Raw genomic sequence first — 72,089 nt, 5'->3', positions numbered from 1 at the left:
ACTCAAATTTGATTGTTTAGAACCTCGACTTTATATAAACTTTTTCATTAAGTATTTACCATATGTATCGTATGAGACGGCATAGTCCATGGATTCATCATGCAATTGTGCGTATCTTTGACATGTTTCTCTTTGTAATTTTCCACTTTGTTGTAGATCACACCATGTAAATTCGCTTCGCATATTACCCACTACAATTGTCAGCCTAAGATATAAGAAGATTACATGCGGTGTTTATGTTTGAGAGAGAGAGAGACATGGGTGATAAAATTATTTTTATTTTAAAATTTTTTTTCCTCTAAAGGTTGTATACTTTAGTTGTAGTTTTAGGGTTTTAAAAAATTCTATTTTTTTGTTATTACTATTCATTAATTACTGTTCACTATAATCTTCTAAAGTTTATATTAAGTTGCAACCTTAAATTTAGAATCAAAGATGCCCTTAAAAAAATCCATCATAAAAGGTTGTTTCGATGTTGCAAAATCTTCTAATTGATTATCTCGATATCGAGACGTATGAATATGAAAAGAAAAAAGATTTCAAGTCCATGAAATAGTGCATCTTGCAACACATTATCTGGACCGTCCATTTTCAAGATTTTCATGTGTTTTTAGATCTACTTGGTTAAATATTTTGTATCAAAATTACATTTGTGATAAAATTTAGAGGTGAACCTTAATTGGATTGTTTAAGGGTGCAAGCTTATGCAAATTATTATTAAATTTAGACGTGCACTTTAATTGGATTGTTCAAGGTTGCAACCTTATATAAATTATTATTATGAATTTTATGTTTAAGTTAGGACTTTTTAAAGTCATTTTAATTATTTTATGGTTATTATTTAAGAGGTGCTTGGGGTATTGAAGGGTCATTCCAGGTTACTCTGTTTTCACAAAAGAAAGAGCGAAAGTTCCAACCTTTTGAACCCTACCATGGGTGGGAAGGAAACCTAAGGATTTTTTCAAATTTTATATGTGTTTGGCTGAATAATCATGTTCTTTAGTTGTTTTTTAAATTCCTCCTGAGATTTGTTAGTTGTCTTTGACGTGTTTCCCTTTGTATATTTCTCTTTTCAAATCAGCAGTTACTAGATAAATATTTTGGGAACTATCATGGTGAACGGCATCAAAGATTCATGGAGGTAGTTAACGTAACAATTTTAACAATAAAGTGGTTGCTTTTAGAAACTTCTTGCAAGGAGGTTCCTTGTCAAGAAATCTGGGAAAAATACTTAAATTGCCCTCATTCTAGGTTTGTTTTGTAAAATAAAGGAGGGTATCTTGGTACTGTGACATACTTCTCTGCTTGGCATGGGTTCCAAACTCAGAATGTCTTAATTCATTACTAAAATACTTGAGGAGGTACCTAGATTGAATGATATTTAGTAAATATCTACTTTGTTAGTAAATTAGTTGATTTAATCACTTGATTGCCTTAGTGGATGGACCATTCTCTTATGTTTTCCCTAAACATTAACAAGTCCATATCATTGAATTTTCGACCTTTCCTACTAAGTTTCAAAGTGATTAGTACAAGGTGTGTTATGACAGTTTTGTGCAGAGAAGAAGAAGAAATTTTTCAAGCCTTGCATTTGGTTTATGATTAGGCCTCCCGTATTTTGTCACTAAAATGGAAGCCCCTTTATATTAGAAAAAAATTATATACGGTTTCAACCATATATTGTATAAGTAAGGTGTACCTCAAATATTCAGTAGAAAAGAGTCTTTCAAGATGGAAAACCTTCTAATCTTGACTTCGAGATGTATGTATATAATAAAATAAAATAAAAAATTATGTCTAACAAATAGTGTATCTTGTAACAAATTATCTCGATTATCTATTTCAAGATTGTCAAGTGTTTATAAATCCGCTCGATAGATATTATTTTTAGAATTTCAATTTTATACAAATATAAATATTCAAACCATCGTAAGGTTTCGAACACTGAAAATACATCTCCAGAAAAATTTTAGAGGTACGCCTTCTTACTGTTATAGTCCAAGGAAGCAACCTTATGTAAACCTCATCCCTTTTATTTTCAAGCAATGGGGGTCCTTGCCTCCTTAGTTGCTCATCTAAAAACTTGGAAAATGATGATTCTTCATGTAATGAGACATAAAAATTCCCTATCCACTCTTGAAATATACATACACAGAGAGAGATAGAGATCTCTGCTATGACTCCAGTTAAAAGTACTCATAACTGTCCCTCATTGATGCAGATCTTGTGGCATGAGCAAAGCCCACATCGGAAACTACTCGTTGTCTTGACCCAATTGAAGAGGAACAAATCCAAGAGAATTGGGGGCAAATAGGTTAAGAGGATGATGGAGAAATAAACAACTGGAAGGAAGAAAATAAAAGATCTAATGATATGACTGAAATAAAATTCCAATGCTCACAAGTGGACATTCAAAGGCTCCCTTGAATTACACAAAATTCTGTGTTTAGATAAAAATCTAAACAAAATATCAAGTCTCATAAACTAATTTACTTTGGCTTAGAGTCCAAATAAACATATTTAAATAAAAATTACTGAAGGCATTCCTGCTCACTCCCTATCTTCTATCATGTTCCATAATTTTTGGATGAACATTAGCTTTTAAACTACATTTCCGAGTACTGCCCACAAAATACGCTTCCACGTCTCCTCCATAGTTTTAAGCCACTCCAATTCGAGCACTTCTAGGGGGGGTTTGGATGACATGGTTACATAGGGGATTAAGCATCATTTTTTAAAAATAAAAAAAAAATTTGGAGGGGGTCCAAAGGATTTTTAAAGGCCCAAGAGTTTATTTGGGTGGTTAATGTCAAAGATGAGTAGTGGCTTGATAGAGGGCCTTTGTGAGCCCCGTCACCGAGGTCAACACTCTCCTTTTGGGATAGTGACCTCTTTAGTGTAGCATGATAGAGGAACTTGGTGAGTTGATTAGTTAGGTTTCCTTCACTGCTTCTTTGTATCATTTTTTGTTCATTCTTTGCCTTCCTTCAGTCTTCTTTCTCTTTGGTCTTTGCTAGCTCCCACTTCTATCCTAGCCATATTTAAAAATCCGACATTACGGTCATTTGTTCAGTGCCAATCCCGACTGGCCACTGAGTTTTTATCGATCTCCTTATGGGTGCTGTGAGACAAGTGCAGCGTTGTACGTTGCCCCAATCCCCGGCTTGTGTGGTTATTGTTGATGAGGAGGTGTTTCTTGACGGTTACAATGAGAGGTTCTGGACGAGCGGGAGATATCAAAGAGCTTAATATCCGTGGAAGTGACTTTGAATGGCTTAGGCAGGGTCCTTGGTTAGCTGGCTATATAGGGCAGAGGCTGAGGCATGTCTGTGTTTTGTTAGTTTAGGATGCTCATCCTTAGAAGTAGAGACTTGTTGTCCTCTATTCTTCTTCTCTTTTTACTGTGGTATTTTGGAGCTTGTCTCTTTATTTTAATGAAAGCAATAGTTAACATTCAAAAAACTTAAAGAAAAGGTATGCTTCATGACATAAGATGTAGGTTCCCCATCATCCCATCACCATCCATCTCTTTATTTAAAGGTGGACATATCCCTATCGTTTTATCTATTTTTTTCTGATAAATCTCATGCATCAAACAACTGACATATAAGGAAACCATTAGGGCTTGCTAAAATGAAATAGGGTATTTGTTCCATATTCCAAAAGTAATCCAGTCCCGCTTTTGCTGGATCGGGTGGAAGTAGATATCCCCAAATTTGAAACACTAATGACTAAACTGAAAATGGTCAGAATAGTTATGAGTACATAAAGGCAATCACAACTTCTTCCATCGAAATTATAAATAGCCAGCTATTACAATTAGTAACCAAGTGGTTAAACCAAATTTGTCAACAGTGGTAAATGTTATTGGTGTTTAGGTATTGCATAGGATTAATTGTCCATGCATACTTAGAAGATAAGAGGGAGATAATAAGGAATGGGCTCAACGTTAGATGGTCAGGGTGATGGGTCGCTACAATATAATATCTTGAATTTTATTTCTGCCACGGATAGAAGACACCATCCCCACTGAACTAAAGAGGGAAAAAGTGAGAGATAGTAGCTAAATGATGAGCAATTATGGATAGAGTTTATGCGCATCTAACATGGGTGTTAGGCAAATAGATGTTGATACATTGGACAACTCTATTATTTTTTAGTTTTTTTACTATTTCAAAACAATAGTACACTGAACAAATTCATTACAACCGCCGCTCAATCGAGCTCCTCCTCCTCCACCCACAATTTGTTTCTCCAAATTCAGTGCTCAGTCGACCTTCAATCGGCTACACCTCCAAGTCCCACTTCCTCTGCAACTGTTTCGGAGCCTTCTTTTCATGGAAATCCTCAGCCTGGGGTCTTTGGACAAAACCCACAATTCATTTTTTCAGTTTCAGGCTTCAATCGACCTCCTCCTGTTGCCCCCCTCCTATTATTTCAGCATCTTTTACGGGTTCAGAGCCTTCTTTCTATGGAAATTCTCGGGTCAACTAGCCATGGCCCAAGCTTTTGCCCCCTACTGACCTGCCCACCATGACTGATCCAAGATTTCAACCTTCAAGTCCCCTTCGTCCTCAATCTTAGATGCCTTTGTTCCTTTGAGCCATCCATCTCAAGGTATATCAAGCTTCATGGCTCAAAGACCAGTGAACCCACCACCTCCATCGTTTCAAAACCCTACTCTTCAATCTAATGCACCCGTTTCTCAGTCATCGATGCAATATTTCTCTGGTCTATAAGCTAATGCTCCAATTTCAGGGCCCCCAACCTTTCAAGCCTATAAAAACGAATCATTTCACAAATTGTTTAGGCCAATGGTATGTAATCAAAGGGATCTAAGGAGTCGGAGGATAGAAAAGATAAACACCTTATGATTCAAGAAATAATTTAAATCATTGGATCTCCTAAGAAGTGGGTGCAAAAAATGGGGGATACGGAAAAATTTTCCCTACAATAAACTCACAATGAAAATAAGAATAATTTTCCACTATAAATACCGGTGGTTTCTTCTTGAAAAAGTAAAAATCTATGAAAGAAAATTGAATAGAAATTGAGTGTATAAGGTGAGTAAAAATTCTGGATGTAAGAAGAGAAAATTAGAAGATGTTCTAGAAAAGTACCTTGAAATATTTCTACTCTCGAAGAGCAATCTGAGGCAACTTCCTATTTATTTCTTGGTTTTAAAATAAGATTTTTTCTAGAAGAGAAAATTAGAAGATGTTCTAGAAAAGTGCCTTGAAAATATTTCTACTCTCGAAGAGCAATCTGAGACAACTTCCAATTTATTTATTAGTTTTAAAAGAAGATTTTTTCTAGAATTTATCTTTCTAAAACAACATAAAATTATAATTTTACAGTTGTATACAATCGATGTTTGTAGTTGTGTTTTTACTGATTGGAAAGCAAATCAGTAATTTAGTTGTGGCTTCAGGCAAGTTACTGATAGTGCAACTGGCTAACTAGAAAGTGAAATACTAACATGGTTGTATACTAGAAGTGTACTTGTCAGAACTTATTACGTCTCAGAGTTTTACTGAGTCAGAGGCGTTTAATATTTCAAAAAAACAAAAACCATCTCGAGCCTCCAGGTATTCCTCATGAGTTATTTTTAATTCTCTGAATTTCTAAATTATGCTACAAAAGGAATTCTGGAACACACCTTCAATTCACCATTATATACTTCTAAATTTTTTATGAAAATTATAACCTAGGTAACAAAGGGCAAGATTTCTATGCTTCCTCTATGGCATAAAACTTGTATGCTGCTCCTATACAACTGTCCATTCTGAATGGGCGGTTGAGATGGCCCCAATTATAATGTTACGTTTCAACATTATTTTATCTTTATTTATTTTTTATAACCTATTTTGACGCCTAATTTTTGGCACCCACTCCTAACTTAAAGTTGTACCTATAAAAAATATAAAAACAATATTCTCAATAAAAAAATACCCCTAAAAGCTTTAAGGGGTATTTTGGTTATTATATTTTATTGAAAATTTATTTTTAATATTGTTTTTAGGTGTGTCTCATTAAGATGGTAGCACGAACTAAATTTCATATTCATATAATTTGTAAAAAAAATAAAAAATAAAAAAAATAAAAATAAAATACTCTGAAGCATCGGATCTAGATCAAGCGATCAATGGCTCACTTGATCTAAATTGAACGGTTGAAACCTTTCCCAAATCTATTCTGCAAAATGGAGGATGAAACTAACAATTACTTTTTTCTTTTTTGCTGTGTCCTTTTGCATGAAACGTGGGGACGGTTGTTGGGCATGTTCAGCCTTTCTTACGCTACTGTTTTTTCTTTCTTTTTTTTTCCAATGTTCATGGTTACTAAAATATTGTGTTGAATAAAAAATAAAATGGCACACTTCTTGATTTGTTCTCGTCATCCTTGAGCAGGGGCCATGCTAATCTACTATTATCGCTTCATTTCAGATGTCTCCAAACAAAAGGCATATGGAGATAGTCTTTCGTAGGCAACATCAACTCTTCACAATATTGTTGAATCCCAAGCTTTATAAGGTTTGAATCAAATTGCCATAAGGCATTAGTGTCGAATGTATGAAGGGAAAGGAGGGTAGAGTCTTCGAAAATACATCCTCCAATCTGGATCTCCTTAAAGAAGGTGGGTCAACAGGAAAAAGACCAACTGAAGCTTGAGTCAAACTCAATTTTGATGGCAGTTCTAGAGAAGAAACAAGAGCGACGATGAAGATTACTAAGGGGAGATAAGGGTAATACACTTTACACACATGTTACCCCCCTGCACCACTATACTGCTAATGAGACGGAATTGTGGGCTTTAAGGTTGGTTGTTAACCACCTTCAGGATGATCATGGAGAGGTGGTATGAATGTACGAACTTGGTGTAGGAACCCGGACAAAATACCTTGGAAATGGAGGCAAGAAATTGATGAAATTTTACATATTTTAGGATGGAGTGAGGTCATCTTTCACGATCCTAACATGGAGAGGAACAATGATGCTGATCGACTCGCTAAAGGAGCCTCCTCGTGGCATTATAAGGCGTTGGTGGTGAGTTTTCTTTCTATCCCTCTCTTTCACCGTTTTTTTGTCGCCGAGCTATTTCATTGCGACCCTCACCGAATTCCCATCACATTGGGTTGCTCATTTGGCTTTACTTTTTTTATTTCTTCGCTTTCTACATCTCTCATTGTACACCCCTCATATGTAATACAATAAATGATTTCGAAATAAATAAATAAAAATACAATGACCCATTTTAATTTTGAAAAAAAATTTAGGTCGAGTATGGATCGGGTTCAGTTGGACTCGGACCAGGTCCAGGTCCCGGTCCCGATAGGTCCAAATTGAATGTATCCAAACAACTGAAGAGACCTAGGATCTTTGTGATAGAAGCCTCCCTGATTCTGCTCCTTAGGTTGCAAGGCAAGCCCCACAGATCTATCCATCTCTCTCTCTCTCTCTCTAAGTTGCATTGCAAAACCTCCATCACTGCCTCGTCTTCGCGGTTCATATCTCTTCATTGATCCTCTCTCTCTCCTTCAGATAGCTCTTCCGCATCATTGATTCTCTCTCCTTCAGATGAATAGAAAATCAAGTAAAGAGGCTCACATCACAATGCATGGCACCCCAAACGCCACCATCTTCTTGCAGAACAGGCAGCAGGCGAAGAAGAAAGGGAATCCCACAGAGGGCACCCATGAGAAGCTGCTAATGCCTAACTTAATTGCTCCCAGAAATTGAATACCCGACCAAACAATAATAAATTCAAATTGAATTAAATTAAGCTCATAATTTGCGTTTGGCTCTGAGGTTTGTAGAGAGAGAGAGAAAGGCCCAAACTTAGGGTTACTTAGGGTTGTAGCTTTGGGTAAACTAAAAATTCGGGTCCGGGTATCTGTTGGGTCGGGTATAGCATGACTCGTATCCAAACTTGGGCTGAGTTGGGCACAAGCCTAGGCTTGGATCCAAAAGGACTCGATTACAGTCCGGGTGGATCCAGACCTAGACTTGAACCGATAAAACCTAATCATAACAATGCACTCAAAAAGATTTGAAAACTTTTTCCCTAGACTATGGGAAGGTTTGACACAGTGGGGATTCCTAACTACTAAAAAAACTGAAATCGGCTATGCTAAATGGGTTCTCACATAAGTTTTGGCCGTCTGTTAAAGGGATCAACCAAGTCCTATTATGTTGAAGTTGTTTTTGAGGCAGAGAATTGCGGAGGGGTGCACAGTTAAAGCAAGACAACTCTAACCATCCCTACTCTCAGGGCTAGGTGCCCCTCCAGACTTTTAACGCCAGTTTTTGGGGGTTAAAATTGATGGTTTTCTAGGTTTCCTCAATCTGGTGTGTATATGTGATGTAAGAGATAATGTAGGTGTAGTGTCTGAGAAGAGTGCAACAATCAAATCAAGCAAAGAGCAAAAAATAAATAAATATAAATACTTGGCATGCTTGTGCCAAGTAATGTGTGCTTTCAGGTCGAATTCAATCGATTGAGAGCACAATTCGAGTGCAGGGGCAGGCACTTTGAGGGTGACTTGATCGAGGTACAATTAAAGCAAGGGTACGGGCAACCCTCTAAAAAATAGTTGTTATTATTATTTTTCTATTCTTTTTTTTTTTTTTTTTTTTCAATTTATGTGAAAAATTTCATCTAAAAAAGTAAGCCAATCATGGATGAAATAAAATTCATGTCAGAATAAAAATTGATCTTCTTTCCTAATTTTTTTTTATTTTTTAAAAGTTCTATGTTACTTCAAAGACCACAAAATGCTTGGCAGCGACCTGTGACACATGGCTGGAATCACCTACAAAAGCACCACAAAATTCTGATGTCATTAGCAAAAGCGACACAAAGTCTACCACCCAAACAGTTTTGCCCAAAGGACTGGATTTTGGGTAAGTACATTGGGACCCTATATCTATGACACAGATTCGAGAATCTGATGAAAATGACACAAAGTTTTCCGAAGTAACCCGAGCAACACAAAGTGTGTCAGTTTTGTTAGTCAGAGAACCTGACATGTCAGAGATCCTAAACCTAAACCCAAACACTTTTTATGGCTTTTGGAATAGAATCAGTAAAAAAACAAGAAATAGAAAGCATATTTTAGTGCAAGAATCAGCTCAAACGGCCCCACAATGGATGTCAAACTCTATACATCGCAAATTTGAGAGATTTTCAAGTCAAAATACCCTTTATCTGACACTACAAACTCCTTATTTAAAAATAGTAAAAAATTAATGTGATCAATCAAATTATTACCTAAAGGTCGATTTATTCAAATGAACAGATCCCCCCTTAAATCAATGGCAGGACCGGCATGGTCCTCATGCTAAAATACATGAAGCAATGAAGTTAACTAAGATCTAATTGGAAATGGAAATGTCTGAAAACAAGAGAAAGGGAAACTTGATCAGGCATGTTGTCTTGGGACACCTGAAACTTTGAAACTTCTCCCGTATCAAGATTACAGCTTCAGATTATGCCATTTGCCCTCTTTTTCCTCTTCAGATCTAACCAAATCATAGTTTTGGTTGAAATGAGATTATACATTTCTTGATCTAATGATTGAAGGCTTAGATTTGGGTCTCTCTAATGGTTGTTGATGATCCTAGAAGACTAAAGGTTTATCTATACTCATAGGCTCCAAGCAGGACTTATTGACTAACCCTTAAGAGGTCAGACTCAAGTCCTTTTATAGACCTCTAAGTGGTTGGAAAAAGGTTAGTAATGCTTTTCCAGTTGGTTAGAGTTTAAAATTTGAAATTATGGTGGTCAATGTCTGGGCGACACAAAGTGTGTCGCTCTGGTCAAATATGACCAGTTGACATAAATTGTGCCACAAGACCTAATACTTATTAGATTCAGTGTACAGGTACAAAATGATCTGGGCAACAATGTGTGTTGCTCTTACTATCTCTCACACTTTTTTAGATAAGTATCATCCTGTTTTTTAAATTAAACGTGATCTTTATCCTATTTTGGGATTATTTTCAAAGTTAGATGAGAGTTTAAAGGGATAAGAGATCATGGAGTGAGGATTATCGACTATAGTACTTTGTGGTCCAAAGTGTTTTGGAATAGTGTAGTCCTAAAGGCTTTCTAAGTGTTTTTATTATCAGGAGAATAATGAAATTTACCAATTTAAAAAATAGGTGTCTACAAGGTTGCAACCTTAAACAATCAAAATAAACCACACCTCCAAATTGTCATCAGATGTAGTTTATGTGTAGAATATTCTTAGGATGGCACAAGAATGTATTTTCATATGTAATTATAAAAGTTTAGAGTCCAAATAATGTGTTGCAAAATTTTACCATAAGATATAATTGTTGCGTGAAAAATTTGAAGGCATGAGAATCCATTTTCATCCTATTTATAAAATTTTGGACTCCAAAAAATGTTTGAAATAAGTCGCTCTACAAACAAATAAAAATATTGAAATGGACTGTCCAGATAATGTTTTGCAAGATGCATTATTTTTGGGACTCGAATCTTTTTTCTTTTTTTTTTTAGTATCATACATCTCAATATCAAGATGATCATTTCGAGGGTTTTTCAACATCAAAATAGCTTTTTACAATAGAATTTTTACCTTAATTCTACATTTTAAAGTAGCAACCTTACATAAACTTTTTCCTTTATTTAGATAGTGTAGATTTGTCACTTTCATTAAAAGAGTTCCATTTTTTTGACACTATATTGAAAGACGTGCTAAATCTACATTTTCACCTAAATAGATAGCACAAAACAGTGCAACCTTGTATAACATTACCTCTCAAATGCATTTGCTGCCTTATAAAAACCGCAACCACAATGAAATGGGCATATTTGTTGCATTTTTCCAATTGGAAGTCCCCTTTTGCTGGGTCAGGTGAAAGCAGACATCAAATTTGAGACTCTAAGGATTAAAAGTAAAATCGGAGAGATTATGAGTACAATTAAGGCGATAATAACCAATTCAACTAAAATTATAAAAGTCAACAACTGCTTGTCATTAGTGATTACGCAACTCAGTCTAACCAAACTCTTTTAATGGTGGTAGTACTGCGTGGTGCTTGGTTTCCTGCATAAAATTAATTGTCCGGGCAATGGGTTGGACATAAGAGTGAGACAATAGCTATGTATTTGGGAAAGGGGCCAAGGTCGTGGTGGTGGTAGCACACCCCAGACTCGCACGTCATGGCTTTCAGTCTCACTGCTAATTTCAAAAACTTCTTACGAATTCATAAACAGATAGGGCTGTCATTTAACTGATTACCCCAAAAAAAGAAAAAAGCTATGTATTTTGGCTGTTCAAACCAATAGTGGCATATTAGTGAGGAAAAAAAAAGAAGAGAGAGAATTAGAATGTAAATTCACTTTTTAGTGCACATCTAAATCATAAGACATATTAATAGGAAGTTTCAAATTAATTTTAAACCCCATAAAATCTCAATTTTTCATTACAAGAGAAAGGGCAGCATCAATCAGTTGTTCAATGACTAGAGTTAGTCATCATTCTCATCCCAAACCCCACTACAAGTATTGGTCCTCAGACCATTTCACATATCTACACTTTTCCTCTGTAAATTTCTCCTCAATTCCAATTTTCTTGAGGATAGAGAGCAAACCAAAACTTAATTAAGAAAAAAGAAATAACGAAAAAAAAAAAAAGCTAACTCTCCTTATCCAAATGATCAATCAACCTCCTGAAAAAGGTTTCATCACAAGGAACGACAAGGCCCATGCGGTGTTCGAATCCGAATTCATCAGCTGATAACTCAAGAAGGTGTTGAAAGGCAGGGCTTTTCAAGTAAGAGGCTGGCACCACAAACCTACTGTGATTCTTACCTACGTACACTGCAAAATGGCCCTTAGGAACGTCGATCAGACGCCCTTTACGCATTTTCAGAGACAAATTTCCCAGCAAAATGAAGGTATTTTTGAGGAACTTCGTGCTCAGAATTTGTTGGGTTGCTTGTTTCTTGGGCGTCATGGGCAAACAAAGAAGAGAGTGTAGGCAAAGGACTGCCCTAGGCCTAAGGACTGCCCTGTGCCTGAGGGTGTATAAATAGGGAGAGAGGAGACCATCTTGGGACGTGGAAAGAGTGGGTGAGCTAGATTTCCAGGGGTTTTGTGTAAGGAAAACGCCATTTTTTCTTAGAGGTTTATCCCCACATGCTTTGGGAGATAACCAATCTGCCCCATACTAGCTACAATTTTCTTCATCTTTTAAGGTACAGAAAAGCACCTCAGCTTGGTACACCATACTCCTTACATTCTATGTATCATGGCTTTGAGAGATTAGTAGGGTTGGTAATGGGCTGGGCGACCCCCATCGGCTCGGTCAGCCTGGCCCTAAGAGACTGAGGCCTGGGCTATAAAATGTGACCCGAGGCCTTGACTGGGGCCAAAGCGAGCCAACCACAGTTTGAGGGTAGGGCTATGGCTGAGCCAGTTAGGCCCAACCCGACTTTATTTTTTGTGTTTTTTTCTTTAGATTTTTTTTGCCTGGCCCGGCCCAACCTCTAGAGCTTCTTTGGCACAATTAAAGTGGGGAAGGGCGGGGCTTGGGCCTGCTCTATCAGGACTAGAGCTAGGGCCGGCCCTATCCCAGCTTATTGCTAAGGCTAATATTGTATTTCTTAAAATGAAGGGGATGTTGCACATTTGGTGAGGACGCACATTCTTGTACTGCACCAAAGGTGCGACCTTAGCGTACGGTCCGTGAGGGAATAGCTGTGATCGCTTTGAGGGGCACATCATATTCAATGCGCCATTATCTCTTTCTTTGGGCTCTTTTTGTCTTCATCTACTCTCCCTCTCTATTTTACTTATATTTCATTCATGTTTTCCTTTTCTTTTTTATATACTCTATTTTTCTTTTTGTTGTTTTTTGGGTTTGTGAGCGAGCCGTTTGAAATTTATTGCCCACTCTTTTTATATTTCTCTTGATTTGTGTTTATTTGGTTGCCCCACGTTACAAAAGAAACTAAGCTTGTGAGTGATTAGATTGAACTTTAGATAGTTTTATTTTATTATTATTTTATGAGTAATGATCCTATGAGACCTTCCTACATCCATGTGTGTAGGACTTCAAAGGATCACCATTAAATTTGACACAGATCTTTAAAAAAATCAAGTCTCATACCCATGCGATAATGTTTTTAGATATCTGTGTCAAATTTAATGATAATCATTTGAGTTCCTATACACATGGGTGTGGGAGGATCTCATAATATCATTACTCTTATTTTATATAGCTTTCTTTCATAGGTGCAGTTGGTATACGGATGCATCCGTAGGTGTACAGGTAAGGTGCACCTTCAAATTTTATCATATATATATTTTTGATATAAAATGTACTTAGGATTATCTCAAAATCTATTTTTATATCTAATTATAAAATTTTAAATTTCAAAAATGGTTAAAATCAATTAGATCCGTAAACATATGAAAATCTTGAAAATCAACTGTGTAAATAATGTGTTGTAAAACACAATATTTATAATACTTAAAATCTTTTTATTTTTCATAATCATACATCTCGATGTCAAGATGATCAATCAAAGGGTTTTTCAACATTAAAACTACCTTTTTCGATAGATTTTTGAGGGGCATCCGTAGTTCTACATTATAAGCTTGCATCTTGATATAAACTTTTTCCTTCTTTCATTATTTTCATCTCTGGCCAACTCCGATTATAATTGAAAAAAGGCTATGATTATGATTATGATTATGACGATGATAATGATGATATTTTCGTCTGACTTTTATACTTTGTAGGTTTGTTAAATAGATTAATTTTATTTAATAATATCTAGGAACCTTTTTGTGAAGGTAAGGTGGGCTTGAAGCTTTCAGCCCATGCTTGAAGGTTGGAGCAACGAGCTCCTTCATTTGTTCTAAGGGCTTGCATTCAATGGATAATCTGCCTTTGGTGAGCAATACTGATTGCATATTTCTCACCAACAAATGTTGAACAATATTTGACAGCAATTAAGCTCAAAAGATCTTAATTAAGATTGGAAGCTTACTTTTCAATCTTTATTTCACTTAAGTACTTATCAAAAAATATCTTAAAAATGCTCTCTTCAGTTGGGATTCTTAAAAAAAATTAGGTATTTTAGTTGTTTAAACTATCCTGCACAAGCACGGATAGTCCCTTTATTTTGTTGGGATCTCTTAGGTGGGTCAAATTTATTTAAGTTACGAGTGATATACTTACAGACCTTAAATTTTTTTTACAAAAAATAAAAAATGCTCCGTTTATAGGCAAAAATTACAAGGGTCAGTCAATCTTTCTTTTTTCATTTTTTTTTAAAATTGACTTTCGATCGAAGGATGGAATCCCCGGTCCAAATTTTAATTTTTGTTTTTTAGTTTTTTCATTAGTAGGTCAATACCTCAAACTTTAGTGTAGTTCTCTATTAACGAAAACAATAAAAATAAAATTGGGTCTGAGAATGTCTTTGGACTAAGGGGCAAGTTTAAAAAAATAAAAAAATAGATTGACCGACGTTCTTTTGTAATTTCCACCTATGAACAAAACATTTCATATTTTAAAAAAAAATTTAAGATCCATGCATAAATCACTCTTAAAACATTTGAAGGGCTGCTGAGCAAAAGGTAAATAAGGTGAAGTGGAAGTAGAGTTTGGCACCTGTAGTCATGGATGAGGTGGGATGCATCGAATAGTTTTATATTTTTTGGGGACCATTTGAGAGAGGCATGAAACTCATGGAACAAAAGTTACGAGTTTTGGTCGGATGATCGCAACATTTAAGTCGGTCGGTGATTGAAGAGGAAGCGTGGCACCGTTTTCTTTGACCAAGATTCTTGATTCTAGATGAACAAAAGGGGGTCTTGATTTGGGATGGATTGTAGTATTATCCGGATTTAGGGTAAGGGCAGAAGTCTTTAATTTAGTCGAGCATTATAGTATACAATTGTTATGATTGGAATTAGATATGGGCTAAAGCTTATGTAGTCAACTTTTGGCTATCTTGTATAGTCATAAGCTTTAGCCCATATCTAATTTCAATCTTAATAATTGTAAATGCTCGTATGCCTTGCCGCACCAAAATATATTTTCTGTTTTAGTCTCGTATTGAAATTTTACTACATGTTTCTAACATATAAATTATATCTCTTCGATAGTAACAATGGTCCCAACAAAGACATACGAGGGCAACAAAAAAAAAAGGGAGAAGAAAAAAAAAATTGTTTTTTTTTCCTGTTTTTCTCTTTTATTTTTCTCTTAATTTTGTTCATTTTTTCTCTTCTTCCATTTTTTTTTTTTTTTTTTCATTTTTCTCATTTTTTTTCCTTTTTTTTTTCTCTCTATTTTTTCTTCCCTTTTCTAATAGGATTGAAATACTAGATCTCTGGCTTCATTTCTAAAAGAAAAGTGAAGGAAAAGAAAAAAATAATTTCAAAAAAATTTAAAAAGAAAATATCCAAAAAAAAAACAAGAAATAAAAGAATGAATTTTTTTAAAAAAAAGGTTTAAGAAAAACACCAAAATGATATAATAAAAATAAATTTCAGAACTCTTACAAGCCAGAACCCAAAATGAGAAAATTGGAAGAAAATAGAGCTATTTTTTCATCTTAGTGGTAATTTAAATTTCAGTATCAAAGAATAAATACTGGCTGCGCTCAACTTGTGGCCACCATGTGTAATCGTAAGCTTTAGCTCATATCTAATTTCAACCATAACAATTGTAAATGCTCCCGTGCCATGCCACACCAAAAAGTATTTTCTGTTTTAGTCCCACATCGAAATTTTACTACATGTTTCTAACAAATAAATTGTATCTCTTCGATAATAACAATTGTCCCAACAAGACATACGAGGGGCAAAAAAAAAATTGCTTTTTTTCCTTTTTTCTCTTTTATTTTTTTCTTCCTTTTCTTCATTTTTTGTCATCTTTTTTTTAAAATTTTTTTTTTTTCAGTTTTTCTCCTGTTTCTTTTCTCTCTATTATTTTTTCTTTTCTATCCAGTCATAAGCTTTAGCCCATATCTAATTTCAATCATAACAATTGTATATGCTCGTGTGCATTGCCGCACCAAAAAGTATTTTCTGTTTTTATCCCACATCGAAATTTTACTACATGTTTCTAACATAAAAATTATAGCTCTTCCCAACTAGGACATACAACGGAAAAAAAAAAAAGAAAATGGTTTTTCCCCTTATTTTCTCTTTTATTTTTTTTTTGATTTTCTTCTATTTTTCTTTCTTATTTTTTTTTTAAAAAAATTCTCATTTCTTTCCTTTTTCTTTTCTCTCTATTTTTTTTTTTTCTTTTCTGATAGGATTGAAACAATAGATCTCTGGCTTCATTCCTAAAAGAAAAGTGAAAGAAAAGCACAAAACAATTTCAAAACAACATTAATTTTTTAAAAAAAAAGTTTAAGAAAAACACCAAAATGAAGTAATAAAAATCAATTTTAAAAATCTTACTAACCAAAACACTTTTGAATTTTTGTCAAAGTAAAAAAATTTGAAAAAAGTTATTTCTTAATCTTAATGCCAATTTAAATTTTAGTATCAAAGAATAATACTGGTGAAGCTCATCTTTTGGTCACCCTGAGTAGTCATAAGCTTTAGCCCATATCTAATTTCAATCCTAACAATTATAAATACACGCGTGTCTTGCCGCACCAAAAAGTATTTTCTATTTTAGTCCCACATCGAAATTTTACTATATGTTTCTAACATATAAAATGTATCTCTTCGACAGTAACAATTGTCCCAAGAAGGACATACAAGGGGAAAACAAAAAACAAAAAAAGAAAAATTGGTTGTTTTTCCCTTTTTCTCTCTTCCATATTTTTCTTCCTTTTTTCTCTCTTCCATATTTTTTTTCCTTTTCTCCTTTTCTTCTCTCTTTTTTTTTTTTTTTTTTTTTTTTTTTTTTTTTTACCTATTTCATTTCTCTATATTTTTTTTTAAAAAAAATTGTAGTCATAAGCTTTATCCTATATCTAATTTCAATCCTAGCTATTTTATATGCTCGCGTGCCTTGCCACACCAAAAAGTATTTTCTGTTTTTGTTCCACATCGAAATTTTATTATATGTTTCTAACATATAAATTGTATCTCTTCAATAGTAACAATTGTCCCAACAAGGACTTACGAGGAAAAAAAAGGAGAAGAAAAAAAAAAAAAATTTGTTTTTTGTTTTTTTTCCCTTTTTTTATGTTTTTTTTTTTTTCTTCCTTTTGCGTCTTTTTTTTTTTTTTCTTTCATATTTCTCATTTTTTCTCCTATTTCTTTTCTCTCTATTTATTTTTTCTTTTCTGTGTAGTCATAAGCTTTAACACATTTCTAATTTCAATCCTAACAACTGTAAATGCTCGCGTGAAAAAGTGTTTTAGTCCCACATTGAAATTTTACTATATGTTTCTAACATATAAAGTGTATCTCTTCGATAGTAACAATTGTCCTAAAAAGGACATACGAGGGGGGGGGGAGAATTTGTTTTTTTCTTTTTTTTTTCTATTATATTCTTCTTCCTTGTATTTATTTATTTATTTATTTTTATTTTTTTCCATTATTGGCATTTTTTTTCCATTTTCTCTTCTCTCTATTTTTTTTTCCTTTTAAGATAGGATTGAAACACTAGATCTCTGGCTTCATTCCTAAAAGAAAAGTGAAAGAAAAGAACAAGACAATTTCAAAACAATTAAAAAAGAAAACATTAAAAAAAAAGACAAGAAAAAGAAATTAATTTTTTTTAAAAAAAGTTTAAGAATAACACCATAATGATATACTGAAAATAAATTTTAAAAATCTTACTAGCCATAAAACTTTTGAATTTTTGCCAAAATAAGAAAATTGGAAAAAAAAAATAGAGCTATTTTTTAATCTTAGTGGTAATTTAAATTTTAGTATCAAAGAATAATACTGGCCTTAGCTTTTGGCCACCTTGTGTAGTCATAAGCTTTAGCCCATATCTAATTTCAATCCTAACGATTGTAAATGCTCGTGTACCTTGCCGCACCAAAAAGTATTTTCTATTTTAGTCCCACATAGAAATTTTACTATACGTTTCTAGCATATAAATTGTATCTCTTCGATAGTAACAATTGTCCCAACAAGGATATATGAGGAGAGGAAGGAAAAAAAAAATTTGTTTTTTTTTTTTCTCTTTTATTTTTTTTTCATTTTTTTATTTTTTTGTCCTTTTTCTACTTTTTTTTTTCATTTTTTTCAGTTTTTCTCCTTTTTCTTTTCTCTCTTATTTTATTTTTATTTTATTTGTAGTCATAAGCTTTAGCCCATATCTAATTTCAATCCTAACATTTGTATATGCTCGCGTGCCTTGCCGTACCAAAAAGTATTTTATGTTTTTGTTTCACATCGAAATTTTACTATATGTTTCTAACATATAAATTGTATCTCTTCGATAGTAACAATTGTCCCAACAAGGATATACGAAGGAAAGAAAAAAAAAAAAAAAAATTATGTTTTGTTCTCTTTTATTTTTTTCTTACTTTTCTTCTTCTTTTTTTTTTTTTTTTCTTTTTTTTTTTATTCAGATTTTCAAAAAAAAATTTCCCCCTATTTTTTTTTTTTTTTTTATGCAGTCATAATTTTTAACCCATATCTAATATCAATCCTAGCAATTGTACATGCTCACGTGTCTTGCCGCACCAAAAAGAATTTTTTGTTTTTGTGCCACATCAAAATTTTATTATATGTTTCTAACATATAAATTGTATCTCTTCGATAGTAACAATTGTCCCAACAAGGACATACGAGGGGGGAAAAAAAAAAGGTTTTTTTTCTCTTATATTTTTTTCTTCCTTTTCTACTTTTTTTCTCCTTTTCTTTTTTTTTTTCTTTTATTTTTTTTCAATTTTTCTTGTTTTTCTTTTCTCTCTATTTTTTTTTCCTTTTCTATGTAGTCATAAACTTTAGCCAATATCAAATTTCAATCCTAACAATTGTATATGCTCGCGTAGCTTGCTCCACTTAAAGTATTTTTTGTTTTTGTCCCACATCGAAATTTTACTATACCTTTCTAACATATAAATTGTATATCTTCGATAGTAACAATTGTCCCAACAAGGACATTCTAGGGAAAAAATATAATAAATAAAATTTGTTTTTTTTCCCTTTTTTTCTCTTTTTGTTTTTTCTTCCTTTTCTTCTTATTTTCTCTATTTTTATTTATATATTTTATTTCTTTTTTCTTTTTCCTTTTTTAATTTTTTTTCTCCTTTTTATTTTCTCTTTGTCTTTTTTTTTTTTTTTTTTTCTGATAAGATTGAAACACTAGATCTCTGGCTTCATTCTTCAAAGAAAAGTGAAAGAAAAGAACAAAAGAATTTCAAAACAATTCAAAAAGAAAATATTAAAAAAAAGAGAAGATATAAAAAAATTAATTTTTTTAAAAAAACGTTTAAGAAAAACACCAAAATGATGTAATAAAAATAAATTTTAAAAATCTTACTAGCCATAAAACTTTTAAATTTTTTCCCAAATAAGAAAATTAGAAGAAAATAGAGCTATTTTTTAATCTTTGTGGTAATTTAAATTTTAAGATCAAAGAAAAATACTGGCTAAGCACAACTTTTGGCCACCCTGTGTAGTCATATGCTTTAGCCCATATCTAATTTCAATCCTAACGATTGTAAATGCTCGCGTGCCTTGCCACACCAAAAAGTATTTTCTATTTTAGTCCCACATTGAAATTTTACTATATGTTTCTAACATATAAATTGTATCTCTTTGATTGTAACAATTGTCCCAACAAAGACATACGAGGGGAAAAAAAATGTTTTTTTTCCACCTTTTCTCTTTTATTTTTTTCTTCATTTTCTTATTTTTTTCACTTTTTTTATTTTTTTCCATTTTTTTCAGTTTTTCTCCGTTTTTTTTTCTCTCTATTTTTTATTTTATTTTCTGCGTAGTCATAAGAACTCATATCTAATTTCAATCCTAACAATTGTATATGCTCGTGTGCCTAGGCGCATCATAAAGTATTTTCTGTTTTTGTCCCACATCGAAATTTTACTATACATTTCAAATATATAAATTGTATCTCTTCGATAGTAACAATTGTCCTATCAAGGACATACTAGGAGACGGGGGGAAAGAAAATTTCCTTTTTCTTCTCTTTTATTTTTTTCACCATTTTCTTCTTATTTTTTTCTTGTTTTTTTTTTTTTTTTCTTTATGTAGTAATAATCTTTAGCCCATATCTAATTTTAATCCTTACAATTGTATATGCTCGCGTGCCTTGCCGCACAAAAAACTATATTATATTTCTGTTCCACATCGAAATTTTACTATATGTTTCTAACATATAAATTGTATCTCTTCGATAATAAGAATTGTCCCAAAAAAGACATACAAGGGAAAAGTAAAATAAAATTTTCCTTTTTTCTCTTCTAATTTTTTCTTCCTTTTCTTTTCTTTTTTTTTTTTTTTTGTTTTCATTTTTTCTCCTTTGTCTTATAAGCTTTAGCCCATATGTATTTCAATCCTAACAATTATATATGCTCGCGTGCCTTGCCACACCAAAAAGTATTTTTTGTTTTTTTCCCACATCGAAATATTACAATATGTTTCAAACATATAAATTGTATCTCTTCGATAGTAATAATTGTTGCAACAAGGACATACGAGTAAGAAAAAAAAAAAAATTTATTTTTTTAATCTTTTTTTCTCGTTTATTTTTTTCTTCATTTTCTTATTTTCTCCTTTTTCTTTTTTTCTTTTATTTTTCTTTTTTCTCATTTTTTTCTCCTTTTCCTTCTCTCTCTCCTTTTTTTTTTTTTTCTTTTTTGATTGGATTGAAACACTAGATCTCTGGCTTCATTCCTAAAAGAAAATTGTAAGAAAAGAAGAAAAAGATGTCAAAACAATTAAAAAATAAAATATTAAAAAAAAAAGACAAAAATAAAAAATTTAATTTTAAAAAAAAGGTTTAAGGAAAATACCAAAATGATGTAATAAAAATAAATTTTAAAAATCCTACTAGCCATAACACTTTTGAATTTTGGTCAAAATAAAAAAATTTGAAGAAAATATAGCTATTTTTTAATATTAGTGTTAGTTTGAAATTTAGTATCAAGAAATAATACTGGCTAAGCTCAACTTTTAGCCACCCTGTGTAGTCATAAGCTTTAGCCCATATCAAATTTCAATCCTAACAATTGTAAATGCTCGCGTGCCTTGCCACATCAAAAAGGATTTTCTATTTTTATCCCATATCGAAATTTTACTATATGTTTCTAACATATAAATTGTATCTCTTCATTAATAACAATTGTCCCAACAAGGACATACGAGGGAAAACAGAAGAGAAAAAAAAAATTGTTCCTTTGCTTTTTTTTCTCTTTTATTTTATCTTCGCTTTTCTTCCTTTTTCCCTCTTTTTTTTTTTTTTTTTTAAACAGTTTTTCTCCTGTTTCTTTTCTCTCGATTTTATTTTTCTTTTCTGTGTAGTCATAAGCTTTAGCCCATATCTAATTTCCATCCTAATCGTTGTAAAAGCTCCCTTGCCTTGCCATACCAAAAAGTCGTTTTTGTTTTTGCCCCCACATCGAAATTTTACTATATGTTTCTAATATATAAATTGTATCTTTTTGATATTTACAATGTCCCAACAAGGACATATAGCTATTTTTTAATATTAGTATTAATTTAAAATTTAGTATCAAAGAATAATAATGACTAATCTCAACTTTTGGCCACCCTTTTTAGTCATAAACTTTAGCCCATATCTAATTTCAATTCTAACAATTGTATATGCTCGCGTGCCTTGCCACACCAAAAAGTATTTTCTGTTTTTATCTCACATCGAAATTTTGCTATATGTTTCTAACATATAAATTGTATCTCTTCATTAGTAACAATTGTCCCAACAAGGACATACAAGGGAGAAAAGAAAAAAAAATTTTTTTTTTTTTTTTCCTTTATTTCTCTTTTATTTTTTTCTTTCTATTTTTCTCTTGTTTTAGTTTTTCTCCTTATTGTTTGCTCTCTACTTCTTTTATCTTTTCTATGTAGTCATAAGCTTTAGCCCATATCTAAATTCAATCTTAACAATTGTAAATGCTCGCGTACCTTACCGCACCAAAAAGTAATTTCTGTTTTTGTCCCACAACGAAATTGTACTATATGTTTGTAACATATAAATTGTATCTCTTCGATAATAGCCAATGGTTTAAAAAACGGATCAGTGACCCGGATCGGGCTTCTAAAAATCGATCCGGATCAGCGAATCGACGATTCGGATCGAGAATCGGGTGAATCGGTCAGAATAAAGCTTAAAAAAAATCCGAAAAAATTATTAAAATTCATTATAAATATTGTTTTTTAGGAATTCAATAAGAAATGAGGGTACTCCATTAAGAATTTTCATGTTTTTGAATGAATATGCGAATATTGATATGTTCTTTCCCTGCATGAACCGCCATTCAGCATTTAATTTACATCACACAAAAGGATAAACATATAATTATCATGGAATAAGTATATCAACATACATGAACTACAATAAAGCATAAAATTAGTAACATATGATCTAAAAATAAAATGATAGACGACGTTATTGTTCTTCTTGGTCACGCTGGTGGCATTGATTGAATTCGTTTAACAATTCATTGATTCGATCTAAAAACGAATCATTGATATTAGCAGGCGTCTGACTATTCCCAAATCCCTGAGTGTTAGTGTTTTGTTGTGTTCCCAATCTAAAATCCCTGAAGATTGTCCATCCTTCATGCTCACCTGTACTGTCGTGCTCATCCCTACACTGTTGCTGTTGGGACTCGATATGTGAATAATATGGTTGGGCTAGGGTGGCCTTAGAATCATCATCTCTCTCATTTTCTCTTTAATTAATATGGATTAAAAAAAAAAATAACAAATTTTCAAAAAAATCGATCATGGATTAAAAAAATAAAATCACAAATTTTCAAAAAATTCTATCATGGATTACAAAAAAAAAATTGATCATGGATTAAAAAAAAAAAATCACAAATTTTCAAAAAATTCTATCATGGATTACAAAAAAAAATTCGATCATGGATTAAAAAAAAAAAAATCACAAATTTTCAAAAAATTCAATCATGGATTACAAAAAATCCGATCATGGATTACATAAAATTCGATCATGGATTACAAAAAAAAACAAACAAAAAAAAACAAAAAATTCAATCGTGGATTACAAAAAAAGAAAAAAACAATTCGATCATGGATTACAAAAAATTCAATCATGGATTACAAAAAACTCTATCATGGGTTACAAAAAAAGCAAAAAACAAATATTCGATCATGGATTAAAAAAAAAAAAACAAACATTTCGATCATGGATTACAAAAAAAAAACAAACATTTCGATCATGTATTACAAAACATTCGATCAGAGATTACAAAAAAATCTATCATGGGTTACAAAAAAAAAAAAAAAACAAAAAATTCGATCATGGATTACAAGAAAAAAAAACAAAAATTTCGATCCGGATTACAAAAAATTCGATCATGGATTACAAAAAATTCTATCATGGGTTACAAAAAAAAAAAAAAAAAACAATTCGATCGTGGATTACAAAAAAAAAAAAAAACAATTCGATCATGGATTACAAAAAAATCAATCAAGTATTACAAAAAAATCGATCAAGTATTACAAAAAAATCTATCATGGATTACAAAAAAAAAAAAAAAAAAAAAAAAAAAAAAAAAAAAAAGAAAAAGAAGAAAAATTCAGTACGGGACTCCCCGATTCACTTTACGGACTCGCCGATTCCGTACAGTGAATCGGCGAGTCACTGTACAGAATCGTCCGGTTCTCTCTAGAACTAGACGATTCCCGTTTTTTGCCGATTTGATCCGTCCATGGTGATTCCTGAGTCGAACATGGCGAGTCCGGTTCGACTTGGCGTTTTTTTAAACACTGATAATAACAATTGTCCTAACAAGGAAATACGAGGGGAAAAAAAAATTGTTTTTTTTCCTTTTTTACTTTTTATTTTTTCTTTCTATTTTTTATTTTTTTCTAATTTATTTTTTATTTATATATATATTTTTTTCATTTTTCTGATGGGATTGAAACACTAAATCTCTGCCATCATTGCTAAAAGAAAAGTGAAAGAAAAGAAACACATGAATTTCAAAAAAATTCAAAAAAAAAATTATTAAAAAAAAGGCAAGAAATAAAAAAAACAATTTTTTAAAAAAAAAAGCTTAAGAAAAACACCACAATGATTTAATAAAATTAAATTTTAAAATCTTACTAGCCATAGCACTTTCAAATTTTTGCCAAAATAATAAAATTGGAAGAAAATAGAGCTACTTTTTAATATTAGTGGTAATTTAAATTTTAGTATCAAAGAATAATACTGGCTAAGCTCCATTTTTGGCCACCCTGTATAGTCATAAGCTTTAGCCCATATCTAATTTCAATCCTAACGTTTATAAATGCTCGCGTGGCTTGCAGCACCGAAAAGTATTTTTTGTTTTAGTCCCACATCGAAATTTTACTATATGTTTCTAATATATAAATAAGATTTCTTCAATAGTAACAATTGTCCCAACAAGGACATACAAGGGAAAAAAAAAAGTTTATTTTCTGTTTTTTCTCTTCATCTTTTTCTTCATTTTCTTCTTTTTTTCCTCTTTTTTCTTTTCTTTTCTTTCTTTTGTGTTTTTTTTTAAATTTTTTTTTCAGTTTTTCTCATTTTCCTTTTCCTTTTCCTTTTCAATCTATTTTTTTTTTCTTTTCTGTGTCGTCATAATCTTTAGCCCATATCTAATTTTAATCCTAACAATTGTATATGTTGGTGTCCCTTGTCGCACCGAAAAGTATTTTCTGTTTTTGTCCCACATCGAAATTTTACAATATGTTTCTAATATATAAATTGTGTCGCTTCGATAGTAACAATTGTCCCAACAAAAACATACGAGGGGAAAAAAATAATAATAATAATAATAATAAAATAAAATAGCTAAATAATAATATAGAAAAAAGAAAAATAAAACTTGTTTTTTTTTTTTCGTTTTTTTCTCTTTTATTTTTTTCTTTCTTGTCTTCTTTTCTTCGTTTTTTTTTTTTTGTTTCAATTTTCTCTGTTTTTCACCTTTTTCTTTTCTCTCTATTTATTTTTTTCTTTTCTGTTTGATCATAATCTTTAGCCCATATCTAATTTCAGTCATAACAATTGTATATGCTCGTATGCTTAGCGGCAGCAAAAAGTATTTTCTATTTTTGTCCCACATCGAAATTTTACTATATGTTTCAAACATATAAATTGTATCTCTTCGATATTAACATTTGTCCCAACAAAGACATACGGGAGGAAGAAAACATAAAACATAAAAAGGGAAGAAATTTTTTTTTTTTTCCCTTTTATTATTATTTTTCGTTTTCTTCTTCTTTTCTCTTTCTTTCTTTCTTTCTTTCTTCTTCTTCTTTTTTTTTTTCCTTCTTCTTCTTCTTCTTCTCTTTTTTTTATTTTTTTATTTTTTTGTTTTCATTCGTTTAAGTTTTTCTCCTAGTTCTTTTCTCTCTATTTTTCTTTTCTTTTCTGTGTAGTCATAATCTAAAATTTACTCCATATCTGATTTTAATCCTAACAATAGTATATGCTTGCGTGCCTTGCCGAACAAAAAAGTATTTTATGTTTTTGTCCCACATCAAAGTTTTACTATACGTTTCTAACATATAAATTGTATCTCTTCGATAGTAACAATTGTCCCAACAAGGAAATACGGGGGAAAAAAAAAAAGAGAAAAAAAATATATATATTTTTCTCTTTTATTTTTTTCTTCGTTTTTCTCTTTCTTTCTTCCTTTTTTTTTTTTTTTTTTCTTTCCCAAATTTTTCTCCATTTTCTTGACACTCAAATTTTTTTTTTTTTTTTTTTTTTTCTGTGTAGTCATAATCTTTAACCCATATCTACTTTTAATCCTAACAATTGTATATTCTCACCTACCTTGCGGCACCAAGAAGCATTTTCTGTTATTGTCCCACATCGAAATTTTCCTATATGTTTATAATATATAAATTGTATATCTTTGATATTAACAATTCTCCCAACATAGGCATATGAGGGAAAGAAAAGAAAGAAAAAAAAATTGGTTTTTTCCCTTTTGTTCTCCTCTATTTTTTTTTTCCTTTTCTTTTTCTTCTACTTCTTTTTTTTGTTTTTTTGTTTTCCTGTTTTTTTCTTTTTTCTTTTCTCTCTATTTTTTTTTTCTTTGTTGTGTAGTCATCATCTTTAGCCCATATCCAATTTCAATCCTAACAATTGTATATGCTTGCGTGCCTTACCGCACCAAAAAGTATTTTATGTTTTTGTCCCACATCGAAATTTTACTATATGTTTCTAAGATATAAATTGTATCTCTTTGATAGAAACAATGGTCCCAACAATGACATATGAGGGGGGGGGGGAAATTGTTTTTTTTGCTTTTTTTCTCTTTTATTTTTTTTTCTTTATTTTTTTTTATTTTTTGTTTTTCTTGTTTTTTATTTTATCCTTTTCTCTTTTCTCTCCATATATATATATATATATATATATATATATATTTGTTTGTGTAGGCATAAGCTTTAGCCCATATATAATTTCAATCCTAGCATTTGTATATGCTCACGTGCCTTGCCGCACCAAAAAGTATTTTCTCTTTTTTGTCCCCCATTGAAATTTTACTATATGTTTCTCACATATAATTTGTATCTCTTCGATAGTAACAATTGTCTTAACAAGGACATACAAGGGAAAAAAAAAAAGGAATTTTTTTTTTTTCCTTTTCTTCTCTTTTATTTTTTTATTCCTTTTCTTCTTTTTATTATTTTTTTTATTTTCATTTTTCTTAGTTTTTCACCCTTTTTTTTTTCTTTTCAGTGTAGTCATAATCTTTAGCCCATATCTAATTTCAATCCTAACAATATTATAAGCTCGCGTGCCTAGTCGCACCAAATAATATTTTCTGTTTTTGTCTCACATCGAAATTATACTATATGTTTCTGACATATAAATTGTATCGCTTCGATAGTAACAACTGTCCCAACAAGGATATACGAGGGGAAAAAAAAAAGAGAAGACCAAAAACATGGAAAAGAAATTTTTTTTTGTTTTTTTTCCTTTTTTTTCTTTTAATTTTTTCTTCCTTCTCTTCTTTTATTTTATTTTATTTTATTTTTTCTGTTTTTTACCATTTTCTTTTCTCTCTATATATCTTTTTTCTTTCTTGTGTAGTCATAAGCTTTAGCCTATAGCTACTTTCAATCTTAAGAATTGTATATGTTAGCGTGCCTTGCCGCACCAAAAAGTACTTTATGTTTTTGTCCCACATCGAACTTCTACGATATGTTTCTAACATATAAATTGTATCTCTTCGATAGTAACAATTGTCCAAAAAATGAAAAACGAGGGGAAAAAAAGAAAAAAGAGAAGACAAAAATAAAAGAAGGAAAATTTTTTTTTTCTGTTCCTTTTTTTCTCTTTTAGTTTTTTGTTCGTCTTCTTCTTTTCTTTTTTTTCCCTTTTTTACCTTTTTCTTATCCTCAAATTTGTTTTTTTTTTTTTTTTTTTCTGTTTAGTTATAATCTTTAGCCCATATCTAATTTCAATCCTAACAATTGTATATGCTCGCATGCCTTGCACCACCAAAAAGTACTTTATGTTTTTGTCCCACATCGAAATTTTACTATATGTTTCTAACATATAAATTGAATCTCTTCGAAATGTCCCAACAAGGACATACGAGGGGAAAAAAAAAAACCAGAAGAAAAGAAAAAAAAATTGTTTTTTCCCTTTTTTTTCTCGTTTATTTTGTTTTTCCTTTTTTTTTTCTTTTTTTCTTTTTTTCCCTTTCTTTGTATTTTTTTTTTTAAGTTTTTCTCCTTTTTTTTCTTTTCAGTGTAGTCATAATCTTTTAGCCTATACCCAATTTCAATCCTAACAATTTTATAAGCTCGCGTGCCTTACCGCAACAAAAAGTATTTTTTGTTCTTGTCCCACATCGAAATTTTACTATATGTTTCTAACATATAAATTGTATCTTTTCGATAATAACAATTGTCCCAACAATGACATACGAGGGAAAAAGAAAAAAAAAAACAAAAGGTTTTTGTTTTTTTACCCTGTTTCTCTTTTAATTTTTTTTTCATTTTCTTCTTTTTTTCTCTTTCTTTCTTGTTTATTTATTTTTTAACTTTTTTTTTTTACTGTTTTAGTTTTTCTCCTTTTTCTTTTCTCTCTTTTTTTTTTTCTTTTCTGTGTAGTCATAATCTTTAGCCCATATCAAATTTCAATCATAACAATTTTATATGCTCGCGTGCCTTGCCGTACTAAAAAGTATTTTATATTTTTGTCCCAAATCAAAATTTTACTATATGTTTCTAACATATAAATTGTATCTCTTCGATAGTAACAATTGTCCCAACAAGGACATACGACAAGGAGGAGGAGGGGGTGTGGTTTCTTTTCTTCTTCTTCTTCTTTTTTTCATTTTTTCGTTTTTTTAAGTTTTTCACCTATTTTTTTACTCTCTTTTTGGCTTTTTTTTTTTGTTTTTTTTTTTTTTTTGTTTTTGTCAGTCTTGTAGCCCGTATCAAATTTCAATCCTACCAATTGTATATGCCTGCGTGCCTTGCAGCACCAAAAAGTATTTTCTGTTTTTGACCCACATCGAAATTTTACTATATGTTTTTAACATATAAATTGTATCTCTTCGATAGTAATAATTGTCCCAACAAGGACATATGAGCAAAAAAATGAAAAAAAAACAAAGTGTAGGAAAAAAAAAAAATTTGTTTTTTGTCCTTTTTTTCTCTTCTATTTTTCTCACCCTTTTTTTTTTTTTTAGTTTTTGTCCTTTTTCTTTTTTCTCGATTATTTTTTTCTTTTCTGTGTATTCATAATCTTTAGCCCATATCTAATTTCGAACGTAACAATTGTATATGTTCGCGTGCCTTGCCGCACCAAAAAGTATTTTCTGTTTTTGTCCCACATCGAAATTTTACTACTTGTTTCTGCGATATAAATTGTATCTCTTCGATAGAAACAATTGTCTCAACAAAGACAATTGAGGGGGGGGAAAAAAAAAGGAAGGAAAAAAAAGGAAAAAGAAAAAAAAGTTGTTTCTTTTCTTTTTTTTTTCCTTTTTTTTTTTCTTCTTTTTTTTTTTATTTGATTTATTTATTTATTTTCAACTTTTCTCCATTTTTCTTTTCTCCTTTTTTTTTTTTCTTTTCTGTGTAGTCATAAGCTTTAGCCCATATCTATTTTCAATCATAACAATTGTATATACTTGCGTGCGTTGCGGCACAAAAAAGTATTTATGTTTTTGTCCCACATCGAAATTTTACTATGTGTTTCTAACGTATAAGTTGTATCTCTTCGAAAGTAACAATTTACCCAATAAGAACATACGAGGAAAAAAAAAAATTTTGTTTTTTTCTCTTCAAATTTTTTCTTCATGTTCTTTATTTTTTCTCTTTCTTTATTTTTTATTTAATTTATTTATTTTTTCGTTTTTCTCCTTTTTCATTTCTCTCTATTTTTTTTTTCTTTTATGTGTAGTCATATTCTTTAGCCCATATCCAATTTGAATCCTACCAATTTTATATGCTCGTGTACTTTGCAGCACCAAAAAGTATTTTCGGTTTTTATCCCACATCAAAATTTGACTATATGTTTCTAACATATAAATTGCATCTCTTTGATAGTAACAATTGCCCCAACAATTTCTTTCTTTCTTCTTCTTCTTCTTCTTCTTCTTTTTTTTTTTTTTTTTTTTTTTTTTTCAGTTTTTCTGCTTTTTCTTTTCTTTCTTCTTTTTTTTTTTTTTTTTTTCTGTGTAGTCATAATCTTTAGCCCATATCTAATTTCAATGCTAACAGTTGTGTATGCTCGCATGCCATGCTGCAACAAAAAGTAATTTCTGTTTTTGTCGCACATCAAATTTTACTATATGTTCTAACATGTAAATTGAATCGCTTCGAAAGTAACAATTGTTCTAACAAGGACATATGACGGAAAAAAATTTGTTTGTTTCTTGTTTTTTCTCTTTTATTTTTTTCTTCATTTTCTTCTTTCTTTTCTCTTTCTTTCATGGTTATTTTATTTATTTATTTTTACTTTTTTAGTTTTTCTCATTTTTCATTTCTCTATATTTTCTTTTGTATTATTTTCTATGCAGTCATAATCTTTAGCCCATATCTAATTTCAATCCTACCAATTTTATATGCTCGCGTAACTTTTCTCACCAAAAAATGATTTATGTTTTTGTCCCACGTCGAAATTTTGCTATATGTTTCTAATGTATAAATTGTATCTCTTCGATAGAAACAATTGACCCAACAAAGACATACGTGGGGGGGGGGGGGGGGGGGGGAAATAGAAAAGAAAAAAAAATAAAAAGAGATTTTTTTTGCTTTTTTTCTCTTTTTTTTTTTCTTCGTTTTTTTTAGTTTTTTCCCTTTTTTATTTTTTTCAATTTTTTCAGTTCTTCACTTGCTTCTTTTCTCCTTATTTTTTTTTTTCTTTTATGTGTTGTCATAATCTTTTAACCCATATCTAATTTCAATCCTAACAATTGTATATGCTCATGTGCCTTGCCGCACCAAAAAGTATTTTCTGTTTTTGTGCCACATCGAAATTTTACTATATGTTTCTAACATATAAATTGTATACGATAGTAACAATTGTCTCAATGAGAGTAAAAAAAAAAAAGGAACAAAAAAAAACATTGCTTTTTCCCCTTTTTTTGTCTTTTATTTTTTTCTTCAGTTTTTTTTTGTCGTTTTTTTTTTTTAAATAGTTTTTCTTCATTTTCTTTTCTCTCTATTTATTTTTTCTTTTCTGTGTAGTCATGATCTTTTGCCCGTATCTAATTTCAATCCTAACAATTATATATGCTTGCGTGCCTTGCCACACCAAAAAGTATTTTCTGTTTTTGTCCCACATCTAAATTTGACTATATGTTTTTAACATATAAATTGTATCTCTTCGATAGTAACAATTGTCCCAATAACGACATACGAGGGAGAAAAAAAAAAAAAAATCCGCTTTTGTTCTCTTTTTTCTTTTTTTCTTCACTTTCTTCTTCTTTTTTTTTGTTTTTTTTTTTTTCAATTTTTCTCCCTTTTTCTTTTCTCTCTATTTTTTTTTCTTTTTCTGTGTAGTCATAATCTTTAGCCCATATCTAATTTCAGCCCTAACAATTGTATATGCTCGTGTGCCTAGCCACACCAAATAGTAATTTTTTTTTTTTTCCACATTGAAATTTTACTATATGTTTCTAAAATGTAAATTCTATCTCTTCGATTGTAAAAATTGTCCCAACAAGGACATACTAGGAGGGGGAAAAAAAAAAGTGTTCTTTTTTTCTTCCTTTTTATTTTTTTATTTTTATTTTATTTTTTATTGTTTTCAGTTTTTCACCTTTTTCTTTTCTCTCTATTTTTTTTTCTCTTTTATTTTTTTCTTCCTTTTCTTCTTTTTCTGTCCTTTTGTTTCCAGTTTTTCTCCTGTTTCGTTTCTCTCTATTTTCTTTTTCTTTTCTTTGTAGTTATAATCTTTAGCCTTTATCTAATTTCAATCCTAACAATTTTATATGCTCAAGTGCCTTGATGTACCAAAAAATATTTTCTATTTTTGTCGTAAATTGAAATTTTACTATATGTTTCTAACTTATAAATTGTATCTCTTCGATAGTAACAATTGTTCCAACAAAGACATACGAGGAGGGGAAAAAAAAAGCAAAGATAAGTTTTGTTTTTTCCCCTTTTTTCTCTTTTATTTTTTTCTTCATTTTCTATTTTTTTTCTCTTTTTTTCTTTTGTTTTATTTGTTTATTTTTTTTTATTTTATATTTTCTCTATATTTTTTTTTTCTTTTTTGTGTAGTCGTAATCTTTAGCCCATATCTAATTTCAATCCTAACAATTGTATATGCTCGCATGCCTTGCCGCACCAAAAAGTATTTTCTGCTTTTGTCCCACATCGAAATTTTACTATATATTTCTAACATATAAATTGTATCTCTTCGATTGTAACAATTGACCAAACAAGGACATACGAGGGAAAATAGAATAAAATAAAGAAGAAATAAAAAGGATAGAGATTTTTTTCTTTTTTTTTCTCTTTTATTTTTTTATTTCTTTTCTTCTTTTATTTATTTATTTTTTATTTATTTTTTTTTTTCATTTTTTTCATTTTTTCACCTTTTATTTTTTTCTCTATTTTGTCATAATCTTTAGCCCATATCTAATTTCAATCCTAACAATTGTATAGACCTACGTGCCTTACTGCACCAAAAAGTATTTTATGTTTTAGTCCCACATCGTAATTTTACTACATGTTTCTAACATATAAATTGTATCTCTGCGATTGTAACAATTGTCCCAACAAGGACATACGAGGGAAAAAAAATTTGTTTTTTTTTCTTTTCTTTTTTTTCTTCTTTTTTTTTTCTCTCTATTTTTTTTTCTTTTATGATATGATTGAAATACTATATCTCTGGCTTCATTCCTAAAAGAAAAGTGAAAGAAAAGAGCAAAGGATTTTCAAAACAATTAAAAAAGAAAATATTTTAAAAAAAGCAAGTAATAATAAAATTATTTTTAAAAATAAAGTTTTTTGAAAAACATCAAAATGATGTAATAAAAATAAACTTTAAAAATCCTACTAGCCATAACATTTTTTAATTTTTTCCAAAATAAAAAAATTAGAAGAAAATATATCGATTTTTTAATCTTAGTGTTAATTTAAATTTTACTATCAAAGAATAGTACTAGCTAAGCTCAACTTTTGGCCACCCTGTGTAGCTATAAGCTTTAGCCCATATCTAATTTCAATCCTAACAATTGTAAATGCTCGCGTGCCTTGCAGCACAAAAAAGTATTTTATGTTTTAGTTCCACAGAAATTTTACTTTATGTTTCTAACATATAAATTGTATTTCTTCGATAGTAACAATTATCCCAACATGGACATACACGGGAAAAAAAAAGATTTTTTTTTTGTTTTTTACCTTTTTTCCCTTTTATTTTTTTCTTTTTCTCGCTCTTTTTTTTCCCATTTTTTTTCAATTTTTCTCCTTTTTTTTTCTCTCTATTTTTTTTTTCTTTTCTATGTACTCATAAGCTTTAGCCTATATCTAATTTCAATCCTAACAATTGCATATGCTTACGTGCCTTGCTGCACCAAAAAGTTATCCTTGAATTTGTGGGCGTTCGTGTTCTTGTGCGTGTGTGTGAAAGACAAGCTTAAATGTTAATAATGAATGCATTCAAACCAGGGTTTGAAAACTTGACGAGTCGAACCGAACTCACCCGGTTTGACTCGAGAACCGGCACACCCGTCTCAGTTCCACTACAATACCGGGAATCGCCCATGTCTAGAGAGAACCAGGCGAGTGGGGCCGGTTCTCAACAGTGACTTCCCAAGAACACGGGCTACACAGTGTTCTTCACGATTTTCATGTTTTTTTGTCATTTCCTTATTATTTTTTATCTTTTTCAGGCTTTAATTAAAATTTTTAGCCATTTCAGTCAATAAAAGGTAGTAAAAATCACCGATTTTGATCACAAAAATTTGGATTTGTGAAGATTGAAGCGTGAGTTTAAGGGGTCTGCCATTTCTCTTATTTCAAGCAAAAGAGGGCATCAGTTTTTGTAAATCTGAGGGTTATTGATCGAAAGAGTGTTGTTCAGAAGTTTTTGTTCATAATTTGTGAGTATTTTGGACGATTACATTTCAAATTTGAATTTGAAGCCACGTGTGCACGAAAAACAGGTAAGAACAACGGTTTTTTTTTCTGCCATTCTATCAAATTTACTCAATATTTTGTAAATAATGTGTTAAATTTATAGGGTTTTGATTCCTTATAATATTGTTTATCATCACATGTATTCAATTTGATTTTATTTATTTAATTTAAGCTTGATTTCTGAGAAAAAAAGATTAATGTCTGTGAAGAAAAAATGAACTGCGGTTTTTTTTTCCGCCATTCTATCAATTTTACTCAATATTTGCCAAATAATGTGTTAAATTTATAGGGTTTGATTCCTTATAGTGTTGTTTATCATCACATGTATTTAATCTTATCTGATTTATTTAATTTGAGCTTGATTTTTGATATTGAATGAATGATGTCTGTGAAGAACTGTGTTTTTTTTTTCCCTCAATTCAATCGATTTTATTTAATTTTTTGAAAATAATGTGTTAATATTATAGGGATTTGATTCCTTATAGTGTTATTTATCAAAACATGTATTCAATTTGATGTAATTTATTTGATTTGAGGTGGATTTTTAAGTTGGAATGATTGATGTTAGGTGAGTTTGTGAAAAACTGCGTTTTTTTTTTTTGGATTCATGATCAATTTTTTTGAAAAATAGTGATTTTTCAAAAAATTGTGAAAATCGTGACCAGGTTTTGATTATCATGAGGAATTAAACAGTATTTTTAATTTTTATTGTTAAATTTTTAGTGCGAAAAATTGTATGTTGATAGATTATTTGTGCAAAAAAATACATGTTATTATATTTTTAATGCAAAACTGTATTTTTTAATTTTTTGTTAATGCAAAAAAAACATTAACAGATACATGCTGTTAAACTGTATTATATTTTTGATGCAGTTTTGCATTAAAAATGTATTTTTAATTTTTTAAATTTTTAATGCAAAAAATACATGTTGTTAAACTGTATTATCATGAAGAATTAAAGTGAATATCATTGTAAAAAAATCGCGGCATGTATGATAATTATTATATTGTATTTTTCAATTTTATTATTAATTTTTTAATGTAAAAAATGTATGTTGATACATAAATTGTATATATATTCTTGATAAATGAGTTGTAGCCATGTTTGGAGCTTGCATTTTTTATTATATTATCTTGTATATTTGTAATTGAGATGTACGAATATTTGTGATCATTTCAATTGAGTTGGGATTGTGCCCACTATATCATTGTAAATTTTATTTGTGGCATTGTGAATGACTATATCATTGTAAATGTTTTTTGTGTCAAATATACGTGTAGTGGCATTATGGATGACTATATTATTGTAATTTTTTTCTTGATTCTAAGTGTGACTTATACAAACTTTTTTTTATCTATAATGTTGCATAAATATTTTTTTTTTCTCAGTAGGAACTAATTCATGTTTGTCTAAATGAAGATTTGCGACAAGTCCATATGTGCTGCCATTGTGAATTACTATATCATTGTAAATATATTTTTTATTGATACGATATCAATGTAAATTTTTTGTTATATATGTAATGACTGATATAAGCTATTTTTATCTATAATGTTGCATACATAAATTATTTTTGAGAGTAGGAACTAAAATATTTTTGTTAATACAAGTATTTTGCATTAACAACAAATATAACTTCATGAACTACTCTTACATATTATCACTACACATGGTGATTATTTTTCATGTTGAACTGTCAGGTTAACCCTTTACATATTAAAACAGTTAAACCATGGCAAGATCTGTGGAAGACCCTGTATGGCAACATGGGGTCAGACTTGATACCAACAAAAAAGATAAAATTATTTGTAATTACTGCCAAAGAGTGATATGTACATAGGTTCAAGCAACACTTGGCAAGGGTTAAGAGAGATGTTTCTGGATGCAATAGTGTCTCTAGTAATGTAAGAAAGCAGATGACAACATTTCTCAAGGCTACCAAAGGTAAAAAAATTACAAAGCAGATGATGGATGAGGAGATAGCTAGTTTATATATATCATAAAGTGAGAATGATCCAGAAGAGAAATATAATAATTGACTTGGAGATGCCTACAAGAATGAGTTTACAGGAAACATACCAGAGGGAATGTGGGTTTAGAATGCCTGGTGGTTATGACATGGGCATGCATGGTGGGTCTAGCTCAGATATGCATGGCGGGCCCACTCAAATCTGATTGGAGGGGTTGGTGGCAATATATATCAAGAGGAATCAGACGTTGAATAAATCGTTTCTAGATTATCTAAGAGTGTCAGTATTATAGGTCATGGTCGTATAAACTCATTTCTTTCAAAGCCTAAGTCACAACAGATGACCCTCAAAGGCATGGTGAAAGGTACGAGGAACATGTTGGGCAGATATGTTGGTAAATGGTTCTACGATAAAGGGATCCCCTTTGATGTATACAATAACCCATATTTTTCACCTATGATCAACACGATCTAGAGAGCTGGACCTAGGATAAAACCCCTGACGACATATGAGCGCAGTGGGTCAATCTTGGATGAAGAGATGGAGGAAGTTAGAAAGTGGATTGAAGAATATAAACAGAGTTGGCCAAGAACAGGTATGACTCTCATGAGTGATGGTTGGTTGAATAAAGTTAGCGAAAAGGAGTTTTTAACTTCTTGGCCCTTTCCCCAAAAGGTACAACTTTTTTGTCTAGCAAAGACGTATCAAGGATAAAGAATGATGCAAACTTCTTGGTACGACTATATGATCAGATAGTGGAGGAGGTGGGAGATAAGCATGTAATCCAGTTTATTACAGACAATGTACGTACATGTGTTTCTGCATGCAGCAAGTTGATGGATAAGAAGAAGCATCTAGTATGGATGTCGTGTGCTGCACACAGCATCGATCTTATGTTAAAGGAGATCGGTGAGATCAAAATTGTGAAGGAGACCCCACAGGAAGCGAGGTTGGTGTTAAAATTTATATATAACCACTCTAAAATTTTATTTTTGTTTAGAGAACAATCTAAGAAAAAAAAGATAATCGGACCTGCCATAACCCGCTTTACGACAGATTACTTGGTTGTGGACTCCATTCGAGGAATCTGACAGTGCAGTGAAGAGATTGTTTACCAGTGAAGAGTGGTGCAATGACCGCCTCTTGAAGTCAGCATAGTCTCATATAAGAGGTTCTGGTCTCGATGTTCCATTGTCGTAGAGGCTACTGCCCCTTTGGTCATAGTGTTAACAATGGTGGATGTTGACAAGAAAGCTACTATGGGCATCGTTTACTTATCGAGAGGGCCAAATTAGCTATTGGGGAGAAGTGTAGTTTTGCTAAAGTGATTGAGATTATAGAAAGATGGTGGAACACTAAATTTGGACATCCAATTCATTATGCAAGTAAATATATATTTATATCATGAGATAGACCCATGCCTTGGAGTAACCATCGTACCCAGATAATCTCACAGGTAGTATGAGCAAGTGCACGACGAGCAATTACATCTTGTTTCTTACTTTTCCAAAATATAAGGGAATCGCCAACAAAAATACGGAAGCCAGTGGTAGAATGACGATCTGTAACATTACGCACCCAATCAGCATAATGAGAGGAATGGGGTAAAAAATGTGAAGCATAGCAGCATAATGAGAGGAACGGGGTGCAAACATGAACTGATTGACAACGTGAACAATATGACTAATGTCAAGCCGAGTAACTGTTAAATAGCTAAGACTGCCAATCAATTGCCAATACCATGTAGGATTAGACAAAAGTTCACCATCAGTGGGCCGTAGTTTAACATTGAGTTCTAATAGAGTATCCACTATTTTGGTGTCAGATAAACTTGATTTATGGAGAATTTTAAAGGCATACTTGACTTGAGATAAAACATAACAGCGTGGAGAAGAGTCCACATCTATTTCTTAAAAGTAATGTAGTTGACCAAGATCCTTCATTTCAAAACAAGCACGGAGGTGTAATTGAATGTTACTAATGCCCTCAATATCATTGTCTGTGATAATCATATCATCAACATATAATAATAGCATAACAAAACCCTTAGTTGAGTGATGATTAAAGAACACTGAATCATGATGGCTTTGAACAAAACCATGATGAACAATAACATTTGGTGAATTTCTCAAACCAAGCGCGAGGTGCTTGTTTAATACCATATAGGGCTCGTTGAAGCCTGCAAACTTGATGAGGCAGGCCTGGAAGAGGCTTCATATAGACTTCTTCATGGAAATCTCCATGAAGGAAGGCGTTTTTAACATATATTTGATACATGAACCAACCACGAATGAAGTAACAATAATTAAAGTTTGAACTAAGTTCATACAGGCTACAAGTGCAAAGGTTTCTTCATAGTCAATCCCATATTCTTGAGTAAATCCTTTTTCCACTAAGGAAGCTTTATATCGATCAATGGTCCCATCAGAGCGGGTTTTAACTTTATAGACCCATCTACAACCAACTACAGATTTACCAAGAGGAAGACCAACAAGATCCCAAGTATTAGTTTCTAGAGAGCATGAAGCTCATCTTCCATGGCTTGCTTTAATTTTAGGCCCAAAACAGCTTCATGATAAGATTAACGCTCATGGATATAAGAACTGATACTAAGAAGCAATGAAAATCTTGAAGATATTTTGGTGCAGACTGTGAGCATTCAGGATAATGTCACTCATGGGAAGGGGCGGGATCACCTTCATAAGAAGCATAGTCAGGACTTGCCACTATTGGTGTTGGAACAACAGATTGAGAATAACTGTTTTGAGTGTTTGTAGGGGAAACAAATGATCCAATGTTTGGACTATTCATAGTCCCTAAAGATCCATCAAAAGGATTAATGAATTGATGTAAATTAGTAGATGAAGGGGTTGGGGAGCGAAACTTAGGAAGAGAATAAAATGGAATGTGTTCCCAAAAGGTTACATGGAGGGGAAACAAATGATCTAGTGTTTGGACAATTCATAGTCCCTAAAGGTTCATCAAAAGGATCAATGAATTGATGTAAATTAGTAGATGAAGGGGTTGGGGAGCGAAACTTAGGAAGATAATAAAATGGATAATAAAATGGAATGTGTTCCCAAAACGTTACATGACGAGAGATACAAAGTTTTCATAAAATAGGATCATATATCGAAAACCTTTTTGTTGAAGATCATAACCCAAAAAAACACAAATAGCAGAATATTTGAAGAACTTATTTTGTTTAACTTTTGGAAGAAGTACAAAACATATTGAACCAAAGGCACAAAGATGAGAATAGTTAGGAGGAGCAGAGTATAATTGCTCATAGGGAGATATGCCCCCTATAAGAGAAGATAGAGTCATGTTGATCAAATATGCAGAGGTATAAACAGCCTCTCCCCAAAACGCTTTTGGCACAAATGAGGAGAGAAGAAGGGTTCTGGCAATTTCTATAATATCTCAATATTTTCATTCAATAACCCCATTCGGTTGAAGTGTATTAGGACAAAGTAATTAAGAAATTGTACCATAAGACTTCAAGAGACTTTTAAATGTTTTAGACAAATATTCCCCACCAAAGTCAGAAAGAAATATTTTAATGTTTTTAGAAAATTGAGTTTTAACCATAGTGGAAAATTCACAGTAAACTTGATAAAAATCAGATCTATTGTGTAACAAGTAAATCCAAGTATATTAGGAGAATCATCAATAAAGCATACATAGTGGCGAGTACCACTAGTTCAAAGGGTGAGGTAGTAAAAGTCCCACTAGTAGAAAAAGGCAGTGCATAATGTTTTGTCAATTTACAATTAACACAATTATAAAAACTATCAGTTTGTACTGACCCTAGTTTCCGAAGGATATCAAAAACTTAAGTCGAGAAAAGAAATATGGCCCAGCCTGTTATGCCAAAGAGAGAAAGCAGAGTTAGGGAAATCTGTGGAGGAAGTGCCAGAAAAATATAAAGTACCAGGTTGTCAAGAAATATCTAGGTGTTGTAAGACAGACAAACAACCAACTTTACAGCCTGTCCCAACTTGCTTCCCCATCAAGGGATCCTGCACAGTACAACCAGATAAGAAAAACAAGATGTCATAACCTTGTTCACATAACTGAGCAACATAAATCAGATTCACAAAAAAATTGGGAACCAAAAGTACATTAGAAATTTAGAGGTTCGGGATTTCATCAGTGTCAACATGACTTACAAACATCACAAATTTATTGGCAGTGCGAATGGGACAATTGTTGTCAATATAAATAAGTGAATGTAAAAGATAGTTAGCAAATGTCATATGATTTGATTCACCAGAATCAATATACCAAGGAACAAAATGTGTTTGGATTACCTCAAGCATGAGATAATGTAGAAGCAGCAACATATGAGTTACAAGAGATAGAGTGTTTGATCATTTCTTGGGCATCTTCTATAGTAAGGTATAGAGATGTGGGGATCTAAGCTGAAGGAGTAGTAGAGGCTTGTGTTGTTGTGTTGTGTAGGATCCTTCTTCCTGAGCTTAATATGGTAGTTGTACTTTATGTGCCTAAGTCCTTTGCAATAATTGCATTAGACTTGAGACATATCATTGAAGGGTTTTCTATTTGCAGTAGAGTTCCTTCTTGCTGAATTGAAGGCATGCACCGTGAAGAGGAGCAGCCAAAACAGAGCCACTCACATGAGTGGAGATAACAATAGTTCCTTTCTGTATTTCTTTTGTCATGAGTTCAGATAATACTGCCTCAACAATCGGAAGAGGAGTCTAATAAAGAATAGAGGCTTGTAATGATTCAAAAGCATCTTGTAGTTCCATTAGAAACTGTATAAGACGAGGTTTATCACGATACCTATAATAGATCTCAGCGTCAGTTGTCCACTTGGGTTCTATAAGTGCCAATTGTTCCCAAACAATAATCATTTCATAGTGAAAATCTGAAATTGATTGTCCCTTCTTTTGTCGCAAGTTTCGTATGTCCATTTCAAGTTTATACTTTTGAGCAAAATTGGTTTGGACATGTGTTCTAGATAAAAAATCCCAAACTTCTTTAGCAGTTTCAAATTTTCTTAATTGTATACTTATGGAGGGAATGACAGAATTGGCAATCCAAGTGACAATCTAAAGATTATTAGCTTCTCACTCATCCAGTTTAGATTCAAATTCATCTTCTTGAATATTTTCTGATGGCTTAGGGCATTGTTTATTACAAGTTACATACTTCTAGAGACCCTTTCCTTTAAGAAAACTTTGCATTAGATAAGACCAATAATTGTAGTTTAATCCATCTAATTTAATAATAATAGGTTGAGTTGGGTCTGAAAATGCCATAATATTTTTTTTGGGTTTAAACACAGATCTAGTGATATCCTATGGATAAAAAAGAGGGCATCTCCTTTACCCGATCAGCACAAAAGAAAAAAAAGGCTTGCTTGCAAAATATAAGGAGGAGTGTTTGCAATAGAGGTTTGACGGTACAACAAAAATTTGCAACAGAAGTATGACGATGCAAGGCAACAAAAGACAAAACGATGCAAGAGCAGTTTGAGAGAGACTTCAATGCAAAAGACAAAGCGACGCCAATGCAAACAAAACTCCGAGACCTGTTTTAACACCAAATACCCAATACTTAAAAGAGAAAATATCCGAGTGGAAACAAAAATTAGATGGGTGATACAGGACCTGTTTTGACAACGAATTTGAGTAGATCGATCCTTAACCACATAAGAAACACTAGCAAATTAGCATGCCAGAATGCAAAGAGAAGCCATCAATCAACTGCGTTGTTACAGCGGTAATCCACGATGATCTCAGATACTAAGTGTCTCTCTCCACGGAAATCTTAGAGATTTGAAACGCGACTGGATAGATCAAACCGGATGGTCGTAAGGCGACTTGACTAAATGGCTCATATTAGAAGCTCTGATACCATGATAACTCGTAAAGAGGATACCATGATAACTCGTAAAGAGGAAGACAAAGTTCTTGATATCTTTCATTAACAATGAAAGGGTATAAATATACAAAAGTTGCTATATGCTATAGATTGTACATATCTATACAAAAAGAAACATATCCACAAAAGAAGAAAACTATGCGATAGATTGTACATATCTATACAAAAAGAAATATATCCACAAAAGAAGAAAACTATCCCAAAAGATAAAATTTACACATCACAATATATTTCAACAAATAGAAAGGCTGACACTTTCCTCAAGCTGAGTTTCTTTCTCTCTCTAGGTTGCTGGGCAAAAGCTCAATATACACCCATAAAGTAACAGTCCTATTTCATAGCCGTCCCATTATAGTAAATCTAAAATTAACATTTTTTCTTATATAACAAATCCGGGTTGGCCCAGTCCATTGGCCTGTTGGCAGCCCGAAACCAGGCCCGGCCCTATCCATTGGCAGCCCTATTTGGGAGTGAACTTCATAGCCTATTTCAGTGTCGTTCAGTTCCTGAGCGATGATCTTATTAGTTCTTTACCCCCTTCGTAAAGATTATGGCCTAGATGGAAATGAGTACATATAATGTGCTCCATAGATTAACAAAAACTATGAAAAACACCTAAGAATTAGCAGATGATTATTTTCAAAAGAAAAAATTGAAATGTGACCAAATTTTAAATAGCCCATGGTTCTTACCTCTCCCTAATTTAGACCTATTGTTACTGAAAACTCACTCATCTCTCAACTAGATGTTTGCACACTAGTTAGCACTCCGTTGTACATATCTCTCACCAAGTCAATGTAGTATCCGGAGAATCCTTTCGTTTCCTACTACCACTAAATCAAACGTCGAGTTACTCTATTATAACATATAATTAGTTATAGCTATGACGTATAATTATATAATTATTGTTACGATGTATAATAATTATTGTAAATTATTATTTATTATATATAATAATTACTATTATAATATATTATTTCTATAATAATATATAAATAAATTATACATACTATAACATATAAATAGTTATAATTATAATGTATAATAATATAATTATTGTAACCATATAATTAGGACTCGGTTTCTATGCGGCCAAGCCTGCATATATAGAAATGGAGGCCTCTTAATAAATCTATTTTTTAGATGGATTTTAAGAATTAATTTTTAAGAACATGTAATCTCTAACATGGAGATCATGAATATGAAAAAATAAATAAATTTTAAAAACTAAAAATAATAATTCTAATAAGAAAACATTTGGACCGTTAATTTTTATTTTTTTTATATCGAACACCTACTTGCATCTTTCTTTAAGATGGATGCTTTACACTTTCTGGACCGCATATGATATGCGGTCCAGCCTGCTTGAAACAATTTTCCATATAATTATTGTAATTATTATATATAACTATTGTGTATAATTAATGTATTAATTAATTTTATAATATATTAATCAATGCAATATATTTTATTTATTATTCATATATATATATATATATATATATATATATATATATATATTATCATTATTACAGCTCTTTTGAGGTCCTTTTATTAGGCGGACCTCAACCCACTCTATAAAATATAACTCATTGCAAATTTTTGGGGCTTGCACCCAAATAGCATTTATGGGTCGTTTCCGTGAAAATGGGTCCCGCATATACCCATTTTAAGGGAACCAAACAGAGATTTTAAAACTTCAAAATCCCAGTTGTCCATAATCATATTTGAGCTCTTTTCTTGGATCTCTTCAAATGAGCAAGTGCATAAAATCGATGGATTCGAGGTACCCAAGCATATATACTCCTAAAAGGCTTAATCATGAATTATACTCCTAAAAGGCTTAATAATGTGTTTTTCATTTTTTGTTAATGAAAAATTCGGGGTAGGGGGCCTCCCCCATTGACTTACCCAAAAAAAGCCTTTAGTAAAAGAAATTAGTGTTTTCCTCGTTATTTCGATTCGATAGTCGTAAGATGGTTTAACATTGCTTTTTGTCTAAGTTTTAGGTATAATAAAGTTCAAGATCTCATTCTTTCTATTATTTGTAGCTTCTAATTTTTTGTAAGTGATTAGTGAATTGGCATATATTTCATGTCTTGTATAGTAATCTAAGGCAAAATACGCGTTAGAGTGTTTTGCTTCATTGTTGTGTAGTTGAGGCATAATAATATATCTGCAAGCTAATAAGTTAATAATAAATCAATTTTGGTTTAAAAATTGATGGGAAAAAATGGAGACTAAATTTTTCCCGGAAATAAGGGAGAATGAAGGCTCTGAAGGTTAAGAAGAGTGATGGCATCTCTTGGGGTTAGCGTTGGTGGAGGTAATGGAGGTAGGCGTAGTTGTTAGTGATTCAGGTCCCAAAGTGGCATTGGATTGTAAGGCAGTGGAGAGTTTAGAAATAAAGTCACAGTTTTTTTGTTGCTGGTTCATTTTCACCTCTAATCAATGAGCTCTTTTGATTTAGTGGCAGGAGTAGGTGAGGATGGAACCTTATGTATCTTCCAGATGTGAAATCTCTGGAGGAAAATAAGGTTGTTTTCAAACATCGATCTGAGGAAGATGTTTCCAATGCTCTTAGAAATAGGTTTTGCAGGTTCAGAGGCTCCTTGTTGTCTCTAGATCCCTGGAAACCTTCGGATCATAGACCCTTAGCGTGTAAGGAACAAGTTTGGATTAGACTGTGGGGCATTCCTTTACATGTGTGGAAACTCTTAGTAATCCAAAAAATCGCTTTCTGTTGTGGGATCTACATTGATGTGGATTGGGAGTCCATTCTTGGAGTGAACTACAGTTTTGTGCAAGTGAAAATTTGGAAAAGCATAGATTCTACATTACCAGAGAAAATAAGTTTGATGATAGATAAAGATTTTTTCTTTATAAATGGTTCCATAGAAGGCCGTGGAAAGGAGGTGGTCATGCCTAACCCCCCTCGAGGTGAACTTAGTAAGCCCAAGTGGAACCTTGTTTCTCATCGGAAACCACCAAAGCCATTGTTGGAGGCGACTACTGGTGCAGACGGGAATGCAGCTCCTCGGAAAATGGTTACGCAATGGAAACAGAGGCGTATTAAGCACAATTGTAAATATCTGGTGCTAATTCAAATTCAAAAACATTGAAAAACAGGAAGAGATGGATTCCTATTGGTAGATTCTCGAAATCTTCGGCTGGATTTTCGTCGCTCATTCATCCTCGGATGGACGAAAATGAGAATATGTCAGCTATTCCCTCGGCTTCCTCAAAGAAACAGGTAGGTGTGGTTTGTACACATGTTGTTGGTGCTCCAACATGACCACTTGTTGCAAAAGAGGATTTCTTTCCCAAAGAAACTTACGCGTTGGATGGCTCGAGAATCAAGGAGAAGCTTCTTGATGGGGTGTCCTTGGGAAGTGATAAGGGTATCTTTTGAGCATCAAATCTCCGGTAGTTGCATATATCCCCCAAATATGAGTTTCCTTCTTGGATATCTTTTAAAAATGATAGTTGCAGGAATGGGGAAAGCTTCCTCTTATGGGTTGTTGCTTTTTTAGGTCTGTTTCAAGGATCTTTACCTCCTCTAGTTTTGCTACTTCTATTAGTAGTGTGGAGAATGATAGAGATGTATCCACTGCCTCACTGATGTACAACGATCAAAGGTCAACCCCAATGGCTAGAGAGAGGTTTGATCCTGTGACAATTAATCCCTTGGCGGTGATGGAGAAAGGATCAGATGATGAGGTAGTCGAACATGATTTACAGTTGGAGGACCAAAAGGTTGTGGATGGTATATAGAATGAGGCGGACACCTTCGACCCGGCTTTAGCCCTACCTGTGGTTGAAGAAGCTAACCCCTTGAATGTGATCCCTCAATTGAAGGATCATTCCCTTCTTCTTTTTGCTGGTGATGACTTACCCAAAAACCTCACTAATTATGAGGTTGGAGGTAGTTTACCCACTGGGGATGCTTGAGAAGGAGGAACCTCGTGTGGTTGCTATGCTAAACAATATGGGTATGGACCTTAATGTCCCTATGAGGATGTTTTTTAAGAAGTGAAGACCATTAAGAATGCAGAATGCTCTAAGGTAACTGAGGTGAGGGTTGCTACAACCAAGTTGGGGGAGGCAGACAAAACCTTGTTAAAACTGAGAAGACTCCTAAGAAAAAGAAATACCCAGCCATGGGGTTTAGGTCCTCGACACAGTTGGAGGTTCGTGGAGTCATCAAAAGTGTTGCTGCTCCGAGAGGAATAGTTTTCGATGAACCTACCACTATCGACCTGATGGCGGAGACTTCAGTTTCTGCTGCTTCGGACTCATCTGACTTTGTGGATTCGGTTGCAATGGATGAGGCGCTAATGCTTGAAGAGTTCTACTTTGGACCAGGGCCAGATGGGCCAAGTTCTTATTCTAATCCCTCTTTCTAATGAATTTTTTGTCTCGGAATATAAGGGGACGTGCTAATTTTGGCTCTTAAATTTAGGCTTGTGGTTTTAATTTTATAAGTGACCAAGCTCCCTAATCCAAGTGTCATGGGAACTAGGGAGGTGTGGGGCTCATGGGGTTTGCTTGTACTGATGTTGATGCTATTGGGGCATCAAGGGGCCCGTATGTTTTATGGGACCCATTGATACTTTAAAAATTTGAAATTATCTTTAGGGATAGATTTTTGGTTCTTGGTTTTCATGGGCCAATGCCAGGATTTTCGTGGGGTATGATGAATGTTTATGGTCCAAATATGTCTGCTCTAAAAGAAAGTTTTGTGGATGATATGAATGGTGTGCTTCAAGATTTTAATTAGCCTTTTTGCATTGAAAGAGACTTTAATCTTATTAGATGGCCTGACGAATGCTTATCTAGTGCTCCTATTAACTCGGCCATGAGATTGTTTAACAGTTTTATAGAAAGTAATTCTTTGTTGGACCTAAATTCACTCGGTCGAACCAAAGTATCACTAGTCTATCAATGTCTAAACTTGATAGATTTTTTGTATCAAGGAATTGGGTAGAAGCTTTTCCTTTAGCTTCAGTCAGAGCTTTCCCACGTTTATCCTCTGATCACATACCAATTTTGTTAAGTACCAGTAGGAGAGAGGGGGATCAAAACCTTTTAGACTTGTTATGGGATGGCTAGAGGAGAAAGATGTGTTGGATATTATTACACTACTTGGAAGATTGCTATCTCAGTAGGCTCTTTTGATTTTTAGCTACATAAAAAGCTGATCAATATCAAGCATAAGCTGCTTAATTGAAAAAAAGAAAATAGTTATAATGTTAAATCCAAAATTGAGGAGGCTTTAGGTGATATTGAAACTTTGATCTGAATATCCAAAATTTGGGGGTTTTGTCTGAGGAATTAATTTTGGCGAGGAATAAGAAGATGAAGTTGTTGAATGATTTACGAAGACTGAAAGAGATTTATTGGAAGCAACGGTAGAGAACTAAATAGTTAAAGGAAGGAGATCTCAATATCAAATACTTTCACTCAACAGTGTTGCTGACCTTACGATCCCAGGGATTGATGCGGAAAATAATACCGAAATGGAAAGGGCTATTGTTTGCCATTTTCATAAAGGCTTTACAACTGAGGTGAAAGTCACACTAAAGCTAGACAAAGTCCATTTCAAAGTCCTACCTGAATAGTTGAAAGTGAATTTGGATGTGGATATAAGTTTAGACGAACTTAAATTAGCGATGTTTGCGTTACCTGCTGATAAAGCTTCAGGCCTGAATGGTTTTCCCTTATCATTCTTTCATAAGTTTTGGAACCTGATTAAGGGTGAACTTTTAGAGATGGTTAGAGATTTTATATGCAGAAGGAAAATTTTTAAAGAATTTAACTCTACTTTTATAGCTCTGATCCCTAAAAATCTGTTATCATTGAATTTTAAGACATTAGGCCCATAAGTCTTCTCACAAGCCTCTATAAGATTGTGGTAATGGTCTTGGTTGAATGCTTAAAATTAGTGTTGCATGCTCTTATATCAATCACACAATCAGCATTCATTCAGAATCGTCAAATCACGTATAGTATCTTATATATTTAATTTTTTAAAATAGTATATATAAAATCCAAATTCGAATCCATATCTGATATGCTATTCAGATCTAGATCTATATACAGATCCAACTCCGAATCCTATGGGTTATTAGAATTTGGATATGGATCTAAATATTCGGTATCCGGTTTGAACCCAAATCCGATTTATATTATTCGGATCTAGAACCAAATATGGTCAAATTCGGCCCCCATCCGACCTGTTCTCACCCTTAGTGCGAGAAAGCACGGATAGAAATGTTATGAGAAAGGGTGAAGTGGTATAAAATGTGGGTCAAAAGAAAGGGGGATAGAAAAGGGAATAAGGATTTTTTCATGGGGCATTTAAAAGGGCCGAAAATAAAAGCAGTGAGGAAGTATGAGGGCAAGGGATGAGATGAAAGATTGAAAGGTTTTGACAAAATTTTAATGTTGCTTGATAATTAAACCCTTGGGGAGATACCATGAAACTGATACCAGTTTTAGGGGCTAGTTTAAAATTCTTCTCAAAATTTTGTTAGAATCATAAAACAATAACAACAATGCTAAACTCAATAATTACATTCAAATAACAAAAAGAGAAGCCTATAGTGCTGCTAGAAGAAACAAAGAACCTCAATATAATATTGCAGTTAACAAAAATCCAAAATCTAAATATGTATAACTGTGTTCCATTTGTGTTTTGTGTTGTGCTCACCAATGTAATGACAAAATCAATAAAACTTAAAATTAATCCAACTTATGTATATAGAGAAAATGCAAGTTATGGGTTACTTATACCTGCAATGAAAACCAAAATATTCGAAACTTACGCCTAATTCCCACTTGCCTTAATATTGAGTTGTCACTGAATCATTCTATCTTACTCTTTGAAATGATGCTTTTGGTCTAGATTTTTCTTTTTTTTTGGGGTGGAGGGGTGGGGGGATGTAGCTTTTGGGAGAATATTTTTCTCCTAGAAGATATTATAAACAATTTTTTGGAAGGCAATATATATATTTTTTTAAGGAATGCATTTATATTGGTGAAAACTTACATGAACTTTTTCATTAAATCAAGGTTACATTTATATAACCTTTTGAATATCTTTTGAAAAACTAAAAGCTTGTACGAATTTCAAAAAATTAGAGATTTACTTCAAATATCATGTTCTAATCGAAAACTTGTTATGTTTTGCCAATGGTTCACCACTCTCTGATCTAGATCGGATTGTTGGAATGGTATATTATTATTTGATTTTTATTTTGTTTTTAACAAATTGGACTTAGCTGAAATTTGGGTTGTGTTTGCATCTCACTTGAACCCATCTAGAAAAAATATTAAAAACTGCAAATAATAAAAAATAATCAAAATACCTATGTGCATTTATTTAGAGTTTTTTTTGGTTATTTTGGATTTTTAGAACAATAAAAAAAATCAAAATACCTCTTTTATCTTTCTAGCGTGCTAAAGAGAAATGCGCATACACTCCAAATTTTAATTGAATACAATTTATTTAAAAAAAGAAAAAAAGAGTGATGCATGCTTCCCACGATCTGATCATGATTGGATGTATGGTGGTGAAGGGGGAGCAAATGCTTTTAGGAAAAGCACCCCGGGGCTAGGGTTGGTGATGGGTAGGGTGGCCCAGCCCAGTTAGCATGGCCCTAAAAAATAAAAAATTAAGGCCTCAGGCAGATAATGTGGCCGAAGTGCTGGGCTATGGCAGCCCTAGGGTAGGGTCAGACGGGGCTTGGGTCAAGGCCGGTTTGGCCAGCCCGGCCCTCTCTTTCTATGATTTTTATTTTATTTTATATTTTTTTTAATTTTATTTGGCCCTGCCCAGCCATTATAACGCTAAGGCCGAAGCTAAGCCACAGCCTCTTTGGTTCAATCAAGACCGGGTCAGGCCTGGGTAGGCCCTATGAGGCCTAGGTCAGGGCTGGCTCGGCCCGTTGCCTACCCTAAGAGTGTAGAAAGTTTTTCATATTCCAAACTAAGAGGCGATAGTTACAGTTTTCATGTCTCCCAAATAAAGGCTTTGGATGAACTTTGCTCAAGTTGGGCTTGCAACGATAGCATACGTTTTCTTCATTACTTGAACAAGTAAAGCACCACCTAATAGGTAAACTCGATTTTGGTAATAGATTCAATGCTGTAAATATATTTTATCTTTTTCGTTTCGAATATTATTCTTACTTCCAAAATGTTCTTATGAAAATTTTAAGTACACCCTTTCAATAATTTTTATTTTTCTCATGGATATCAATAAATAGACATGTAACCACATCCACATGTGGGCAGCACCAAAAATTGTGTATTTCTTGCATTTACTTCAAACTTAAGCTTGAGATCCCAAACGAAGATCAAGTGGGTGTTGCACTAAAAGGATAAAATCTCAAGAATCGGGATTTTTGAAGCAATTTTCTCCTTATGGATGTTTCCTTTTGTGTTGAGCTCACCCAGATAGAGCTCCCTCGCACGAATGCAAATGCACGCAGTGGAATCAGAAAATAGAGAACACAAATATACCAAAGTCGATGTATGTTTGTATGAGTTGGAAAACATGCAATAAAGCATATAAAAAAATAAATTTTACTGCCATTGGATTTACGTGGTTCACCTTTTCAAGCTCACAATAGTCTTCCAAGAACCAATTTCATTTAGAGATTTTTCTCTCTAGGATTTCCCTCTTTGATCTTAGAGACTTCTTTTCTTTTCTAGTGGATTTCTCTCTCTAAAAGAAAATGTTATCTTTTTCTCTTTTTTTACTTCCCTTCTTCCTATTTTCTCTCACAATAAAGAAAAGCCTCAAGAAGAGGATCATTGACTCTCTTTCATCTTCTTCTTCTCTCTAAGAAGAATGATAGCTTTTTCTCTTCTTCTCTATAAGAGAATTATAACTTTCTATCTCTTTTTATTCTTCTTTATAAATAAGGCTTCATGTATCTCTAATACACTAAAAACAATCCACCCAAAGAATGGCCCAAGAGAGATGCATGCCCAAAATGGCCTAAGAGATATGCCTTTGGGCAAACCAACCAAGAGCACAAATAATTTTTATATATGGGCCAAAGGGATAACCACCGCAACTATCATATTTAGAAGTCTATCGCATAACCTCCTAAAAGGATGTCCATCTTTATCTCATGTTTTGGAAAGATATAAGAAGAATATCTTCCCATACCAAAACCATAGGTGAGATCCTATTTGTGTAAGATGGTGACTTGCGTAACAAATCACCCTCTTACACTTTCCCAAACTGCTCATTAACAATAAGACAATTCTATTGATGTCCCTCCCATATGAGATGGGATTCCCAATAATTTTTCTCATGTTATTATCCCGAGACTCTCCATTTACCTTCTCCACTGAGTTAGCTTCGTCATTGAAACATGTAAAATCTATGTGCATATCTTTATTTTTATTTTTATTGCTTTTTCAGTTTTCTTCCTTTGAATTTTTTCTATCAATCAGCAAGTATTACACATGATGTTCAAGATTTCGTTCTTGTTCAACAACTATTGTCCAGAGCTTTGAGACTCTTGTTCTCGTTGAGACCCATTGATTCTTACAGCTAGAGTAGAACTCGTCTTCGTAAGTAAATGTCACTAGGATTATGAAAAGTATGTAATAAGACTATATCTTAGGTCCAAGGTGGTCCTAATCAACTTGGCTCTTATGGGTGAAATTAGGTGGCTAGGCATGTCCTATTGTCTAAGCTCAAAATTAAATAATAATAATAATAATAAAGTATGTGGTATAACTTTAGTTGCCAGATTCCACATTTGACAAATATCCTTAATCATGACCTACTTGACCAAAAGTAAATAATCTCATGCAATTTCTTTAATGTTAGGAGACTACAATTAAATGCTATTTGGCATCTACATGAAATGTATTTGGCTATCATAAGCATTTCCTTTATGGTAAACCATTATGTGTTTCATAAAAAGCCTCATTTTGGTAAGGCATTAGCCCCCTAAGAAAATGCAAAGTGTTTGGGATTTAGAATACTGTGGACCTTATTCTCATAGCTTAATAAAAGATGGGGCTCTAGTGCATGTGCTTATCAAGGGGATTCTTGAGGCCCATAGATGAATAAGCAATTGTGACTCAAGAAAGGCACAAACACCTTGGCCTGCCAGGTATATATCTTTCGATAGAGCTTTTTTTCTTGGTTTATGGAAATCAGTTCCAAGCTGCTCATAGACACCTTGTCAAGTACATTCACCACCTCAACAGATAAGAGTAGCAAAGTACCTTTGTTTAATTGGTTACAAGTAGCTACAATTTAGAAGAATGATAAAATTACATACGGACCATCCAAAATACCAGACAACTCTCCGACGTTTAAACAAAAAGAAGCTCCCCGGTGTTCAAAATACTAGACAACTCTTTAAGTTTTAAGTTTACAATTTGATGTCTGAATTTTAAAATACCGGATAGCTTCTTTTTACCTTACGAAATTAAAAACGCTGCCCGGTGTTTGATCTACCGGACAGGGTTTTGGCACCTTTTAATCCGAAAAAGCCCCCATTTCGCTCTGCTCCACTCTCTCTTTTCTATGTTAGCTCGTTGGTGAAGCCCAAGCCCAAGCCTAAGTCAAGCACTTATCTCAATTTGTCTTTCCTGAATCCAAGCCCTATGTGTGTCATTCAAGCAAGCTTATCAAACCACAACCAAATCAGGTATGTTTTAGGAACTTTTTTTTTGGTAAATGACATTTGGGGGATTTTAGGGTTTTGGGGATAAAATAACCCAAACATTTGTAAATGGCAAATTAGGTCTTTTGGTTCACTTATGAATGTTCATTTTCCTATTTGATAGTGTTTGAAAGTATGCATTGTTAGGTCTTGTTGAATATTCAATTGAATCAATAATAAATGTTTATTGATTGATAAAAATAAAGAAGGATCGATAATGCTTTGAATGTAGAGGTAGGTTCCCTTTTTGCAAATATAATATTTTATCAAATAATGAACTCAATCTTAGGGGTTAATGGATTTTTATTGATTGAATATAGTAGGATAGCTTTAGTCACAACATATTATTTTACTTTATTAATAAAAATATATTTTATGCTCCTGCAAGAGTGTAGTGTTGATCATGGAAAATAAACCCCAACACTGAAGGCTTTTTTGTTTTATCTAGAAGATTAAGATTATGCAATCTTGTGGGACAGGATTTTGAGACTGTTGTGGATTTACATATTCACTTAGTTGCTTACTCGATATATCTTAATTTTGTGATGAAGTACCATAGAAATGATCAAGGAAAAGTGCATGCATACTGTAACAGAGCGCTGGATTGCACTTGGCAAGTGCAGTGCTCTAGAGTCGAACAGTCAAAATTCTTCAGGGTGAGAGAATTTATAAATGAGTACACGTACGGAGGACCAATGGGTAGGGCACATCAACGATTGGCAAGAAGCCAATGGGTTGCAAAAAGGATTAAACCTCGACAAACAGACCTGATGATGCTCAGACCTAAAGATATTGCAAATGATGTTCAGTGGGATCATGGGGTCCAATTATCATACATGCAAGCTTAGCTCGGCAAATAAGTTGCAAGGGCAATGATCCTAGGCTCATAAGTGTAATCGTACACTGAACTACCTCTCTATATTGAGAAATAGAATATCACTAACCCTGGAACTATATCAGTCATACGAACCGATGAGCAGAGGATATTTGAGAGTCTCTTTCTTAGCTTTCATCCATGCTTCAATGGATTTCTGCATGGTTGTAGGTCACTGTTAGGGTTAGATGGGGCATTCTTGAAGAGAACATATCTAGGGATCCTATTGGCTGCAATAGCCATAGATGCTAATAGTGGCACGTTTCCTATTGCAATTGCAGTGGTAGAGAATGAGCATACTGCAAGTTGGATATGGTTCTTAGAGAGATTGAATTGGGTGTTTCTTCCTGAAGTAAGAAACTTACCACATTTGACAATATGTGAACGCCGGAAGGGTTTGCAAACTGCAATTAGCACTGTATTCCTAGGATTGTATCCAGGTCATTGCATGTGCCATCTTGTAGACAATTTCAAGGGGAAATGGAAGAGCAAAGTACTCCTAAAGAAGTAGTGGAAAGCCGCACTCGCATTATCAACTGAAGGGTTCGAGGAAGAGATGTTAAAAATTAAAGAGATAGATGAAGCGTCTTATATTTGGATAATGACTAAACGAAAAGAATACTAAGCGAATGCTTATTTCAAGGGTAAGAGGTACAATCATCTTACATTCAACATATTTGAGTCATTTAACAGTTGGATTTTAGAGGAATGTGAGATGCCACTCATCCCTTTGTGCAAAAACTTAAGAATAAAGTTAGTGAAGAGATGGGCTAAATATCGGCAAGAAGGTGAGCAGTGGGATGATGTTTTAGTGCCTAAAGCACAAGAAATTCTTAATGAACAAATTACGAAGTCAAGGTTCATGTATAATGTTATATAAGTCATAGACAAAAAATATGAGATCCATGAGGAGATGGCCCATGCTGTAGATCTAAATGCTTGAACTTGTACTTGTAGAATGTGGAGGAACAGTGGGTTGTCGTGTACCCATGCAATTTTATCTATGGATCACTGTCACCTCCATCCAATCCACTTTTATATGCCGTATTTTAGAGTTCAAGCATACAGGACCACCTATGCAACTGAATTCGATCTTGTACCAGTCTCGATGCCTCTGATTAGAACTTCTAATAGAACTGTATATCTCTCAAATACCAAGTGATACCCAGGAAGCAGCGCAGGCAGACAGAAGTGAAATCCACCAGGGGTTATGCCTGTAAACGTCGTAGTAAGGTAGGCCACAATTAGTACTCACTACCTCCGACATCTGGCGGATCAAGTGCCTTAGGATCATCTTTTCAGCCTTCACTGTCCTAGTGGGAACAGCTTCTCAATTTTTTAACTATTTAAAAAAAAATTGTATTTGGATGTAAATTTTGATGGTGTTTGTATCTGGATGTAAATTTTGATGGCATTTTTGTGGTTGTAAACTTTTGCATTTGGATGTAAATTTTGATGGTGTTTGTATTTTGATGTAACTGTTTGCAGGTTATTCGGATAGTAATCTTGAACTTGGGGAAGCAGGTTATTTGATTGTTAATTTTGCTTGCAGGTTATTTGGATATCAATGTTGTTGTGAGTGAATGGATGTTAATTTTGTTTTCGGGTTAGAACAACAATCTGGAAAAATCAACAGAGAGTTGTCCAGTATTTGGATCAACGGACAACTTTCTGGTCATTTTTACTTCACTTTTTTCTAGTTTCAAATTTTCAATTCACTCACTAACCTGCAAACAGTTACATCAATCCCATTCACATCAAAAGTACACATCAAAATCAAGACACAAATTTACCACCTCGAAACCTAGCAGTTCAAATCAAGACCCAAATTTGCTGAAATCCCCCAACCCACTCTAAGATTGAAGCTCAAATCCTGCTCTTTCAAGTTATTCAAAATCAATGCTCAATGAAAAATTCAAATCAGGCAATAAACCTCAAAATCATTTCAACATAATGTCAGACTCCCAAACAAAACAAACCAATCAAAAAGAAAAAAACAAAACCTTTATTTCAAATAGATTCTTCCCCTCTCCACTAAATATAATGAAACTTCAAACCAGGCAATACAAACATAAGGTATCAATGTCAGTCTCAATCCAAAATTACCATCAAAACAAAAACAAAAAGTGCATCAAAATAGAGACAAGAATTCAAAGGCCTGACAAATGCCTTATCAAATTTCGATGACCCAAAAGAGTTTATATCAAAATTGAAACCCAAAAGAGTTTTCCAATTTACATTGACCAAATCAAAAGTATTCCAATTTACTTCGAAATTATACAATATAAAATCAATGTCCTCTTCCTCTTCTGCGGGCAAGTACTTTTATCCTCTTTCCAAAAGGCTGGTGAACTGGGATTCGCTCTCTTAGCAATCCTGAGCTCTTGAGTCCGTGTGGATCTTCCTATTGGAGCTCTTCTGTAGTGCAGATGTGACTTAGTAGTTAATACAGGCTCTTGTTTAAAGTCATTATTGGACTCTTGTTCTTCCTCAACCAACTCGCCTTTACACAACGTCAGCTCTCATCTTAGCTCCCTAAAATATTGATCCTTTGTCTTGGGGTCTTGAGCCGCCAGCCCAATTTCAACAATTCCAATCAAATAGTCTGCTTTGGACAACTGAAACAACACAATTACAATCAAGATACTATCACAAATAAATAAAAATGAATTTATAAAATATAAATTTAATCTAAATACATACTTACCATGTGGTCACCATAGCCTCGAGATGTATACACATCCATCCAAGGGTTTTGTGGGTTATAAATTCTGGGGATAAAGACCTGCACGTACCACGTTTCATACTCCTTCGAAGGTAGACCATGACTAGGGTCATGTTCGCCTATTTGACAGTACTGAAGCCTGTCATGCTTGTCTCTGATTTGAGAGGTGTTTTTGCTCCTAGTTTTCTTCATTTTGACCCCACCTCTCAAATCTTTACCATCTACTGGGATTTGCTAGGATGGGTTGTCTAGGTCTAAATTGTCTCAGTGCCCGGTTTGAGAGGTACCGCTCTGCGATGTTGTTGAATATCAAATATGTCTTGCAAAGAGCGGTCTCAAATGCCTGCTGATCTAGAACCGCCTCAGCACCAATGTCTTTCTGATCTGCATATGGGTTCCATAATACCTATAGGAATGGATAACAACACATACATAAACAAATTTGCATGAATAATTATCAATAACTTTCAGGCGCAAGAGTATATAAACTAATAAGCATTGCAATTATACTCTATCAGGATCAAGGATATATAATTCCTGCTGGTAGTATGTGACATTCCCATCTGGGTTATCCCATGTGCCTGGGTGTACCCATCTTGCAGCCCTTGGTATACCAGTTTCAACCCGTCGACTGCTTCCTCTTGCCGCAATGTTTTGAAATACTCGAATACCCATGACTGACCAACATACATGCAATAATTACGTTAACATATATGAAATGTATAAATATAGCTGAAAAAAATGTCTGCAATTCACAAAACATAAACCTTTAAGACATACAAATAGAGAATAATTAGCACAATAAAATGAGTTTACCTGAAAGAATGTTGCACACCCAGAGAGGTGAGAACCAGGTGCCGCCTGAACATCATTCAATAAATTTTGCCTGCCCCTCTTTTTTTCAAGAGTTACGAACTTCTTGAGGGCCCTAAAAAGTTATGCTAGGGTCGTGGCCCCCCATGCGTACCCACCCACAACGTCAAAATCCTCGAAGAAGTACCTAATAGGGACTTCATTACCTTTCGACTGCGAAAAAATGGTGCTGCTTACTAAATATAGCAAAAATGTCATAGTGTGTCATTCTATTTGTTCTTGTGTAGGATTTTCTGGTAGATTCCCAAAACGTATCTCTCAACCAAGTGAAGTTCAATGAATGATGAATTTTAAAATCATTTGGCGGATGCGTCCCAACCATTGTAACAAATATGGCCCATATGGTTTGCATCTCACTGTCAATACCGGCTCACCGGTGACTCTAAGCCGGAAAGTACGCCACACATCATATAAAGTTGGCATCATCTCACCAACACTTCGCAGACAATGCCATGAATTCATCTCTGGGCCCCATCTCTCTGTCACTGCCTCCAAAAGAGCGTGGCCAATCTATCGCGGTGCCCCCTCCATGTCAGCATACTGAACAAGAGGCCATAGCCTCATCCTTCTAACCAAATCCACCTGCTCATTTGTAAGGGGCCAATATTGAAGGATGCTAAAAGCCTCATATATATAAATTTTATTCCTCGCCATGACAACAACGGCTTATCTCAAAACATGATCATCGTTCATGTACAACAAGTCATTTTCATGTGTCATAGGCTCTGAAATACATGTCATGATATGTTGGTAACATGCATACTAAAAGTAAATGGCACACATAATTATGTGCACCAAATTCACCTTTACACAAAGTCATCACAATATATAAAGAGATAAACAAAAAAATTCAAAGTATAATCATATACAAATAACCAATCATGAAAGTCAATTATTCAATATATGGTTATTTTCAATATATAGTTATTTTGGGAATCAAAGAAGGGTGCACTAATGAATGCGGAGAAAATTACAAAGCACGATTCATAGTGAAGGGATATGACATAAAATAAGGCGCAAATTTCAATAAAATCTAGCTAGTAAAAATATAGTTCTATTCAGTTTGTTATTATTATAAATGTTTTACATGACTTTCATTTAGAACAATTAGATATGAAAAGAAACTTTCTGCATAGAAATCAGAATGAAGAAATACATGCAACATCTTGAAGGCTTTAAAGAAAAAGAAAAGAGATTTGTGTACCACAACAAATGGATCAAATGCTAAGAATTTCAAAGCAAGAACACTGCAAAGAAAGACATAACCCTGTAACTAAAGAAGCTAAAACTAGGCTGGGATGAGACATCATTAGAAAGAAATGTATGCAATAAAACTATTTACCAACGTAAGATATGAACTTAGATGCATGGGATATGTCATTGACTAGAGCATAAGTCTAAAATACATTTTCTTGAATATTATAATACAATCCCATTCTATCAGATTAAATATCCAATGGCTAAGAATAAGTGGGACCTCTTGATAGGATCATATACATTAAAAAATCCACCATCATCACATCATAAGCACCAATGGAATAGAAAATGAGCAGTCCCCCAATCCACCATCATCACATCATCAGCACCAGTGGAATAAAAAATGAACGGGCGCCCAAACAAGTCATGAGACAAAACAAAACTAGATCACATAAGAAATATGCTTTTGAAAAGAGAAAAACTGCAACTTAAATGCTTGTTTCAAAGGAACATTGAAGAATTAACTAAGATAGAACCGGTGAATCAGCTAAACACAGGTGAATCAGTTCATGACAATTGGAGTTACTAAGATTGGTTAGTATCCCTGATTATTTCATAAGTTTATGTGATTTTTACAGTGTTAATGGGCATAGTGTTAATTAAAATTTATTTGGTTTGATCTAGAGGTTTTTTGAGGGCTCCCCCCTATTAATGAAAATAGATAAATGACAAGATTTGATGGTGATGTAAGAGCAAACTATCCATTTGCTTCCTAGGTAAAACCCAAGCTAGGATAACTTTTATTGACCATTTTGGAGATATAAGCTCTTCAACCTAGAGACCAACCTCAATAAATAAATAAACTAAAAAACAAAAATATCAAACCATTAACTCTATGTGCTTGAAAGAAAAAGCATCCTAATATTGAATAGGGACTGCTTAATATTTAGCGGGCAAGATCTTGGTATTGTAGAGCTCAATATCCTATATTTTTCTTAAAAATAATCATCTAGTGATTCTTAAGCAAATCCCAAAATTTCATATGAAAAAAGCTCCATGTCGCTTTTTTGCGCTACAGAGTTAATATACATCACGAGATGGACAATCTAGTTCCAATTTCTACATGAAGGAATAAATGAACACTTAATCTGAAGAATATCAAGCCGAGAACTCCAAATTAAGCAAACACTATTGCAATTAACACTGAAAACTAACATAACCAAGAACTAATATTACAAATACAAAGAATAATAATAAAAAAAGATTGGGTGTTCACAAAAAATTAAAATGAATATTCAATATACGTTTTGGGGTTATTTTATACCCAATACCCTGAACACCCAAATCCCATTTTCAAACGCAATCAAATAATAACATGAATATCCAAAAACTCTAATCAGATTTTTCATCCATTTTGGGGTTATATTATCACCCAAACCCTAATTCCCAAATCTTATTTTCCCAAAAAAAAAAAAAAACTAAAACTTACCTGATTGATTGAGGTTTGAGAAGATTATGCTTTGACTTGACTAGAGATTAAGGAAAAATAGTGTTGGATTGGGCTTCAGCTTCTGCTTGGCAAAGAGAAAGTGCGAGAGAAGAAGGAAAGGGCACCCATGTCCGGTAGAGCAGCGAAATAGGGCTTTTTCAGCTTAAAAGGAGCCAAAACCTTATCAGGTATATCGATCAACGGACAGGGTTTTTAATTTCGCAAGGTAAAAAACCGGACAACAAACTTTAAACCTAAAACTTAAAACTTAAAGAGCTGTCTAAAATTTCGAACACCAGACATCTTCTTTTTATTTAAATGTAAAAAACCCAGGTGTTCGGTTTACTTGATAAGAGGGTAACTTTGGAAAAAAAAAAACACGTGTAATTTAAGAACAACATGTTCCCATTTCATAATTGACCCCCAATATGGTCCTTACTTAATTTTCTCCAGAAAAATACAATAGGGATTACAATAAACTTTCTTTGCATATGAAGGATCTTCTACTGTGTTCCTCTTGATCTATAGAGTCATGGTAGAGAACTCCCATAAGAGATTTTATTCTACTATCTGCATTTCTCGTGTGTTGTTTCAAGTTTGCTCTCTTTTCATAGATATTTTCACCTTACAGTTATACGATGTTACGGTGGGTGGTAGTTGAATTCCACTCCGTTATATTTTGACACCTGTTCGTTCATCAACAAATAGTGCTCCTAGGAGGGCCACGTATCATCGGGGTAAGTTGATATGGGATCTCATTTATCTACTCTGATGTTGTGTAATCTCACGGGCTAACGACTTTCTCTCTGCAACTCATGCTATACCTCTCTCTCTGCAATGTTCACACAAAACTCACACCCCCTAAAAAGATCCACTGCAATGTTCAAACAAAACTCACACCCCCTAAAAAGATCCACTGCAATGTTCACACAAAACTCACACCCCCTAAAAAGATCCATTGTATATCTTTATGCTATGCCCAAGGCTCTCGTTAATAGCTCAACAATGCCTCTTGTTGATGCCCATGAAGACCACAAACGTTAATGCCTTCCTCCCTCTTTATATACATCTAAATGAGATAACTATGAAAAAGATAAGACACCACATGTAACTACTTAAAGATTAAAATCTTAGTCCTAAATCAACAATCTTGAGATCGCTAAAAATATCAAAATGTACGACTAACACCTTCTGTGCATATCTGCATGGTTCAAACTTGGTTTCCGAATTAGTGAAGACCTTCGTAGTTGCATTTTGCTGATCTTACTTGCCTTGAAATCTTCTAGCTGTGACGGTCGTAACTCCTCCTGTGTAAGTGTAACCCACAAATCATTTGCCGTATCACGAATCTCCCGTATGCCCGTCTTCCACATAATAACCAAACCAACTTGCTTGCGCAATTCCCATCACCCGACGTTATGGGTGTCAACTATCGCTTCTCAACCTCATTCACAGAGTCATCTACACCACATGGAGTCCCTTCAAATAGAATGTAATGCTTCTCCATTCGGTGCCCATGCCTGATCGGATCACCTTCGATCATCAAATTTTCGAACTCTTTGATATACACCACAGAGTGTCCTGCAGCAATTATATGCATTACTAACATTAAGTTGAACACCGTATCCGAAACATGACACACGTTCTCTCTCGCACAAGGCTTGGCTGCCTCCATCTCTACTGGGAAAGAGCGAGGGAATTCTACCCCTCACAGTGAACTCCAACTGAGGTTGTATCCACAACCTGCATAAATCCCACTTGCACATCATAGTCACCATTGTCGTCCTGCGACTGTAGTCGTGTATAATCTATCACTGTCTTCCCTTTCTCAATCTTACTGGGCATCTTGCTCTATTTTCATGAAGTGGCATACCTTTCCACAATGATAGCAAGTTTTTTTTCGTTGCTCTATTTTTTTTTTTTATCTAGCGTCATTGCAAGTTCCTCCCCACTCTCTTTCATAGGGAGCCTCACCATCTATCTTTCTAGAGCCCCTTTGTCCACTAGGAGGTTCTTTACCTTGACCAATGTGGCTTATGTGGGCCAACCTTGAGTCACGGTTAAAAAACCCATTAAACTCAGGTATTAGCCCACAAATGTTCAACCTCCATATCCGCTTTTCTCTGATCCATGACTATTCATCAAGGGGAGAGCCGGTAGTAACTTGGTTCTGTCGGTGCCAAAAATACAGCCAGACCACGAAAACACTATAAAAATCAGCCTAATATTGGGTAACCTCAGAGGTAGTGTCAAATTAGCCTCATATTGCATGAGATGATAGTTTTGGATGCCCTAAGGATAAATGTTAAATTTTCTCACGTTTTGAAAAGTTCCGAGCTGATTAGGACGAAAGTTGGTTGGCAAATCTAATTCCTATCATGCTGAAAATGGACCATATAACTACAGCCCTAAGTTTTGGGTGTCAAAAGAGTATTAGACCATCTCCATTGGACCCGAAACATTGGAAAACCCCCAGATACCAAATTTTGGCTCAATCAAACCCTCCGAGACCATTATGGAGCCTAACTTACCAAAAAAAGGTGGGTTTTATATTATTGCGGTGTAGCCTCAGTAATAAATGGAAACTGTGTTTTTTCATTTCGGGATGAATTTCAAATACTCATAACTTTCCCTTTTTTAGTCCAATTATGCTCAAATTCAAACACGAGCTAGATCTTGTCAATACGCTCGTTTTGACATATGGAACGCATCATAGCATGACCTGAAACGAGAGCATTGTTAGAGAGAAGATGAGCTCAAAACTAGAAAATTTAGATTTTAAAAAGAGAAACATCTCATTCTTTGAGAGGCTATAGCTCAAGATCTCGATTTCGGAACATCGCAAGTTTCGATCCGTTGCGACCGTGTTTCAAAGAGTTTAAATTTGATATGTTTTTTGTACATGATTAGAGGCCGGATGATACTGAATTTTGAGGTTGAAGAAGACACATTTTTCTGGTCGCCGAAATCCCATTTTTCGGTGACCTCCCAAATTTGGAATGTCCTCAAATGGAGACCAAAATAGACGAAATTTATCACAAAACAATCGTGATAGTATCCTCTTTAATTTGTGATCAAAATGAAGTCTCGAAACATCACGGATAGTGTGGAATCGGTGGTTGAAGAATCAAAAGTTTATGGACTTGGCTGGATTTTGGGTTCTTCATTAAAACTCTGTTTCAAGACGATCAATAGGTATCAAAACATGCGTAATAATTCAAGCATCGATTCTACTACATTTGATTGCTTGAATTGCCACCTAATATGTCCGAAAAAACTCTCGAGGCCTACCAATGGCAAAAGGCCCCTCATGGAGAGATGATTTTATCATGTCATGAAAAGTGCTTAAGGGTATTTTGGTCATTAGTTCTAAAAACGAGATTAATATTTTTATTCATTAAATATATAATTTCCAACAATTCTAGAGGTTTTTAAGTATCCACCCATGTTTTGGGGTTACTCTATATAAGTAAGCGAAGTCATTTATAAACCTAAGTTTTGAAGCATGAAAAAAAATTAGGTTTTTGCCCCTTCAGGCCTTTGCTTGTCAATAGCTTCTAACTTCAAGAGAGATGAGAGGGAAAAATTAACCACTTTGGGCAATTTCTCTTGGACCATTCACTTCCAATTCTCAACTTCCAAACCCTCCACTTCCAACTCCCAACCTCGAAGCCTCTCTTTTCTCTCTCTCTCTCTCACCCACTTCATGGATCCGCACCAGGGGAGGTTTAGTCTCTCCCTCACTCTCTCGCTCTCTCTCCTTCTCTCTCTCTCTCACCCATGTCACGGACCCACACCAAGAGTGGGTCAGTCTCTCCCTCACTCTCTCGCTATCTCTCTCTCTCTCTCACCCACGCCATGGACCCATGCCAGGGGTGGGTCCATCTCTCTCACTCTTCACTCTCTCTCTCTCTAACTCACGTCATGGAACCGCACCAGAGGTGGGTTCGTCTCCCTCACCTCTCTCACTCTATATCTCTCTCCCTCTCTCACCAGCACGGACACGTGCCAAGAGCAGGTCCATCTCCCTCATTCTCTCTAGCTCTCTCTTATCTCACTCTCTCTCTCTTCTTCTTCTCCCCTCTCTCATTCATTATTTCTCCCTTACTTTTCTCGTTCATCTACCCGCATCTCATCACCTCCTTATTCTCTCTCTTCACCCATCTCTTCTTTCACACTCGATCACTCGAGTCGGGGTCCTCCTCAGACAGTTCCTTTAAAAGGATGTTACCTCTTGGACTACTCAAACCACCAGGTCACATAGTGTTTTAGGTCACAAGAGATATTCTCTTGTGCTCAATCACTCGAGCTGGGGTCTTCCTGAGACAGTTTCCTTAAAAGAGTTTAACCTTCGGCCGGCTCTAACCATCAGTATGCATAGTGTTTGGGTTGTGAGGGATCTCTATCATTCTTTCTCGTTTACTATCTCACTCTCTTCTTTCTTATATACTCTCTTCTTATCTTCTTCTTCCTTCTTTCTTAACTCTCTACTTTCTCTTCTCGCAGTCCATTTCTCTCTCTCCCATCTCTTATAAATCTACTTCTCTTATACTCCTATCTTTCTAAACTCGGACACTTCTCTCTCTCTCATCTCTTATAAATCTACTTATCTTATACTTTATCTATCTTTCTAAACTTGGATAGCTCTTGCGAGGCACTTCAAAAGTGATTTCGCGATAGTTTAGAACTGCAAACCTCACTCTCCAGCTTCAGAAGTGATTTCTCAATAACTTAAAACTATAGACCTCACTCTCTAAATGACTTTGGTCTCAAAGTCTAGAGACCTTTCTGACATTCCTGGTTACCTCCTTAGAGAGGGGACACCGGTTCCTGGTTACCTCCTTAGAGAGGGGACACTGGAAAGATGTTTGAGCTTTGAGAGGCCTTCTTTTTCTTATATTCTCACTCCTTTACCATAGGATCCCTTATTTATCTGTTCATCTTCTGCTTAGTTACTCATTAGGGGGCCCGTACAGAAGTGAGCTTGCGATTGTCTAGATCTATAGATCGCACTCTCCCTTTGTGAAAGTAAGCTCTCGATAGACTAGAACTGTGGACCACATTCTCCCAAATCCCCTGGAATACCTGTGGCCTCCAAGCCCAGTATCTTTCTTGTCGTCGATAATACCTCTTGGGATAGATGACGTCAGAAGGCTGGTCAATATCTGGGTCAGTTTCATCCTTTCTCTTCTCTACTTTTTCTTCTCTATCCACTATCAACCTCTCTAGCCCTACGATTAGACCCCCAATCCACCATATAACTACCAATAGGAGGAGATCCCAAAAGGTATATGCTAATGGCCATTTTTAGTGTGTAGATCCAATTGCTATGCAGTTAAGCGAGGGAGTTGAATTCAAAGCGCGGCAAGGGAAGCCAGAGGGCTTTTGAAATGATCTAAGAGGGCGAATCACCCAGACGCATCCCCCAAACCCAAATGGCGAGGTAGGTACTCGAACCCTTCTTTGTGGATTAAAATCTCTCTCTTTGTTGGTTTCTATCTGCACTTCATGCACGCACACACGTACACATGGGCCCCGCGGTTGTTTTAGAGAGGATTCCTCCGACAGGGTCACTGATATCAGGCCAACCTAGGACGACGAGAAATCAGGCCCAACCAATCTCATTGAATAGGTTCTTTACTTTCATAAATACTGAGACCGAAAGTGAACCCTATGTCAATGAATGCAAATCATTCTCCAAGAGCTGCAATCGGGAATTGTTTGTTCAAGAGAATAAAGATGAGATGACATCTCATGGTTCCTTTAGTGTTTTTGCATCTTTGATGTGGTCAATGTGCTCCTTTTGGATCAAAACTTTCACCACATACAATGCCTTACCCCTTCGGATCTTCCACTTTTGCAAAGCTTCTCCATTTGCAACTTCCATTGACGGTATGATAGAGACGCTTTCATTGCGTCTCCCAGATATCTTGCCCTTGCCAATACAACTTTGTGCATGATTGCCAGTCAGTGTGGTTACCAAGCTTCTCGATCCCAGCCAGAAAGCTTCACTCTTCTCTATGATAACTGTGATTCTTATACTTCTGATGGTCCAATCTTCAAGCTGAGAACCTAAAATCACAAACCTGGCTTTGATACGACTTTTTTAGTCGCTCTGCAGAACATGCTCACTACAAGAACCCGTGCACAATAAAAAACATAAAGAAATAAAGCCAAAAACACACTAAAAATGTGCACACACATGGCCCCCAATTTTAGAGAGAAAATAAAATCATATTCTAATTTAACCGAAATTACACACACCTTCTGTAATCTCCAGATCTAACACCTCTCTCTCTCTCCAACTCACGCAACACCTCTCACTCTCTCTAACTCACGCTACAGCTCTCTCTCTCTCTACAATGTTCACCCAGAACTGTCGCCCCCTGAAAAAAACCTGTGGTATATATTGTCTGCCCAAGGCTCACGTTAATAGCCCAACAATGCCTCCTGTTTGAAGACCCCATGTTAATGCCTTGCTCCCCCTTTATATACATCTAAAATAAAAAACCATGAAAATGGTAAGACATTACATGTAACTAGCATCCTAATCCTATATCACCTATTACCTAAGATAAGGCAACACAATATTATCTTAAATATTCTCATCCAACAAAATTAGGAAACACAATCTTTTGCCTTTTCTTACTCAGTATGTATCACTTGGCATTCTGTCCTCATCGTGTATGGATATGACTGATTAGCCGTAGGTATATATGAAAAGGTTTTTATGTCTTTCTCGGTATAGGCTAGTGGTAAAATTTCCATGGGATTAAAAAATTCAGTAAAACAATGCCTAATCAAATATGATCTTATTCAACAATCCATCTTGGTTATGGATTTTGACTGAAAAATTCTTTGGTTGACCGTTAGTATTTTAGTTTTGTAAAATACTTGGTATTATTTTAGAAAATAATATGATCTTATAATATAATATTCTAAAATGCTCTTTATAGAGAAAGATATGAGTTTGTAATCTTACATTGAAGTATAGAGAAGGAAAGTAAAGTTTTTATATGGAGATACTTCCTAGCCTCATATTCATGGAAAAACGGGAAAACTATGGCGCTTGAGTCATGTAGGGCGCCATTTGCACTTTGTAGGGCGTGTGGGAGGGCGCCATTTGCACTTACTTATGGGAAAATTTCATAAAACCCCTCAAAATGTACTTTTTAATCAATTTATCCTACCTAACTTTTTTTTAGCAACTTCCCTTTAAAAACCATGTTTTCTAGCAAATACCCACAATACAAAAAGTTTATTTATTTTTATGAAAATACCCTTCCCTTACATAAAAATTCATTTTCACTAGAGAGGGTAATCTGGCGGTTGGAAGAGGCGATTCGGCGATTATTTTGCTGGAATGGGCAGTCCGGAGTTTCATTGTGGCGGTCCGGGGATTATGCTATTGAAGAAATGGGCAGCCCGGTGTTTTGAAAAAGTGGTTCGGCATTTTGAAGAGGCAACCTAGCATTTTGAAGCGGCGGTATGACATTTTGATGGGGTAGTCCGGAGTTTTAAAGTGGAGGTCCCGCGTTTCCTTTTATTGGGATCCAAAAATGATTTGTTATGCACGAGAAAGGTATTTTTATAAAAAAAAATGAACTTTTTGTATTGGGGGAGAAGTTGCTAGAAAAAGTTAGCTGGGGATATAAGCACAAGGCCTAAAATATGATGGCAGTTAAAAGACAAAGAATATATATTATTTGAGTGTTGAACTGTGAGTCTGCTGGATTATGTCCTTGGTTCAAAACTCTATGCTACCTTGGAACTTGATAAACTTAGCTATATTACTATGTGAAAGTTCAAATCAAAAGATATCTTTATGATAGGCAAATAGTATATTGTGACCTAAGTTTTTTTATGACTTTGAAATAGTGGAGAAAATATTAGTATTTTATTTTGTAGTATACCAAGTAATATTTCAAAAAAAAGATGGTTTACTGATCAATTTTCTAAAAGAAAAAAAGTTCATATAAAGTTACAACCTTACTTATAAAGGTTACAATAATCTACACCCTCTATTTTATTTGAACAACATAGATTTGATATTAACTTAAAGATTCGCCAGTATTTTTGACATTATCTTAGAAGATATGTCAAACCTATATTATCCAATTAAAATGGATGGTGTGGAATATTACAAATAAGGTTTGTACTTCTATAAATTGCAAAGTTTCTAAAATTTTATTTATAAAGCGAGCTGTCGTTTTTTAGTTCCACATTAAAGAATATAAAAAAAAAAATTCTAGGCCTTATACTCATGAAACAATTGGTAAAGTGTGAAAGATTGTATGGAGCACGTGTAACGTGCGACGTGCTTTTGAAAAAATGAATGTTGGAATTTTGGTGGTTAGTAATTGTTAGACACCTGCTACTATCAGTTAATAGTCACATGACATGCTGAATGGTCACCTACAATTTTTACATTGAAAACCCACTTTTTCTTAGCCGTTTTCTCTCTCTTATTGCAGTCTATTCTTATTAAAAGGGGAAAAATATCTCCTTATCCTCCTATTTTTTACTACTTTCTCATGAGACCTAAGGATTGAAAATATTACTTGTAGCATAGTGTTTCCATCTTTTCTATCTTACAAGCCCCTGGATCCCTTTGACCATGAATTTTTTACCCAAAGAAATACTAAATTGACACCTATCTCTGACAGCACCATCTCTCTCTCTCTCTCTCTCTCCTAACACTCCATCTCTCTATCTCCAATACCTAAAGCTACAGTTCTCCTCTCTACATCTTCTCTCTCTCTGCTCTCTCTAAAAATTATCTACCTTTTGTAGCCCCAATAAACTACAAACTCTTTAAAAAAACTCTTTAAACCACAAACTCTTTAAAAAAACCCAAAGCATCATCTCTCTCTCTCTCTCTCTCTCTCTCTCTTTCTCAAATCATCGTCTTTCTCTCTCTCAAACCTCCATCTCTCTCTCTCTAATACTTAAAGTTGCAGAAACCCTCTCTACATCATCTCTCTCTCTATCTAAAAATTATCTAGCCCCTTTAAAAGTTCAATTTTTTTATTGAAAGAACTTCCCTTTCTTGTTTTTGCTTACTCATTTTTAGAGTTTAGAGATCTCAAAAATGGAACTTTGATTCAAAAAGTACTTCAATTTATTATTGTTAAAGATCATGAATACTTTGGAATATCGTGTTTCCATATGGTCACAGTTTGCTCTGGTTCTTCTTCTTCTTCTTTTCCTCCTCCTCCTCCTCCTCCTCCTCCTCTTCTTCTTCTTCTTCTTCTTGAGAGGTGAGAGAGACGATGTAAAGAGGGTCTTTGGAACTTTGGGTATTAGAGAGAGAGATGGAGATTTGAGAGAGAGAGAGTAGTGCTTTGGGTTTTTTTTAGAGAGTTTGTGATTTATTGGGAGGGCATAACGGGCTAGATAATTTTTAGAGAGAGAGAGGAGAGAGACGATGTAGAGAGGTGCACTTCTCTTCAACTTTTGGTATTAGAGAGTGAGATGGAGTGTTGAGAGAGAGAGAGCTGGCGATTTGAGAGAGAAAGAGACAGAGAGAGATGGTACTTTGAGAGGTAAGTGTCATTTTAGTATTTTTTTGGATAAAAAATTCATTGTCAAAGGGGTCCAAGGGGTTATAAAATAGAAAAGATGGAGACCTTATACTACAAGTAATATTTTCAAAGAAAACGTTTATATAAGGTTGCAACCTTACCTTTATAGCTATGGATGCACCTCAAAAATCCATCGAAAAAGGTAGTTTTAGTGTTGAAAAACCCCATGATTGATCATCTCGACATCGAGATCTATGACCATGAAAAATAAAAAGATTTTAAGTATCAGAAATAGTGCATTTTACAACGTATTATCTACACCGTCCATTTTCAAGATTTTCATATGTTTATAGATCTACTTCATTTTAACCATTTTTGAAATTTAAAATTTTATAATTAGATATAAAAATAGATTTTGAGATAATCTTAGGAACATTTTATATTAAAATTATATACCATGATAAAATTTGAAGGTGCACCTTACCTCCACAGTTACGGATGCATCCGTATGCCAACTGCACCCTATTTTCAATCCTTAGGTCTCGTGAGAATAGAAGTAAAAAAATAGAGGATAAAAAATATTTTTCCTATAATTAAAGACAACTATGGTGATTTTCACTCTCATCATTCCAATGCATTGAATACTGTTGGGTTTATGTGGCCTTTAAAAGTCTTATGTGTGCTTGTAAAATGAAATGATATAGTGGAACATGAACTCAGTGGGAGTGTGGTCCCTCGTGGACCATACTAGGCAAACAATGTTTACTGATACTAGACTGTGCTTAACGATATAGGCCAGTCAGTTAGAAAAAACCCATGTTACCTGGGTATAAAGAACAAATCGAGAAGGGTTCTAATGGGTTAGCCCTTGATGAGATCGGAGAATATGCTTGGATGAGTGAGCCGAGAGACTATGTGACCCTTGTGTGTGATGATGACCTACAGAGACGGGGGTCAAAGCCTCATTCATATTCGATCACATGGCATGCATATCGATAGATCGTTCGGGAAAGCCAGAAATCTACCTTTTAGGGTGAAGCGTATGCATGTGCGAGAGATACCCTTATGCACCATAGGAGCTGTGGTCGCATCAGGTCTAAGTGATCTTGACTCATCTTTAGGGGAGGACCTGAAATCCATAGATTGGGATTGTAACCCTTTGGCACATCGGCCAAACTTTGGTGACCCGCTAATGAGCCCCTGCTTGGACTGTGTGTCATGGGAAACATTGGGTCGATCTATTAAAGCAAGTGTAGTCTGTAGTCCACAGTTGAAGGTGGAGTGCCCCATGATTGTTGATTCTTAAACCATACGGATCTTTTTCCCATCAAATTAATTTAATTATGTTTGTTTTATGATGAAAATTATTTTAGGATTATTATTTGAATTTTTATGAACCTCTAGATATTTTATTTATAAGTTTTGGATGTATAAAATTAAACATATAAATTTTACAATAGTTTAAATATTAAAATAATATTATAAAATATTTTCATGAATTTGAAATATATAAAAATATCATGGAGGCCCATTGTGCACATGGGTCAACCATATTTCTAGAAGGTGAGGCCCATGAGTGCCTCCCTTGAGTGGCACGCTCCACCCTTATTCTCTTTCCTATTGTTTGGTGATATGGCATATGGTCATATAGTTGGAAGATATTGATTAAATATTGACTTGATATATCTTTGAAAGATTTTGTGGAAAATTTGAGTTGATTTATATTATTTTATAGTTGCACAATATTTTGATTAGATTGAATTTATTTAATTTCTATTGATGGGAAAATGGTTTAGAAAATGAGGATAATGGTTCATGCACCTTCCATAATGTTGATGACACATTTATGGAATGGATGATTCAAATCTCTCACCCCACAAGTCACCCAAGATCAATGGTTTATATTCAATCTCACAAGAAGATGCAAGCCAAAGAAAACCCTAATCTTATTCAAAGTTTATAAAAATGGATTGTCTCTACCCAAAAATCTCTACACCTTATCTCTTGCACCTAATTCCCAACTTTATCTCTCATATCTCACAGAGGGGCACACCCCACTTAGATATTCTCTCTCTATTATGAAAAGTTTTTCCCTCTCATGAAAGCCAAAAGGAGCACACCCCACTCTCTCATCTTTGATCTCTCTCTCTCTTAGATTGTGAAAGAACCTAAGGGTTTAGGTTATTGAGTTCTTCTCTCTCTTATCTCTCAACTATGGATTTAGGGCTAAGGGTTTTAGGGTTTAACAATAAGATAATCTATCTCTCTCAAACTAGGTTGCTAGGGGAATTCACCGAGGGTTTGTGATCAAAGGGGATCATGTTCTATTGGTGTGACTTGGCCTAAACTTGTTTTCCTGGTTGAGATTGAAGGTTGATCATTGATCCCGCGCCATCAGATGGTGGTAACTCGGTGTGGGGTGTAATAAGTTCGGTTGAGGTAATCTCCAGCAATATTCCTTTTGTTTCTTGCAATCATACCTTTTTTTCTTAAGCATAGTGCATAGTTGTTTCAATGACATCAAGTTGTTAAGATCTTGGTTTTATTGTTATGTTGATTTTAATTTGAAATTTATCTTATTGTAATAAAGATCACTTGTAAATTATCTTTTGCTAAAAGAAAGAGATTAAAAAAAAAAAAAATGTATTCCCATGTAAAAGATCACATAGGTCTTTCTTCCAATGCATTGAATACGTAAGATCACACAAGGTCATTATATTTATAGGTATCCTAATGACAACTTTGTATGGTATATCCTTTTGTACAATGATTTCAATAAGTAGGAGGCAAATAAGTCTTTTGAGGTAGCCTATGCATGCTTGAAAATAGAAAGGTCCATCTTTCACTATTGTTTTTGCAAGTCTTCATTATATGATTTTACTGTGCCCATTTCACCCACTCCCTTATATATTTTGACATCGATCTGTTGCGTTTATGTAGCCTTTAAAGGCCTTAAGAGTGTGTATTGAAATGCTTTATTATAGTGAAGCATAAACTCAGTAGGAGTGTGGTCCCTCAAGGACCATACTAAGCGAATAATGTTTGCTTATACCGGACTGTGCTTATCGATCTAGGCCAGTCGATTGGAAAACCC

The 72,089-nt window shown here is 33.7% G+C and overlaps 2 long non-coding RNA genes and 1 other non-coding gene across 4 annotated transcripts; all 3 read right to left on the bottom strand.

The window, feature by feature from the left end:
- Positions 1-6,364: 6,364 nt before the first annotated feature.
- LOC148779866 (U6 spliceosomal RNA) lies at positions 6,365-6,471 on the bottom strand. The gene has a single exon (XR_016045113.1). It is a non-coding gene; the product is annotated as a U6 spliceosomal RNA (small nuclear RNA).
- Positions 6,472-39,339: 32,868 nt separating this feature from the next.
- LOC148779865 (uncharacterized) lies at positions 39,340-41,651 on the bottom strand. The gene is made up of 2 exons (XR_016045051.1): positions 41,340-41,651; positions 39,340-39,722 (listed from the first exon to the last, which is right to left on the bottom strand). It is a non-coding gene; the product is annotated as an uncharacterized LOC148779865 (long non-coding RNA).
- Positions 41,652-55,342: 13,691 nt separating this feature from the next.
- LOC18436660 (uncharacterized) lies at positions 55,343-59,607 on the bottom strand. 2 transcript variants are annotated; one of them, XR_016044579.1, is made up of 5 exons: positions 59,472-59,607; positions 56,729-57,510; positions 56,423-56,589; positions 55,895-56,318; positions 55,343-55,805 (listed from the first exon to the last, which is right to left on the bottom strand). It is a non-coding gene; the product is annotated as an uncharacterized LOC18436660 (long non-coding RNA). The 2 variants fall into 2 exon arrangements; XR_016044578.1 differs by having other exon boundaries at positions 56,729-57,367.
- Positions 59,608-72,089: the final 12,482 nt, after the last annotated feature.

Source organism: Amborella trichopoda, chromosome 11, assembly GCF_054954075.1.
Source record: "Amborella trichopoda isolate Santa Cruz 75 chromosome 11, AtrichopodaSantaCruz75HAP2 v2.0, whole genome shotgun sequence".
Classification (NCBI taxonomy): Eukaryota; Viridiplantae; Streptophyta; class Magnoliopsida; order Amborellales; family Amborellaceae; genus Amborella; species Amborella trichopoda.
This window is presented reverse-complemented; position numbering and strand designations above follow the sequence as displayed.